Source organism: Hyaena hyaena, unplaced genomic scaffold, assembly GCF_003009895.1.
Source record: "Hyaena hyaena isolate Hyena2069 unplaced genomic scaffold, ASM300989v1 scaffold_614, whole genome shotgun sequence".
Classification (NCBI taxonomy): domain Eukaryota; kingdom Metazoa; phylum Chordata; class Mammalia; order Carnivora; family Hyaenidae; genus Hyaena; species Hyaena hyaena.
Genome location: NW_024081244.1, coordinates 453,074 through 524,857, shown reverse-complemented (window position 1 = coordinate 524,857; position 71,784 = coordinate 453,074). Strand labels below are relative to the sequence as shown.

The window sequence follows — 71,784 nt, the reverse complement described above, 5'->3', positions numbered from 1 at the left end:
ATGAATATAGAATACTTTTTATTTCAATATGATTTTTTAAAACATTGTATTATTAGATTTCTTTTCTAATTATTTTCACTGGGTACATAAGTCCATCAGAAGACCTTTATTGAGCACTTACTATGCACACAATGTTCTAAATGCTTTATGTACTTGATATTGTTTAATTTGCCCAGTAATCCTATAGGTAAGTACTATTATTATACCCATGGCACAGAGGAAGAGATTAAACCTGTTTAAGACCACAGAGCTAGCATCAGAGCTAACATTTCAACCCAGATGTTCTGACTTGAAAGCCCACCTTACGAACTCCTGTACTGGAGTGGATAATTTACCACAATTTACCACAATTTACTGAAATACACCGTTCTTCCATTGTTGACTACCAAGGAACGCTGTTCCCAATGTTTTATTTTTACAATTAGTGCTGGAACGAACATTCACATGCAAAGAGCTTTTTCCTCCTTCTGAAGTATTTGCTTAAACATTCCTAGATAGAGGATAACTGGGTCAAAAAGCATGTAGGAGGGGCACCTGGGTGGCTTAGTCAGTTAAGCGTCTGGCTTCAGCTCAGGTCATGATCTCATGCTTTGTGGGTTAGAGCCCTGCGTCTGGCTATGTGCTGATGGTTAGCTCAGAGCCTGGAGCCTCTTCGGATTCTGTGTCTCTCTCTCTTTCTGTGTCTCCCTCTCTTTCTGTCCCTCTCCTGCTCACGCTGTCTCTCTCTCTCTCAAAAATAAAAAAAATTAAAATAAAAAAAAAGAGCATGCAAGATGTTTATGGCTTTCTCTGCACATTGTTCAATTATTCTTCCAGATGGTTGCATGAAAAAGGCATCAGCAAAGCTGTTTTATTTTGCATTCACAGAATTTGGTGTTATTTAAATAAAGATTTGCTTCATTGGTAAGGTAAAGCACGGCCACATTATTATTTTAATTTGCATTTCTCTTTATCAGGGTGAGACTGGACATTTTCATTCATCCATATTTACAGATAGACAGTGTAGATCTATGTTTGTTTTGCCAGTCAGTCCTATCTTGTGAAATGTCACTTTGGGTCCTTTAAAACACTAATTGAAACAACAAATTCAGATTTGGTTTTCAGATTAAGTTTTCTAACACTATAAAACTTAAATTATATTAGACCCTTCATAGAATATTTGTGAGATCTGAATAAAACAATTTTACAATGTTGTCAATAAGAGCCAGTGGCGTTTTTGAAACTGCCTCTCGAGGAAGAACATATTCCCCATTATCTTGAAATGTGGTCACACGTGAGCAGCTCCTTTAAAGTCTAGTGTAATCTTAGCCAACACCAGAGGGAGCTCGGCAGGCATTCTGTGTGAAAATGTATGCAACTTTTAATGCATTTCTGAAATGGCACTGGAGAAAACGTACAGTGAAATTATGAATCCTGCACTTAATAGTCCTCGGGTGAAAAATAAAAACCAATGCTTAAAAAATCCATTCAGACTTCAGCCTTTCTGTGAACTAGGAAAGATATAAAGTAAGAATGGTGATTTACTGAACAATTGTAGGGGACCTGTGGGTGGCTCAGTTGGTTAGGCATCTGACTCTTGATCTCAGCTCAGGTCTTGATCTCAAGGCCATGGGTTCAAGCCCCATGTTGCACTGGGCATGAAGCCTACTTAAAAAATAAAAAAGGAACAATTCTAGAATACCCAAAGATGCCTGTATAGGTCTTTTATTTTTTAAAATTTTTAAAATTTTTATTTTATTTTTTTATTTTTATTTTTTTACAAATAGTATATTGTCAAGTTGGTTTCCATATATGTACAGATCTTTTAAAAATTGCTATTTCAGGCTCCCGTGAGCATGGAAAGCAGACAGACCTGCCTCCAAATCCAGCTGTGCTGCTTCTGAATTGAACCAGTTATTATCCAACCTCTGTGTTCCTCCATCTCCTCCCTTGCACAGTGTGACAATACCTCCCAGGGGAGCAGGGGCCCAAATCCTAGACTGCACCAATCATTGTCTGGCACATAGCTTGTGCTTCAGATGTGTTTGTGGTTTTCTTCATCTCGCATGGTGCATTCTGCCCCACTGCAGAATCCTTAGTAATGTCTGGGGAGAGTTTTGGCCAGTGGAGCCTGGGAGAACGCTTGAGTCAGAAGGTCTGGGTTTGAGTCTCGGCTCCATCTCTTTCCTCCTGGGTAATGGTGAAAGTCAGGAGACTCGAGCCTCCGTTTCTTCATCTAGAGCACAGAAGGAAGATTCCCTTGTGGGGTTCATGTGGACTTTACCAGCGCACGTTGTAATCTGCTCTCCTTTGCTTGTGAGGCCGTGTCTGACACAAGTCCTGTGGCCACACTCAGAATTCACCACAGAATTAACCACGGTCTGACTTCAGGGTACTGGCTGGAGGAAGGTGATTCTCGCTATTGATCACCCAGTATGTGACGATTCTGTATTCAACACCTGATGCCCGTCGTTTAAGATGCGAGTGTGGAAGTGCATCGTGAAGGAAGCCAAGTGTGGCCTTCACACCCAAGAGCCTGTCTTCTCTGCTCCCTGCTCCGCCTTCAGCCAGGGAAGGAGCTCAGCTGTCCACACTTTCCTTCAGTTTTCCAATGGCTACTTTGGGGCCCACATTTGTCTAAACAAAGAATAAACACCCACACTATGTATCTGAAATGTATGCATAAAATTTGTAGTTAGGCCTCTCCCATTAGATCAGAAGGTTACTGGAAACTCCTTTTTTAAAAAAATTTTTTAAAAATGCTTATTTATTTTTGAGAGTGAGAGACACAGAGCAAGCAGGAGACGGGCAGAGAGACAAGGAGACACAGAATCCGAAGCAGGCCCCAGGCTTCACTCTGTCAGCACAGAGCCCGACACAGGGCTCACACTCATGAACCGTGAGATCATGACCTGAGCCGAAGTCAGACGCTCAACCGACTGAGCCACCCAGGCGCCCCTGGAAACTTCTAATGAACCAGTGAGGAACCCCACTGTGGCTGACATTACAGGTGTCCTGTGCAGTTTGTGAACTAAATGGTGCACAGCTCAAGGTCATGTGTAGTGTTTGGGCCCACGGCAAGGAAGCCAGTTGGTGGCTGTCAGGGAGGGGCGGCAGCAGCGAATGTGGGCGCCCTGTGTGCCAGTGGGGAGGACAGATGGAGTCTGTCCCTTCCCACGCCCTCGGGAAAGGGCGCCCTTGAATTTGGCCTGTTAACCCTACAGCAAAGGTCATTTCTCAGAGGGGAAATGTTGAAGCATCCCAGGTAAGCGAGTATCTTTCAGTGAGGTTTGGTGGGAAGTGATTGTGGGCCTGGAGAGCACCCCCCCATTTGCTCGTTCTCCCAGCTAACTCACCACAGTAAGCCCTGTGTCGCCCCAGGTGAGGAAGAACTGAGGGGAGAACCAGTCTCCCCTCCTACATTAATGCCTGCACACGTTGGGTGGGGGGGCAGCCTCACCCAGCTGAGTGAAACAAGACCAAACAAGGCCCACTTTTCACATTTGGCACAGAAGCATCCAGAAGTGGAGGGCCGCGGGAGACACCCTAGTACCTGTGTGGCCCCTGACCCAGGCACAGAAACTGCCCCATGATCAGAGAAGACACCAGGATCTTCTATCTGTGAACATTTGCTGCTTCGAACCCAGAGTTTTCTGTCTAGAAGCTGCTTACTGAAGGCAGTTGTTCAAGCAGGAAATCTGGCCTGTCACATCACCACGGGGGAATCTGTTCTCATTCTTACCAGGAAAGACGCTCTAGTTTCTGTGGAGCATGAGCAAGCATCGCCTGTGGGGTTCACTGGGGGGACCTTGTTCAGTGTGGTGTGGGAGGTCTGGTGGGTATACAGCAGGTGATGGCTCTGCAGCTGTCCTGGCCACCCACTCAGCAGGGTCCTGGGGTTCAGAGGGGTGAGATGGTGGCACAAAGGGGGAGCCTGATTCAGGAGATCAGCCAAGGGAGTCTGAAAGGGCTCTGGTTTAGTGAAGGTCTCTTTTAAGTGACTCAGCATCCCCAGTGAGATGAAGAAGGTTTGAAGAGCAGACATCACCCCCTCCCCAATCCTGGCTCCCAGCACACAGGTGGTGAATTGATACCGGTGATGCTCTAAACCAGTGCTCCCGAAACTGGCAGGGTTTGGGTGCAGTGTAGAGGTTGTTTGAACTCACTCTTGGGATCCACTTCAGCCAGAGAGCAAGGGGGAGGAGAGGGCACAGAGCTTGAGGAAAGATTCGGGGACAGAAATTACATGCCAGGACTTGGTATCATCCAATTGGACGTCCTCTTTCTTGAATGACATCTTTCTTTGCTCTTTGAGAAGCTGGCTTCCTTCAAGCCGGAGACTCCTGTCTGCTGAGAACACATTTATCAAACAAACCTTCCCACAAAGGGAAACACCTTAACTGGCAGCTGAGACAAAATCTCAATAACATGGAAGCCTTAAGAAAAAGAAGTTGTTTTAGTTTTCTATTTCTTTCCTCATAAATTACCATAAACTAAGTGGTTTAAGCAACATGGATTTACTGTCTTAATTTGTATAGATTCAGAAGTCTGACTGGGTCTCACATGGCTAACATCTAAGTTTTGGGGAGATTTTCCCTGTTATAAATAGTCCTGCTAGTAAATATCTTTTCCCATCGACATCTGTTGGGTTTTCTCCCCTTAGGATAGGTCCCTAAAAGTGAGTTTCTTGTTTGTTTTTTTGCCAAGAACTTTGTTTCCTTTTCTTTCTTTTCATAAAATACCTGTTCTTAGTGGAACTAAGTAACTAAGTTTGGGGCAGTTTGGTCCCTGTCAAGGGGACTGACATGCCATTTTGACTAATACTCTAAAATGTAATGGATATGGGAGACCAACCACATGTCCGTGACAGTGGGTGAGATAACCAGGAAAGCCAAAGGGCAAAGAATGGACCCTACCAACACCAGGACTTAAGAGGCAAGTGAGGAATATTGAGAGATAAGAGAACCAAGAAGAGCTTGGTATCTTAAAGGTCAAAGAAATAGTTTCAGCAACAGGTAGTGACAGCACATCGGATGCCGCAGAGGGCCCCGTGGGAGGAAGGTTAAAATGTACCTGTTGAGTGTACCTGTTGAGTGTATCAGATTGGTAAGTATTGTTGACCTTTAGGTTGTCTCTTACAGAAGAGTAGAAGACCGCTTACAGTGAGCTGAGGAGCCCATGGGAGGTGAGGAAGGGCAGAAAGGAGTCCAGAATATTCTTCTGAGAGGTAGAATGGGAAGGGAAGGAAGAGATGGGGCATGGTGAGGGAGAGAAAGCACAAGTTGGGAACCACCCAGTAGTGGCATCTGGGATTCTTGTCATCTCCCCCTTCTTAGGCTTCATTTTCCTCTTCGTTATAGTTACCCTGGTTGGTTGGCTCTGCAGACCATTCTCCTTGGCTAAAAGGGTAAAGGTGTGTGGTAGGAGATGAGAGGTTTCCACCCTTGGCCCATTGCTGGCAATTTCATCCACTTGTTGCCCCTTAGCTCCCTCTTCTTTGATCTGAACTCCATCTCCTCCCTTTATAAGAACTCAAAAAAAGAACTAAAATGGGATTTTCCAGCCTCATCTTATTTGGGGCTTTAGTTTGTTTTTACATGCTTTTGTGTCCTCACCAAATGTATTTCCTACTGCCTTTTAGAAGATCCTTTTTAGGCATGAGTTCATCAGAACTCCCTGTGCCTCCACATTTATTTATTTATTTGTTTGTTTGTTTATTTAGAAACCGCTCTTTCCTTTCTTCTTCTTCAGGATCATTTGTTCTTCTAATGTGATTGCGTATTTTCGTGCCAAGCTCTCCGAGAGCTCCTGTAAGGTCTTTGGAGACACTAAGCTCTGAAAGGTTGTAAGAGAGTCTTCCCTCCCTAAACCGTATATAATTTGGAACAAAAACAAGTGTGATAAAATTATACATGTGTGCCAAAATTAAAATAGCTTCTGTCATTTTTTTTTTTTTAATTGCAAAGTTCTGGGCAAGAATTTACCAAAGCTGATCTCTCCTCATCAGGGGGCGGTGTTTGCTCTTCCTACTTGCCGAGCAAGTACTTTATCTCTGTGCTGGGTCCTCGGACGCTGGCTTCCTCTACTAGACTCTGAGTTCTTTCTTAGCTTGTCTCCTCGCTTCTATAGGTGGCTGATTGAAGGAAGCCATTTTGGTGTCCCCAGGTCCCCAGGGAGGAGCCGTCAGTTATGTTTGTGTCTTTTCTGCCTTCCTCTATCCTGTCCTCTCTGCTTCCACTCACATACGGATGTAAGAAGCATGATAAGACAGCAGAAAGTAGACATGATTACAGATGAAATCAAACATGTGCATCCACAGGGCTGGGTAGTCGTATGCACTGATCCTCCCCAAAACTCCTGTGAGCAGTGATTTCTGTCCTAGCTCCATTGCACAGGTGAGGATACTGAGAAGGATTTGCCCAAGGTCCCTGTTACGGGTTGAATTGTGTCTTCCCCAAATTCATATGTTGAAGCCCTAGCCCTCAGTACCTCAGAATGTGACCTCATTTGGAAGTAGGGTCATGGTAGCTGGAATTATTTAAGGTGAGGTCAGACTGGAGTAGGGCCGGCCCCTCATCCAACATGGTGGGTGTGCTTATGAAAAGGAAAAATTTGGACATGGACATAGACATATTCACACAGGGGAAATGCTGTGTGATGACAAAGACAAGAATTGGGGTGATGCTTTTACTAATCAAGAGACACCAGTTATTGGTAGCAAACCCCCAGAAGCTGAAGGAATGGCCTGGAACAGATTTGCCCTCATAGCCTCAGAAGGAACCAACCTTTCTGATACCGTGATTTCAGACTTGTAGCCTCCAGGACTGTCAGACGGCACCTTTCCACTATTTGTGCACACCCCAGGTTGTGGTACTTGGGTACAGTGATTCTGGAAAATGGAGTGAGTTCCTAGCAAAGCTGGGGTGTGGGCCCAGTTCTTCTGACTTTCAGCCTAATGCTCTTTCTCCGATAGGCAACTTTTCTCACTTCCTGAGGGGAAGCGACCACTTCCACTGGATCCTCTAGGACTGCCCCCAGGAAGAGGTGGGCTCTGTGCTGTGCTTGAAGATAAAGAGTGTTCTGGTGCATGAAAAGGGGCATGGGGGTGAAGGCGGCATAGAAAAGTGCAGGGAAGGCTCCAGGCCAGTGTGGCTGGAACAGGGTGCCCATGTTAGGAAGCACCTGGTTAAAACTTTTGCATTTCCTGAGTGTTACAAATATGATCTTGGAGAGGTTTGTAAATCTGCTGGAGATCAAAGTCGAGGCCAGTAGGGAGTCACCTAACATTTCTGCGCGTCAGAGCATACCTTTAATAGAAGGTCGGCCTTGCACAGGAGCAAGCTCTTTGGCTGCCTGCGCACAGGTCGGGAATGGGGAGGGCCAGGGCCATGGGATGCATCACACAGCCCGGTCATGTAAGCAGACAGGTCTCTCCTGGGTGGGCACCTGATCTTCAGAGATGAGGAGCCATTGTCTGCGTTTGGAAGATGACTCCATGTGTCCTTTAAGGCAAAACATTTGGAGGTGATGTTTCTCGGGAACAGTTGATGGATGCAATCTCACTTTGGTGGTGGTGGTCGTGGTGGTGGGAGGTGGTGGGAGTTTTTTCTTTTCTTCTCTCCAAAGAAAGTGAAAAGTTAAGTATCAACAATGGTCAAGGGACTGACAAAAGTGAGCAGTTTGGGTTGAGTTGCCCCCAGGGATACTGAAGCACAAGATCAGCGATGGGACTAGCTGGTCTAGTCTTGAGAGGTCTTCACAATGACCTCTGTAAGCCCGGGAGATGCCGAGCCAAGCAGAGAAGGAAAGATGAAGCAGCTGGCTGCAAAGCTTGGTGCATATTTCTGCTCTGCACCCAAGAGTTTTTATATTGAGAATCTCCATCTGTTAAAGGTCATCACCAACCCTAGAGCGTGTGAACCAGGCCCGCCAGCCCCCTGGTGACAGCATATTTGATCTAATTGCAGGCTGCCCTCTTTGACAGCTCTTTTTGACTGAAGAAGTGTTGCCTTTTCCAGCACTGGCTTCATTTGTAGTTACACAAATGCTATAATCCTGGTGCAACAGCTGAGGATGCTTCTCAGATCATCGCTCTGCAAAGTGGATCGTTAGCCATAGTAACGCTTGCCCTCAGAGTGCTATAATTATGCCTGTGGTAATCGGTGCTGACTCAGAACAGCACAGGTCTATAAAAAAGACACAAAGAATGTGTGCCAAGCAAGGATTTCCACACAGACCACCCTCCTCCCCCGCTTCACATGTACAGTGTTCTCACTCAATTCTCTACCATCTGCACTCAGATAACTAGGGGAGTAAAATTTTGTCTCACTGTGTAGGAGAAAATAGTTGTTACATTTGGATAGAAGAAGGACTGCCTTATTATTTGAACTAAAAGTGTGATCTCAATACAGTGCAATAGAGCAGGATGATCAAAGATTTGAGGGTCTCAAGCCTCCCAGACAAGACTGGCCATGTCATGAAGTGAAGAAGACCCCTGCCCACTTTGGAGGGCTCTGGAAGGCCATAATTCTCCAAAATTATTCTTTCAAGTGATCATAGAAGTCAGAAGTACCTTTAACCATAGCAAAGCCTTTCTAATCAGCAATAAGAAATGAGGTGGTCCCTAAATACACGATCTCACTAAAACTTCCCAACAACCTATGAACTTGTTCTTTTCGTTGTTTCTACTTTGCAAGAAGAAGTTTAGAAAAGTTAAAGCAGGGGCGCCTGGGTGGCTCAGTCAGTGAAGCAGCCGACTCTTGATTTCATCTCAGGTCGTGATCTCATGGTCCTGAGATCGAACCCCCAGTCAGGCTGCGTGATACTGAACCTACTTGGGATTCTCTCTCTTTCTCCCTCCCTCTCTGCCTCTCACCCTTTCTTGTGTGCACATGTGCTCTCTTTCTCTCTCTCTCAAAATAAACGTTAGAAAGAAGAAGAAAAGAAAAGTGAAAGCACACAGCAATATTGGTTGTAACCAGGAGAAACCCAGTGCATTCTGACCCCATCCAACTGTTCTGCCCCCTGTTTTATACTAGCATCATAAAAGAGTGGGACCAGATCGTTCCAGGAGGTCTTAGAATAAGGAGTAGAGAATGTGAGGGGAGAACGGGCTTCTGGAGCTGGTGGCCCCTCAAGGGGATTTCAGTGGAAAAGGAAAGAGAAGGTGGCTTGGGGCCTTGAAGACAGGCTGACTCACCCCCCACTTGTGCTGAGCCTTGACCCTAAATGGTGTTTTCCTCCTCAACTCTGAGAATAGCGGGAGCCAATAGGGACTGTAGTCTGGTAGCAAAGGTTATGGAGCCATCATCAGCTGGGCAGGTCAGTGTTGAGACTCTAACTGTGCTATGAATGGACACAGAATTTCGCCCCACCCCACCCCACCCCCCGCCCCAGGCTGGAAAAGTGGAAGCCTGGGGATTTCTTGCAGTATTTTCCTTACATTTTTCCCCTTCCATTTTTCTTCAAATACCTTTCTTTAGTCTTTAATTCGCTGGAAACAGTTGCCAGTATGGAAGAGAAGGTGTGTGGTGAACTATTTATAAGGATTCCATATTTGTCAAAAAATTGCTTTCTTCCTTTCCATTTCTTGCGGATGAATTTTAGGTCCCATTTATAATGCCTGCCTGGTCCTCCCTAACAAACTTTATATTATAAAAGATTAAGTGTGTGTGAGAGGGGTGTGAGGAAAAAATTACCTGAATCAAGTGTTATGTTCTAGAACTTTCACCATGTGTGACTCTACCCATCACAAAACTCACACGTAGAAGACACCTGCTGTGTTTCATTGCCTGGTATTCCTCTTCTTTTTTCTGATAATTAATTCTCTGTCGTGAAACATTCAGGGTCATTTAAGAAGGTCAAATTTGAGAACGAGGGCGATTGGACCATCTAGACCAGGGCTTGCCAAACCTTCCTGTAATGAACCAGACAGAACATAATCTCAGCTTTGCAAGTCATACCGCCTCTGTCATGCCTACTTAACTCAACTGTTGTAGCGTGGAAACCGCCACAGTCAATATAAATGCATGACCATGACCAGATGTGACCCACACTGGGCTGGATTAGGCCCACAGTTGTAGTTCACCCACCCCTGGTCTGGATGTTGCTAGTAATGCCCTTTGCTTGGTCCAGAGATGGGTATGTAATCCAAGCTAGGCCAATCGGAACACTCCCTCGAACTTTCTTTTGAAGCTACCAAAAAGTAAGCCGTGCAGTTCATTGGTTATGAGGATGTGAATAATCTGGAAATGCTAAGAGCCATCTTCTTTGCATGGTAGGAAGGTTTGGACAGAGAAATGGAAGACAGAGAGAGAGGTGCTGGCGTTTCATGAGCCCCTAACCCCAGATCTCCCTTCCTGACTTCTGTCTCTGTGTGCAAGATAGATTTTCTGGAAGCTAGTTGGAGTCTGGAGTGAGTGCACACCTCATGGGAAAGGACTATGCTTTCAAATTTACGAATTGGAATAGAGCTTAAAAGAGAAGTGAATTAAATGCAGGCAGAGGGAGTCTTAAGGGTCCTACAAGGATACAAAGTCAAGACCCATGGTCAGCATGAATGGGTGACACAGACCCAGAGGGGCCACTGGATAACCGCATGGGAGCCCATCCAGGGGGGTCCAGGGGCAGAGATGGGATGAGGGAATGGCGACTGTTTTGAGCTTTCTCCCTTAAGAGGGTGGTGAACCAGCACCACCATGAGCTTCCCATACTGCTGTCTTGCCTGCCTGATGAGTGCACCGAGCACTACAGTTTATAATTCAGCTTCATTCCCTCTGCCCATCACACCGTCTCCTCACCGACCATGTGAAGTATTATTATTGCTACTGTTTTAATTTCCATTTAATCAGCAACGACACGGGTTCAAACAGGACGTACATGCGTACACGTAGGTCATGGGCGGTGGGCTCAAGAATCTAACCCTGTTTCCTGATTCCAAGTTCAGATGCGTTTCCTCTCGTTTGCATAGGCTTTTTGTGCGTGTGTGTGTTTCGTTTTGCTCTGTTTTTCCTGTGACATGCTCTTTCTGACCTGGAATGCCCCGGCATATTTTAAACTTTGGAGCCATTTGCCCTGATGTCTTGCTTGGGCTCTTCCTGGACATGACATATGACAGGCCCCAAGAGGCACTCTAGCTCATAAATCACCCGTCAGCTTTTTGAATCTTCTTTGGGGCAACAGTGGCTAGCAAGGAGTGGACAATCATGCCTGTAATTCAAGTACGAAACGCAAATACTTGCTCACTCTTGCATCCCAAGAGGCATTTCTACGATGTCGATGTCGGTGCTGACAGCTCTTCCAACCTGCAAGCTATTGTTTTCATTACTAAAGACATTTTTAACATTCTGCAAGCAGCTGTCAGAGAGAGAAAGGGAGAAGGAGAGAGATCTAAACAACCTTTCTCTTACTCCGTAAAAAAAAAAAAAAAAAAAAGGTTTTGTTTTGGCAAGCGATGGAAACTAGAAAATTGTTTTCTAATTCTGTCTTAGCAGCAGTCAAAACTGGTAAGGATTTCTCCAGACGTACCCCAATCTCCCCGTGACAGGGACACCCCACAGATCAATGGGGCCTGGTGATGTGAGAAGGGAGCCCCTGGGCCAAATCCCAGGTAAAGAGTTTGAGCCAGACCTTCCCTGGGGATTATGGTAGGAAGGTCACAAAAAGCCACCGGTCCCTCTCCCCTTACATCCTACTTTGCCCTGTAATTTTGCAGTGGCCTCCCCTCGGGGTCCGACTCTTGGACTCAGATGTGCTGTGATCTGTGGGATATTAGCAAATATCGCTCAAGAGGATGCTTGAACAGGGCCCGTCCACTCATACTTCTGCAGTTGCCGGGAAGAGAACGTGCCCAGACCCGCTTCTTGAGGATGAGCCAGGGCAGAGCTGAGTGGCCCCTGATGCCCGTGCTGCGGCCAGCCGCTCTCCATCAGCAGCTGGGCCCCAGATGCCTGAGCTGACCTCATGGAGACCAGCAGCGACCCAGCTAACCCTGGCTGGCCTTGAACTTGAGAGCCGTAAGTGATGGAATAGGCAGTTAGTTGGACGTGAGCTGGAGGCAAAGGTGGTGACAAATAGGTGACACATTAGAAGCCTGAGGCCACAACATCCTGACTTTGTGGCTTTAACATCCTGGCCTGATGGCTTCCAGCTCCCCAGGGCAGACAGACCGGGAGCCACAGGGGCAGGGCACGGGCTCTCCGGGGTAACCTGTAGCTTCATCATAAGGTATTTACATTGTGGCTGTACCACCCCACCCCCGCTGATGGGGAAGATGGCCCTGACAGTTCCTGCAAGCACCTTGTGGGGCCAAACCTCTCCCTCCCGACCGGTGGGAGGGCTCCCCCAGATGACTGGAAACATCCTCGGGTTGGAGACCGCCTTGCCTCTGACACATAACCTCTGCCCCTGAACCTGGTGCAGTGGCCACGCCTGGGCCTTTCCGCTCCCCCAGCTGCTGTGTACCTAGCACCTTCTTTCAGGCTGTCTTTTTTTATTTTAATTTTTGAAATGTTTTTATTTATTTTTGAGAGAGACAGAGCTCAAGCAGGGGAGATGCAAGGAGAGAGGGAGACATAGAATCTGAAGCGGGCGCAAGGCTCTGAGCTGTCAGCACAGAGCCCTATGCAGGGCTTGAGCTCACCATGAGATCATGACCTGAGCTGAAGTCGGACCGTCAACCTACTGAGCCCCCCAGGAGCCCCTGGCTGTCTTCATTTGGACGTGCATCCTCACGTAAATCTTTCATGGGGAATCCAAGCAGCCAAGCCTCCAGTCCCACGACACAGACTCTCTGACCTGCAACATGAACACTTACGGTGATGATTTTGTGGTTGTTTGTCACACAGGAAATGCTCATTGACACAGCCTCCACCCCCTCCACTCCCGTTTTTCTACCTGGTTCCCAAACTTAGTGGCCCTGGGGGTTGGGGCAACTAATTTGGAGCTGATCCAGAATGCTAATTAGTGGTCCTGGGATTTACAATTTAGACAGGATGGTTCACAGTGGGACTCTTTCCCATGGGACCAATTAGGAGTTGACCACATTACTACTCTCAATTTCTGTTTACCTTTTTAATAATTAATTAATTAATTAATTAAGGAACGCATGAGAGGGAGAGAGGCAGAGAGAAAAGGGGACAGAGGATCCTAAGTGGGTTCTGCACTGACAGCAGCAAGCCTGATGTGGGGCTCAAACTCACAAGCCACAAGATCGCTACCTGAGCAGAAGCCAGATGCTCAACCAACTGAGCCACCCAGGTGCCCCTCAATTTCTGTTTCTATCGGCTGACTGAGAAAGATTCTTTCTCCTAATCCCCACGACTCTTCTTCCCTTTCTAATGAGCTGAAATAAAGAAACACAAGCAGGGGCTGGGGAGAGGTGGGCGTTTATGTTGAACGGAACGAGAAGCTTCCTGTCCCCCAGGTCTTTCCACTGGCTCATGTCTCAGAAAGCCTGTCCACTTTTTTAAGAGAAAGCGCTGTTCTCCAAACATAAGAACAAAAAAGGGTTACAGGGCTAGCATGCTCACCAGCGTGGTTCATCAGGTCATCAGTCCTGCCCCCCAGATTGGAGTCAACTCTGCGGTTAGAAACACAATCCTGGGAAAGTCAGGTGACTTTTCGTCTATGGTAACATGGCCTAGATTGGAGCACACAGTCAGGACTTCAGACCCAGGTTCAAGGCCCCTTCCACCAGCCTGCTGTGCTCCTCAGGGGGCAGCTTCCAGCCCCTCAGAAAAGAACCCATCCCTCCAGATGGCCTTGTGAGGTTCTGCCGGGTCTTATCCACTTAACATGGAGCAGCCTTGTGGCCCAAACGCCAATTAGATCAAAAAACAAAAAATAAAAAACATGAAAAAGAAACTTAAATCATTATTGAACTATTTCAACAAACAGCAAAGGAGGATTCCATGAATAAAACCAGTGAACGTTCTCAAAGTCCTAGTTCCCCACCTGTCACCCTGTGTAGCTCTCACATGCAGCAGCCCCACCCTCACCCCCCTCAGACTCTCCCCGCTTCCTGTCCATGCTTCCTCCCTCTCCTTCCTCCTCCAGGTATGGTCCTTTCCTAAAGACTCTGGTCCTTTCCAAGGTCAACCAAATGGTCTTGGCTGCTTCCACACTTCTGTCTCTGCCTCATACCTTCATTATGCATAACAGAGTCTAGGGAATCCAGTGAGAGAAGGAAAATTCTCCTCCGTGTATGAGGGGAGAGAGGAGCTGTGGAGGTGTCTGATGCTGCTCCCTGCTCATCACCCAGAGGGTTCTGGGGTGTGGGATTTGCTGACTAAAGAAGCGTCCCACATGTAAGGAAGCCTACAGGAGGTGGAAAAGAACAAAGCCTGTCAACTGGCACTTCCAGTCACGTGGAGACCATGGTAGCCAAGGGGTCGGTGTCAAGGAGGGGATCTCATAATCTAGCAGAACACACTGTGTCGAAGAGCAGACATCAGTCCTGTTGCTTCCGGGTGATGAAGGAACATTAGGAGTGAAGGAGCGTATTTTCACCACCGTGAGGTTTTCTGGAAATAGGTGAACACAAGATGGCAGACGGGCCATTGGTTGTTGTATCTCATTTTACGGTGGGTGTGAGAAGAACATGTCCCCTTGACTGTAATCTGGGGTGTGAACAGTTGGGTATTTCATGCGCTAACAAGTTAATGAACACAGCTATGAAAGGAAGCATGCAAGGTGCAGGCGAGACATTTCTGGAAATGACTTCCCCGGGAAAATGATTACCTCAGCTCTGTTGCAATATCGTCTTCATTTTCACATACAGGAAAAAAGTTGAGAAAGTGTCTAAAGATAATTAGATTCCAGGAAAACCAATTAGGCAAGCACTCATTCTACTGTAAGGAAGATAATGGACAGATTTTTATGACAAAACAAAGTGGAAGGTGGGGGGAAATCACAGCAAGGAAAGGCCATAAATACTTTCACTTTCTTAAAGGCCACCCCCCCCCCCAGTCTCACACCTCCACAGAGAGGTGGGGGGTTTTCCTGGTAAAGTTGACATACTGAAATAGAGTCTGGGCAGATTCATCTCTTTTGGCTAAAGAACGTCTATAAGTTACTGAAATGCTGACTCTAAAACGTTGAGTAATCTGATCTCTGCTTTGGGTACATTTCCTAATTCATTCCAGTCCATTTCTAGCAATCCCGTTTGCATTCTCAGTGATCTTTGCACATTTTTTAAAGTTGTGGAATCCTGCTTGTTCCCTCATTTTCTGGAGGAAAAGAACTCTCTTTCTTCTTTCTTCTTCTGGCAGGAAAATACAGAGAATAAACACTGAATAAACTTTTAACCATAAAGGCATTTTCTGAGATGATTATGGAATATATGAAAGACTGAGACAGTTCTTTGAAGAGTCTAGGTTTTTAAATAAAATATTTAAATAAAAAATTCCTTTAAAATTTTTAAATAAAAATGAAGTACTACAAAGCTTGTAACAGATGTCTGAAGTTTAAAAAACATTATTAATGATCAAGTCTTACATTTCTAATCAATCAATTAACATACTATATTGATAGCTTTAGGACTAGAACAGACTTAGAGGTCATCAAATAAAGCATCTCATTTTTTCTTAGGACATATTCATCACTGTGTAATATGAAAATATTCCACATTACAGATGCAAGATTGACTTAATCACATCCTTACTATTGATATTTTGTTTGTTACTAGATGTTATCTATTATAATTAACACTACAGTGAATATCCTTTAGTATTAATTTCTGACCAAATCTCTGACCATTGCTAAGGTTTAGATTTTTAAAATTCAGTTTCTGTGCTAGTATTTGTACATTCCACAATTTACTTTTTTTTCCGGCTCAGATATATCCTTTACTGCCTCCTTCACTAAGAACTGATGGGGGATAGTGGTAAAGCCCTCTTAATATTTGCATATCAGAAATGTCATTTGACCCCAATTTTGAATGATAGCTCAGCTAGATAATGTGTTTTAGCTTGACAGTGTTTTTCCTTTTGTTCCTCGGAAATGCTCCATTGTCTTTTGGCATGTAGCTTGCCGATACAAATCCACTGACATTCTAATTATCAGTATTTAATAGATAGTTCTCATTTTTCTTGACGGCTTTGAGATTTTTTTAATTTTTTTCATTCTTAAGAGAGAGAGAGAGAGAGAGAGAGAGACAGAGACAGAACATGAGTGGGTGAGGGGCAGAGTGAGAGAGGGACACAGAATCCGAAGCAGGCTCCAGGCTCTGAGCTATCAGCACAGACATTGTGTCTGGCCATAGCTCAGAACGGTTACATGTGTGGCCTGTGGAAATACTGGGCATCAGAAGCTGCATGATGGGGTGGAGAGTGGCCTGGCCCAGGTCCAGGCTGTAAAGTTGAGTCTCCTTCTTTCAAGCTCCCTAGATTCGAGCCACCCATAGGCCTTGGACCCTGAAGCACCTTGCAGCCTATTGGCCTCTTTTTGTGGGCTGGGAAGCCCCTCCCCTGCCCTGGACAGAAAGTCTTTTATCTGCCGGATTGTGATTGCTTGTTTGATAGTTGGAAATGCGTATTGTCCTAAAAGCCTTATACATGTACCCATGGCTCTAAGTATCATCACCCAAATAAAGCAAACATACACTGCTTGGGAAAACTTACAGACTTTCAGGACTTTGACAAATAAGCAGTCAAGAAACACAAGTAAAGTTGACGAGGCAGAGAGTAGGGCCTCAGAAGCCATACTTATGCCCAGTCTTCACTGGACGTGGTCAGAAGATCTGTTACTTGTGTGACTGTTTAGTCCATTCAAACTGTTGGGGTTTGTAGGATATGGGGCCGGATTGATCAGATTCGGCAATATCAGGAGATAGTAAAGCACAATCAGTTTTACTGAAATTTTACAAAAATGAGTGATTGAAATCTATCGTTCAGCTATTTAAGCTATATTATGCAGCACATTTGATTACTTTTTTTTTTTTTTAGAATCATATAGTAGACACGGTAAAAGAATATATCAAGAACTGCTTCACCCACAACTGTGCCTCTAGGAAACTGGGCTGAGGGTGTGAAAAGGAAAGATCAGATGAGGAAACGTGCAGAGATCCTCAGACACCACTGCTGCCGCCATTGTTGTTAACGGCAACAACCAGTCTTGCCCATGGCTGAGGTTCTAGGTACACAGCAGCTCATAGGACCAGCCCTGATATCAGCCATTTCATTATCCATTTAGAAAAGAAAAGTGGCCATAAATAAAACACTGCCTCAAGGCCTAGGTGCCAAATGAGTGGCGTAGTAAATAATTGGGATAATTCAGGAGAGGGAGTGGGGTCTGAGGGTCTGACCACTGAAGATGATTTTATTCAGTCTTGGTATTTTCCCCCTTGCTTTGTACTCTTTGAAGGACCTCCCCCCGTTTCCCTCACCTTTCAGCCTCAGTCCCTGTCAACTGTCACTCTGTTCTCTGGTTCTGTGAGTTTAGCTGTTTTAGATTCTATGTAGAAGTGAGATAGTACAATATTTTTCTTTCTGACTTATTTCATTTAGCATAATGCCCTCAAGGTCCATCCATGTTGTCCCAAATGGCAAGCTTTCCTTCTTTCTCATGGCTGAATAATTTTCCATCACATATATATGCAGATCCCATACATATATGGGAATGCAGATACCTCCTTGATACCCTGATCTCATTTCCTGTGGATATATACCCAGAAGTGGGATTGCTGGAGCAGATGGTGGTTCTATTTTTAATTCTGAGGACCCTCCATACTGTTTTCCATAGTAGCCGTAGCTATTCACATTCCCAGCAGTGCATGTGGGTTCTCTTTTTCCCACATCCTCACCAACAGTTATTACCTCTTATCTTTTTGGTAATGACCATTCTAACAGGTGTGAGGTGATACCTGATTGTAGCCTTGACTTGCATTTCCCTGATGATGAGTGATATACAGCGTCCTTTCATGTGTCTGTTAGCCATTTGTATGTCTTCTTTAGAAAAATGTCTATTCAGGGGTGCCTGGGTGGCTTAGTCGGTTAAGCATCCGACTTTCACTTAGGTCATGATCTCGCGGTTCGTGGGTTCGAGGCCCGCGTCGGGCTCTGTGCTGACTGCCAGCTCAGAGCCTGGAGCCTGTTTCAGTCTGTGACTCCCTCTTTCTCTGACCCTCCCCTGCTCATGCTGTCTCTCTCTCTCTCTCTCCTAGAAATAAATAAAAAGCATTTAAAAAAAAAAGAAAAGAAAAATGTCTATTCAGGTCCTCTGCCCATTTTTTAAGCCAGACTGCTTGTTTTTTGCTATTGAGTTGTATGATTTCTTTATATATTCTGGATATTAACCCCTTATCAGCTAGATGGTCTGCATATATTCATTCCATATATTGCTGTTCATTTCACTAATTGCTGCTTCTTTAAAGCAGAAGCTTTTTGGTTTGATGTAGCCCCACTTACTGGATTTTTGCCTTTATTGCTTTGCTTTTGATATCATATCCAAAAGAATAGTTGCCAAGAGCAATGTCATGGAGCTTTTTCCTTTTTTTTTTTTTTCTTTTCTGTCTTCCTAGTTTTATGGTCTCAGGTCTTACGTGTAAATCTATAGTTTATTTCAAATTAGTTTTTGTGAGGGGCGCCTGGGTGGCTTAGTCGGTTAAGCGTCCGACTTTCGCTTAGGTCATGATCTCGCGGTTCGTGGGTTTGAGCCCCGCGTCGGGCTCTGTGCTGACTGCCAGCTCAGAGCCTGGAGCCTGTTTCAGTCTGTGACTCCCTCTCTCTCTGACCCTCCCCTGCTCACGCTCTCTCTCTCTCTCCTAGAAATAAATAAAACATTGAAAAATTAAAAAAAAAAAAACAAATTAGTTTTTGTGAGCGTTGTAAGATAAGGATCCGATTTCACTCTAGGGCATGTTCCTATCCAGTTCCCCAAACACCATTATTGAAGAGACTTTCTTATCTTCATTGACTATTTTTGGTTCCCTTGTCAAGTACTAGTTGACTATATATGTAAAGGTTTATTGCTTTCTATTCTGTTCCACTAATCATTGTGTCTAAAACCAGTACCGCAGTTTTGATTTCTGTAGCTTTGTAATATAACTTGTGATCAGGGAGTGTGATGCTCCCGGCTTTGTTCTTTCTCAGCTAATTGCTTTAGCTATTCAGGGTCTTTTGTGGTTCCATATGAATTTTAGCACTGTTTTTGCTGTTTCAATGAAAAATGCCATTGGAATTTTGATAAGGATTGCATTGACTCTATACATTGCCTTGGGTAGTATGGACATCTTAACAATATTAATTCTTCCAATTCACGAAAACTGGATAGTTTTCTGTTTGTGTCTTCTTCAATTTCTTTGATCAGTCTTACACTTTTCAGTGTACAGATCTTCACCTCTTTGGTTAAATTTATTCCTAATTATTTGTTTTGATGCCATGGTAAATGAGATTATTTTATTTATTTATTTTACAGGTATTTCATTGTTCACATATAGAAATGCAACTGATTTCTGTGTATTGATTTTGTATCCTACAACTTTACCGACTTCGTTTATTTAGTCTAACAGTTTTGGGGTGGGGTCTTTAGGATTCTCTGTCTATAAGAGCGTGTCCAATCTAGAGACAATTTTACTTCTTTATTTTTGATTTGGAACGAATGAAAAAACATCTTTGGCAAGGAGCATGACCCTCAGGGAGACTTTCCACTATACCTTTCCCCCCTGCTCATCAAATCTAGATAGTGTGGCCTCAGAAGAGACTTCTGTCCTCTGGCAGCCCCTTCTTCAGTACCCTCTTCCCCTTTGGTTTCCCAACAGAGCCCTAAGGCCCTTTATCTTCTTGGGCCATTTCTGTGGACTGAACTTTTGTGTTCCTCCAAAATTCATATATTAAAACTTAATCCCCAATGTGTTGGTATTTGGAGGTAGAGCCTTTGGGAGGAGATTAGGTCATAGGGCAGAGTCCCCATGAATGGGATTAGTGCCCTTATCAAATTGACCCTAGAGAACTCCCTCACCCCTTCTACCATGTGAGAACGCAGTGAAAAGAGAGCCATCTATGAACCAGGAAGTAGGCCAGATACCAAATCTGCTGGGGCCTTGATCCTGGATTCCCATCTTCTAGTACTGTCAGAAATCATTTTTTTTTGTTTACCCCATCAGTCTATGGTATTTTTGTTATAGTAACCCAAACACATTCAGACAGCCATCCGCCAATGAGCCCATTATTACAGTATATGAGTATATGCCTACATTACAGTATATGAGGCTCTAACTTTAATAGAAGGTTTATGAGCAAACTCACTCCTTGAGTGGAATAAACCCACCTTCTTTCCACTCAGAGATCTCCAGCAGCCCCTTCTTTAGATGCTTGGAAAGGTCTTTACCAACCTCCGATTATGCCTGGGCAGGAAGCCTGGGAGACCCTGGTAGAGTCTTAGCCATAAGCTAGCACCAAAAGCTTGTTGTTCAGGGCAAGCAGCTGCCCTCAGTGGATCTGAAAAAAATTACACTTAAAAAAACAAAAGTTCCCTTTCCCCAACCACCCGTCCCCACCTCAGTTGTCTTCAGATGGACACTAAGAAGGATGAGGACCGTTGGCTAAGAATTTATACAGCCATTGCTGGAGCATTTTCTCCAGACTTTGGTATTCTACCTTCTGCCCATGTAAGATTTCAGAGCACTTAAGAGCAAAACCAGCCCAGGTGGAGTGTCCCGGTCGTCTCCATGCAGTGAATAAAAACTGACTACTGGCCGCTCCTACTTTCATGGAAGTTCACTGAGCAGGACATCTGAGGACTCTGGAAGGAGGCTGGCGTGGATGCCTCTGGGATCTCACCCCACTGTCTCCTCCTCACCATGCCCACCCCAAGTTAGAGAAGTGATTCCTCTGTCAGACCATCCAGTCGAGCAGTTCAAAGGTCACAACACAAACACAATGACCCACGCATCTGTTTCCAGCTACAGGTTTATTTCCATGACAAAACTGATTTGTAGGTCACAGGACCATCACAGACACCACTCACCACTCAGAAAGCCCACAAGGAGAGCACAGGTGGATGGACTCAGCCTCCCCTGTACCCCCCCCCCACCCGCCCCAGAGTCTGAGGGAGGCCAGGCAGGAGCAGATCCAGCAGGTAGCTAGCTGACTCTCTGAGGGGATAGGAAAGTCCGGGGTGGGGTGGGGATAAACAGACACTGCAAGGGGCTCTCAGTGAGACTGGAGAACACCACGCCCTTGGAAAGAAGGCCTTAGGGCCCTCCCCCCCGCCCTAGAATACCACACCATTTGTTAGAAAGCTTGCCCGTGTGTCCTCAACAGCAAAGCACAGATACAGATTTCCCAGCAGGAGCTCAGAAATCTAAGAGCCAAGGACACAGCATTCTGGGGCTTATGGGTTGATTTTCAGCCCAAGACACAATGCGAGCTCAGACTTCTGAATCTTTCCGTCCTTGTTCACATCACAGTGGCGCAAAAGAATCTCCCGGAACTTATCGAGGTCCACTCCGCTGATGCTGGGCTGAGGACAGAAAAGGGAGCATGTCAGGAGACCAGCCAGTGGTGGCCCCAACCTTGAGTGCCACCCCCTCTCCACCCCGCGCTCACTCCCTCAGGGGACAGCCTGCCTCCTGGGAGAGGCTCCGTGGAGACAGGCGGTGGGGACGGTCCCACCTCCTGGTCCACCACGTGTTGTCAGGGGTCCGGCCAGCACCTTTACCTCCCAGTACGGCTATTCGGGCAGGAGAACCAGCCCCACATTGCTTCTCTGCGGCTCTAGGGGAAGTCTGTCCTTTTAGGCCATGATAAAGACATTTTGCCTTGGAGCGGATGATTGCCATCACAGACTCCGTCTTGGTACACGGATGAGAGAAGACACATTTCGCTGTCTCCCCATGGGAGTATTTTGGACCTCTTATTTTAGAAAGGGTTGTAAGGAACGAAATACTGACTAAAACATGATGTCGCCGAGCTGCGGACGTAGGGCTTATTACAAGGGGTATTTTAAACTGTGACACGCATCAGACAGGAAAGTAATTTCAAACTCAAAAGGTCTGCATGGAGGGCCTGGGTGGCTCAGTCGGCTGAGCGTCCGACTTTGGCTCAGGCCAGGAGCTCACGGTTCATGAGTTCGAGCCCTGCATCGGGCTCACCTCTGTCAGCGCAGAGCCTGCTTCAGAGCCTCTATTCCCCTTTCTCTCTCTCACTCCGCTGCTCATGCTCTCTCTCTCCTCTGCTCATGCTCTCTCTCTCAAAAATAAAAAAATAAAATAAAATAAATTTTAAAAAAAGGTCAGCAAAAGTGAGCAATGCTTGAACTGAGTGACTTTCCACAGGCCATTTAATTTAACCCTCATGATCACCTTGGGAGGTAAATGAAGGGAAGTTTCTTTCGATCTTTTGAGTTATGTTTTTCTTTTTTTTGTTTTTTGCTTTTCTTTCTTTCTTTCTTTCTTTCTTTCTTTCTTTCTTTCTTTCTTTCTTTCTTTCTTCCTTCCTTCCTTCCTTCCTTCCTTCCTTCCTTCCTTCCTTTCTTTCGAGAGAGAGAGAGAGAGAAAGAGAGAGAGAAAGCAATCCCAAGCAGGTTTAGTGTGGAGCTCTGTGCTCCTTGGGACTTGATCTCGAGACTGTGTGATCATGACCTGAGTTGAAATTGAGTCCAACACTTAACCAACTGAGCCACCCAGCTGCCCCTACTATCAACTTTTAATTCACAGATGAGAAAACTAAAGCACAGAGAGGTTTTTTAATCTTCCCGCTGTCACAGCTGGTACATGTCAAAACCAGATCCACACTGAGGCGTGTGGGTCCTGGGCTCCTGTCTTTACCAGTGCGCCCTACCACAGCCTCCATGTAAAACGCGTGTTTTATATCTTACCCCCCTCATGAGAAAGTGTGTGAGTGGATCTGAAGGGTTTGGCTGAATAGTGCTTCTCTGTCCCCCTTGAGTCTTGGGCCCTACGGGAACCCTGGGGGCTGGATGTGTGCCTGCCCGTGGTAAGTGCTGCATGCGTGCTTGACTGTCTGCAAACGCGGTCTTCCTGTCTCCGCCATACGCCCTCCCTTTCCTGAACGCGCTGTCTGTCCTGAAACAGTGAAAGCTAAGGCCTGAACCCAGTCATTGCCAGCCCGTCCCCAGTCTCCACGCTGGAGTCAGCACCCGGGCATGGCCCGGCCTGCACCCCCGAGACCCTAATTGGATGACAGCTTTGATGGTGGCAGGCATTCTTGATTGGAAACCGCTTATGACAGCGCTTGGATCAGAATATTTAATTAGCCAGCACCTTGCTCTCCAACCGTGCAAAGTTGTACCGTGCTCTCTGCTGTTTATTGGCCATGCTGCTGTCCGAGAGCACTGAGGCGGCGGGTAGAGGCTGAGGTGTCACCGCCTGAGACCTCGGCCAGGCCCCTGCCAGCAAGGCTCGGCTCGTCTGAGAGAGATCAGGGTAACAAAGGGCACCCCAGCACCCGCCCTGTCCCACGTCTCTTCCAGTTATCACCCGCCCCTCCGTGTGTTATGATGCAAAGGAGGGACTGGTTGGTGTTTCTTCAGTGTCGTTTTGCAGGCAGATGGAAGTACCCCCTCGGACAGCAGGAGTCCTTAGAGGGAGGCAATCACAGGGGGTAACAGGGGCCACGCTGTTGAGGGCAGGAGGCACAAAGCACGTCACCGGGTCCCACAGCCCCAACACTGGCTGTTTGCGATTATACTGCTTCCCCTTGCCTCCCGTTGTCTTTTCTTAAAAGTTGTCTGTCACCCAGGGGATGGCAGCACGTTAAGTCACTAAACTGTTTATCAGTGGAGCTCAACCCAGGCAGAATATACCTAGAAACAAAGTCCGTTAACAGGAAGTCTACTCAAATGCAGAGATCATGCTTCTGTCTTTTCTCCACTTTCAGATTTCAGATTTCTCTACATATCATTTTTATGATTTAAAAAATTTAAAAAAATGAGAACGTGTGTGCTAAGGGCTAGTAGCTCTTTGGAGGAGCATATAGTACATTCAATCCCTTCGGGTAAGTATTGTCCCCTCTTGCTAATCAACTTGTCAACAACAGAGAAAAGCAGAAGCAGTGTCTAGCAGGATAAAAATGAACTTTTGGGAGCCCGGGGCAGGACCTCTCCTCCCTTCCAGGCAGAACTCCTGGTCACCTCTGGCACCTCCATACGTGTGGCTTCTAACATTCCTGTTCACACTTCTACTCCTTGGTATGCGCTGAGCCCCTTGAATGTCTTGCCTTTCGGCTTTCTAGTTTAAGCTATAGATTCTCCTGCTGATTTCCACGTGGTGCCGAGGGACCTACAGACTCTTTAGAAATCTTGTGCAGGAATTATTTGGTCATATCCCCCAGGACCTTGCCATCTCATCATACTGAAAGAAGACAGCCTTGGGCACCATTTTCCAGAGATCAGGGCAAGGGATGTTCTGGTAACCAGATAGTCTTGTTAATATAAATTCAATATATGTATCATCCATGGTTGAAAGAAAACAATAATGAAAGACTATAAAATAAGCTCACTTCAGGGTCATTATTGCAAACATGAATGATCCTGACCTGGACGCTACACTCAGAAACTGAGCCATGGCATGCTCTGGTAGCTGCTTTTGAAACAAATTCCAGATACTATTTGCTTACTTGTCCTGTGGTCTTTTCTGAGAAATTTCAGATTTATCCAAAGATTCTCCCGTGACAACATCCTTCAAATTATACGGTAAATAGTTTTTAAGCAACGCAGAAGACTGGGAAAGACCCAATACATGTATGTACCTCAGTTATAGGGCTTCGGAGGAGAACTTTAACAATTAACTACTGGGGCGCCTGGGTGGCTTAGTCGGTTAAGCGTCCGACTTTCGCTTAGGTCATGATCTCGCGGTTCGTGGGTTCAAGCCCCGCGTCGGGCTCTGTGCTGACTGCCAGCTCAGAGCCTGGAGCCTATTTCAGAGTCTGTGACTCCCTCTCTCTCTGACCCTCCCCTGCTCACGCTGTCTCTCTCTCTCTCTCCTAGAAATAAATAAAACATTAAAAAAAATTAAAAAAACAAAACAAAACAATTAACTACTTTGTACCCCCTTTATAGCTCAACAGATCAGCCCTTGTCAACTACTTTTGTACTACTGACCATGGTCTCACACAGTCCTTGAAAACCCCCTCTCTGAAATTGGCTGGTACTTATGTTAAGAGGAACCATTCTGTTAGGCCTGAAACAGAGGGTCAAGGACAAGCATGATGGGGACCCATGGAGGTGTCCCATGGAGGTGATTCAAATCTATCAACGAGTGAGGCAAAGGCATGTTTTGGGATGGTCTAGGATTTTCTCCTTCTCTTTGATTTTCTCTGGGAAAATGTCTCTTCTACTCTGTTGCTGGGTTAGGTTTTACTTCTGGGTCTCCCAGTAACCTTTGGAAGCCATTGCCAAACTCCGTGACAACTGCAAGGGTCTGTAGGCATGCAAAGCCCTGAACTGTGCCCCTCGGTGGTCTGTGGCCTTGGCTCCACTGTGCTCAGGAGGCCATGGTGCTGAGAAGCAGGCTCACCACCCTGCGCATCTATCAAAACCAAATAAAAACCGCAGTTTGGCAAAGCCTACTGCCGTGCAACTTTAATGTCCCATAGAGAATTGCTCAGTTTCTATTACAGGAATCATTTTGGCATTAAAGAGGTAGTAAGTACAGTGGGACTTTTCTTTAGTAATCAATGTAAAAGACACTACCACACCAACACCCACGCACCATTTGGTTGTACAGGTGCCCGTGGAATTTCCCAGCCCATGACGGGAACGCGGAAGAGGCAAGACTTAGGAGGCCAATAATACACCTCTGTCATCCTGACTAGAGGGCAGAAAAAAATCTCCTCCATGCCTGCTCACTCACAGTATGTGGACTTCCTGGGGGTTTATGCAAAAATTGATAAATTTATAGGAAATCTTCTGCTGCAAAACTCCATAGTTTTAATCAGGTTTTTAAACAGGTCTGGGATTCCAAAACCAGTTAACAGTTGCTACTCTAATTTGTTGCCATCTGGACCAATTGGGACAGACTCACTGTGTCCTGTATTAACCTGAAAAAATCTCTAAGGATATGAAAATACAAAATTCAGTGGGTACAGGGTGATGTAGAAAAGGAAAAGTTGCAAAGTATATGTTTAACTAGACCAGGCAGCCAGTCAGTACAAGTCACTGGGATCTCAAAGGAGATTGCTTGCTTTAAACAGTCTACACTACATAAAACAGTTTTGTGCTGTAGATTATAATCTAAATCCTATCAGTCTGAACCACCACAATGTCTTGATAGACAGGTAGCCAAAATTTTAGGCTAAGCATTAGAACAGCCCCTGGGGGGAGGGCGGAGGACAGGAGGGCAGGAATGAGGGGTGGGGGGGAGGAATCCTTAATATGGGATTTATTTCGTGAAATTAAAAGGTTTTAGGTATTCTAATAACCAAATCTGGGGGGAAAGGCCCTTCTGCAACCAAAACTAAAGCTGTAATATACACAGTGGCACTATACACCCATAGTAAAATAAACAGCTTTTCAATGATGGTAACAAGAAGTTTCTATGAGAGTTTCACTTAATTGAAACTACAAATGATCTTAAGAGAGAAAGAGAGACTTACCAGGTCTCACGGAAGCTCAAAGTTTGTTAAATAGACTATGCCCCTAGATCTTCTCCCTAGCATTAATCATCAGCCTTACTGATTCTCAAAAATAAACAGTGGAATCCATCAGAATGGCAACCCCAACCCACAATGGATCCCTATAGCCTCGTGAAATCACCTTGACCAGCTCCATCATGTCTTTGACAAACCCATCCACTTCTGGCCCTTCCAGAGCTCCAGTTTTACTCTGAAAGATAAAAGACCCAATTAATCCAATATCATTTTGAGTCAAAAAGCTAAAGAATAAGTTAGGCGAATTGTCCAAATCAGTATTCTTTTGTGACTGCAAATAGGTTCAGAAATGGCACATTCCAGTTTGGTTCTTTGTGCAGGATGTGAATATTCCATAGAAATTAAAAGAATTAATTGTAGGGGCACCTGGGTGGCTCTGTCAGTTAAGTGTCTGCCACTTGATTCTGGCTCAGGTCACAATCTCATGGTTGTGAGTTCAAGTCCCCCCATCAGGTGCTCAGGATTTTCTCTCTCCCTCTCTCTCCTCCCCCACCTTCCCCCCACTTGTATTCTCTCTCTCTTTCTCTTCCTCTCAAATAAATGATGAATGGATAAAGAAGATTTGGTTTATATATACAGTGGAATACTACTTGGCAATAAAAAAGAATGAAATCCTGCCTTTGCAATGATGTGGATGGAGCTAGAATGTATTATGCTGAGTGAAATAAGTCAGTCAGAGAAAGACAGATATCATATGTTTTCACTCATATGTGGATCTTGAGAAACATAACAGAAGACCATGGGGGAGAGGAAGGGAGAAAAATAGTTACAAGCAGAAAGGGAGGGAGGCAAACCATAAGAGACTCTTAAATATAGAGAACTGAGGGTTGATGGGGAGGGGGGAAGAGGGGAAAGTGGGTGATGGGCACCGAAAAGTACACTTGTTGGGATGACCACTGGATGTGGTGTGCAAGTAATGAACCACGGGAATCTACCCCAAAAACCAAGAGCACACTTTACACACTGTATGTTAGCTAATTTGACAATAAATTATCTTTTTAAAAATAATAAGTAAATAAGTAGACTTAAAAAAGAATTAATTATAAATAAGTGTCTCCTTGTAAACAAATGAGAAGCAGTAGTTTTAAGTCCTTGGCTCTTGCAAATAGCATTAACATGATATATACTGACTTCATTTGCTTCCCAAATATCAGGCTTCAGTTCAGACTAAATTTTCACATCATATCTGTCCTGATAGGCTGACATTTTTTGATTTTGCTTTATAATTTAGCAAGGACTTGATGATTATTAAAATATGTTTTATTTGTTTGTTTGTTTGTTTATTTATTTATAAACTTATTTTAGAGACAGAGCATGTTAGTAGGGGAGCAGGGCAGAGGAAGAGAGAGAATCTCAAGCAGGCTTCATGCTCAGTGTGGAGCTCAACGTTGGGCTCAGTCTTACAGCCTTGAGGTCATGACCTGAGCCAAGATCATGACCCGAGCCAAAATCAAGAGTCAGTTGCTCAATTGAGCAAGCCACCCAGGCACCCCTAAAATATATTTTTTAAATCAAGAAGAACTAAATTAAAATTATTATTTGGTCTGTACAAAAACTCCTTATTTTTTCTCCTCATTAAATATAAAAATGTCTATAAAATAAAATACAAATTAAAATATTTCCATTTCTTCTCTAAAGTCCCAGTTATGACAACTCATCTGTTCTTTCCAAGTTTTCTTCACCTTGAACCTTTAACATATCATTTAAAAAATCAATTCCCTTAGTGTATTTACCAAATACAAACATAATACTAGCCAGGCACCCTTCTAAGAGCTTCACAAACATGAAATCACTGAATTCTCGTAACAACCCGTGGAGGAGGCATTATTATTATCGTCATCACCCTAACTTTACAGAAGAGTGAAACGAGCCACAGGGGGGTTAAGGAAACTATCCAGGGTCACATGGCTAACAAACCATGATTCACACCCAGCTGACCAGTCATGGAGACTATACCCTTAAACACTTTGCTGCCCTGCCCTCTAGGAGATGCTCCTTTCTGCTCAGAATGTGACATACAGGTGGCCAGTCTGCTTAGTTTCAAGATGGCATCTCTTTTGACTTTGTCTAACTTTCTCATGTCTCTTCCGTCTTCTCTTCATTTCTTGTCCTCAAGAAATGCAATCTCTTTGTCATACTTTGTGCTATAGAATTATTATTTTTTCCTCTCTAAAGAAGGACCTTGTAATCAGTTGTACAAGACAAGTAGCTTTCATGTCCACCAGGGCTTGCTTTGCCTGTATTTCTTCGGGTTAGATATGGTTTCTAACTTGATTGTTTGCTTGTTGTTCTCAAGCATGCTGTTCTAGATGGAGAGCAAGAAGGAGAAACCTTCTCCCACTTTGGATCCAAAGAGGAAAAAAAATGTGATTTTATTCTCTTCCTGACCATAAATACTCCTTTGTCCTCTTTCATGTAGTTTTCAGAAGTTTACATAGAGAAGCTGAGGGAGTGACATACATGAGGGATGGCTATTCATCATATACGTTCGGGTCTGAGGGCAGGATGGATAGGACGACCCCACACGGGGGCCAGACAAGCTTGCTCCCTAAAAGTGGCCAGCACAACACAACGACGCACACTTACAACATCATAGTGGGCAAAGATTTTCTCAAAGTCCCTCTTTCTTTCTTCAGTGGAACAAGCCTGTGGGTGGGAAGAGCAGAATGTCAGTCTGGCAATGGGAAGCTTCCATTGTACAATTCTTCCAGGGGCATAGACAGCTTTTATACACTTTGAGTCAATGACCCTTGATTTCAACAGTAAGTCCTTTTGGTCTCTAGATAAATTAAAGTAAGATGCAAACAGGCCTTCTTTTCTTCCCTCCCTCTCAAATTTATGGAGAGACATGAATGACACGAGCCCATGAGAAATGTCATGACTTACATCCATTTTAAATTGGAGAAGGAAGTTTTCCTGAAGAGCCAGGATCCTAAATGGAAAAGAAAAAAAAAAGAAATTAATCCACTTGATGATGTGTCAGTTCTCAGTTACAAGCAATTCCATAACTCTGGGATGAGGAAAGAGCAGGCGATTTCCAGATTATTCTGCAGAATAGGGTAGGTGCTTGAAAAATAGGAATTTATACATTATAAAAACAAATTAAAAAATCAGCGGTGCCTGGGTGGCTCAGTTAGTTAAGCGTCCAACTTCGGCTCAGGTCATGATCTCACGGTTCGTGGGTTCAAGCCTGCATCGGGCTCTGTGCTAACAGCTAGCTCAGAGCCTGGAGCCTGCTTCAGATTCTGCGTCTCCCTCTCTCTCTGACCCTCCCTTGTTCATGCTGTCTCTCTCTCAGAAATAAATAAAAAATGTTAAAAATAAAATTTTTTAAAATAATAATAAAAAAATAAAAAATTCATTGGGAGGGACTTTCGCCATAGAGAGATTGTTAAAAAGGCATCTTGGTGGAAAATGGCAGAGTGAGGGCTTATGAAAACTCCTCCATTACAGCAATGAGAAAACTGCCCATCCCCCCAAAAAACTCAAAATGACTTTTTCACAATTCTAGAAATTAAAGTCTTGTAGAAATCTGATGAGTGCTTATTTTGGAAAAATGACTAAATCTTGGTAAGAACAGTGGATTTTGTGCATTTTCACTTCCTTTATCCCTCCGTCCTCCTCACCTCCATTGTACCCTTGAAAACGAAGAGCCCACAGGCCCCGGGAGAATGAGCCTTCTAGCAGCAGCTAGTGAGCAGAACAGAGTTGGAGCTCTTTCGAAGCCGAGGGTCCAGAGAATTGCCATTCTGTGACTTCTTGGGTGTTCTCTAAAAGACCCCATTTGCAAGATGCACTTATTTGACCTGATTTTGAACTCACCCAGTGGGAAAGCTTTTTGCCTGGGAGCTTTGTTCAAAACCAATGAAGAGCAACTGTTGGAGACCACAGCTGACCACAGTGGTAGATACATAAGAGCTGGGGTCAACAACAGGCTAACTAAAAAGATTAAAAAGGAAAAGCTGAAGGAATGAGATTCCATAGGGGCTTTTACAAGTCCCAACCTATTTCTGGGAATCTAGCAAGTTACACACATGCCTGGGGCCACATCCACGCCCAAGACTGTGTATCTGCGCAAAAGGAGAAGGCCCTCAGCCCTCCCCTGCGGCTTATAGTCAGGCTCTATGCAAGCAGGAAGTTAAGGCTAAGGCAGAGTTGTAAACTGCCTGGTTGGGTGTAGATGTGCCCCAACACGTACACAGGGACCCTCAAACAACATTGGGAGACATAAGGAATCTCTGTGCAATCATGATCATAAGCAAGCAGAGACTTAAGTGTCCACACATAACAAAGATACAGATTTTACAGGATTAGTTCGAGAAAGTCACTAGACAAAAAAGACAACCATTCACAACACTAAATGTGACCCATAAGAAATACTAAAGAGAATTCTTCAAGCTGAAATGAAGACGCCAGACAGTCGCTTAAATCCACACAAAGGGAGAAAGACCTCAGCCAGACACGAAAGCCCACATATTGTATGTTTCCATTTATATGAAATGCTCAGAATGAGCAAATCCACAGAAACGAAGTAGATGAGTGGTTACCAGGGGTTGACAGGCGAGGGAAGGAGATTGTGATTCCTGATGGGTCTGGGGTATTTTTCTGGATTTATGCTGCATTAAATCATGCATTCATAGTACAGAGAAAGGTAGAAAAAAAATATCTTGCAACAATTTGGAAAATATTGCTCTTCTGGATGCTCAGGGTAGAGAGAATTAATGTGAGCCAAATAGAGGGTAGAATATTCCGGGACTCTTTAAGGAATCCTGTTCTTATCTGTCGGTTGGCACCAAGCAGCCTAAGTGATATTGCCGGTCAGAGGACATCAACTTGAGAAGTGCTCACATGTGGAGCAACAGGGCTGCCTTCCAGAGTTGGGAGAAGAGACCCGTGTATAAGTGTTTTAAGGCCTTTTAGACATTCAATTCGTTTCCTATTGCTGCTGTAACAAATTAGCACAATTTTAGTGGCTTCCACAGCATACATTTGTACCTTCCATACTAGAAATGAGAGTCTGAGATGGATTTCACTGGGCACCACCTTCAGCAGGTGCCCTTGGAGCTGCTTTCTTCTGGAGGCTCTACAGAAGAGTCAGTTTCCTTCCTTTTTTATCTTCTAGAAACTGTTTGCATTCTTTGGTTCATAGCCCCTTTCTCCACCTCAAATCCTTCAAAGCCTTCAAAGCCCATCCCTCTGCTTCCTTGTTCCACATTTAAAGGATCCTTGTTATTACATTGGGCCCACGTGGGTAATCCAGAATAACATCCCTAAGGTCTGTTAATCAGCAACTTAAATTCTATCTGCAGCCATAATTCACCCTTGCCACATAACATAAAATATTCGCTGGGTCTGGTAATTCAGACACAGACATCTATATTTGGCCTACCCCACTTGTCACTGTCAAATTCCATATCAAATTGGTTTTGAAATAATGCAGGAACAGTTTCGTTGCTTTGCATCTGTGTTCAATACTTCTTCAATTCTTCCTTCAGTCGACAACTACTCATCGAATCCTCCTCTATACCAAGCACTGTGGCATGAGAGAAGCCATTCAAGGGATGAAGGTGTGCTTCCTGACTTCTGGGTAGGACCATAGTAGAGGATGTTTGGCTCACTGCACGGGGGGGCTTTGGTTATGATCGTGATAGAGGGGATGTAAACTCCATAGTTGGAGGTCAGGGATGCTAGATGTCCTGCATTGCATGGAAAATTCCACAAAATGGTGAATCATCCCATATCTCACCTGACTCTGGAATGTCCAGGAGGGAATTCATGTGTCTACAAGTCCTGCTTATAATTATATTTGAACCTAGAACACAATTACTATTTACATGAAAATCCAGACTATTTTTCTCAAGGTATACGTAATTTGCTAATTTGTGTAAATTATCCAGATAGCATTCTGAGTCACATAAATTGCGGAATGACTATACTTTGTTTCACTTGGGACACTCTCAAGACGTATTTATTATTTATATAGTTATATCAAGAGCAGCTGAATTCCTGACACAGGAGTTGCCAACAGGTCATACCTGTGTCCGTCAGTGTCTGAACTGACATATTTGTGCTATTTCTACACCAAGCTATAAGCAACGACCACTCTGTTATGCTTGCCCTGTGGTTTTATCTACCCACCTACACTCTGAAATATACTTTACTTTATTATAAAGTGTTTTACCTTATTTCCTTTTATGTGTTATAGTTTATGCATTATATTGTCTTAGCATTTCGTGCAGAGGTAGGTTATATCTTCTGTGGATTTTATTTCAGGAGTAAACAGTATCATAATCAATAGGGTAGAGAGCAGCTTACAGTAGTGACTCAGTCAGCCTCCAGAGGGTGCTCAGGGTTCCTCGACTCGCTACCTTTAAGAAATGCATTGAGTCAAGTGGGTGGGTGGGTGCTTTTGGGGAGGGGAGCAATGAAATTAAAAGCTATTGTTTTCACCCAGATTGCCATGTTTTGGGTCTTCCTGATAGGATTGGCTCTCACACACAGCTCTCACAGTAGCTAGTCTGACCTCCACTTGAGAGGAATCCTCGCCTCCCTTGGCCAAAATAGCTTCAAGGACTAAGGGGGGACCAGGGGATAGAGCCAAGGCTGCAGGGCTGGGACCCCTCCGTCCTCAGCCTTTGGGAGAAGCTCTGGTCTGGCTGGTCTCTCCATGCCTCTTCTCCATCAGAGTGGTCAAAATTAGGATGGAGAGCCTAGGGAAAGGAGCTAAGGAGAACACAAAGGTTGCCTCACAGCTTCTACAAGGCCCAGAATAGAAGACCATATAGAGTGTTGGGCTCAGTGTCCTGGTCATCACTAAGGAGAGACCCATCCTGGTGTGGCCCCTTTCACAGATCCCCTTCAAGAATTAGCAGATGGACTTGCCAAGAGAGGAGGCAGCTGGTACAGGGTTTAGTGATTCTGAATTCAAGTTAATATCTGCTTGTGACCTTGCCAAGTTAACTCTGTCATTGAAAATCACCCTCAGCCCTTGGACTTCCTCTCTCCCAGCCATATATCCTACTGTCTTGCAGCCTATAACTGCTAACCTTTATCCTTGTCCAGTCTACAACTACATCCACCCCATCCTCAGGTACCTGGTGTCATAGCTGCTCCCCCATCTGGGTTTATCTATGTATTCTGGATCCAACGATTTCAACCCCGTCCATCTATTCACAATTTTTTTTCACTCTGTGTACAACCATGGGTTGTTTTGAGGTCAGCTAGCCTTGAGAAAACATGCTGACATGCCCATCATGTCACAACACTGGACTTACAGCAATTTGCAAATACTGGGCCACTTCTGCTGTCACCCCCTACTCCTCTGCTCTGGTCTTCAGGTGCTGGATGCCCGTGGAGGCTACACCCACACCGAGAAACCAGCCAGCACAGCTGGAGTGTGGTTCAGCTGTCCTCTGTCCTGAACTGACTGCTCAGCATTCCCAGAGCCAGTGAATTGGATCCCAGATGTATTTTTCCATGGGGTCTTCACGTGGAACCAGGAAGGCAAGGCTGGCTTATGCTGTCAGAGCTTGACGTGGGACTTGAACTCATGACATGTGAGATCATGATTTGAGCCAACATCAAGAGTTGGCTACCTAACTAACTGAGCCACCCAGGAGCCCCAAGCGCTTTCATTACCTTTACAAAGGGATCTGTTACTCCAGAAGATTCACAACTGCTGCTGCTAATTTGGTAAGATGAGCCTGTCCTTCAGGGTTTCAGGCAGGACTTGACCTCTGCTTTTCAGAGAGAAGTGTGCGTGCATCATGAACCCTAGGAAGGTGTTTCTGAGCCTGACTCCGTTCCCCTGCCACTCACCTTGCCAAGTCATTAAGATCCAACCGGCCATCCTTATTTTTGTCAAAGATCTTCATCTGGAATGCAGAAGGGGAAACAACTGTAAGAAGCACTTATAACAGGAATCCATTCTAAAAGCACTTTGACATTTTGCCCTTCCAATCCCAGAGTTGTCTAAAACTGGCTGCGGCCATCTCACATCACAGAGTACTCCCGACAGAGGACAGAGGAATATCATTTTTCCATTGAAGGCAGAAGTAGTTGAGGAGGATGTGACCTAGGGGAAAGCCTGTCTCTCCAGGCTTCCAGGATTGTAGGAAGGAAGAGAGGGAGAGGCAGAGACAGGACAGTCAAGTGCACAGATGTGTGACTAGATGTGCTGGAAGGGGGGCCCTGGAGGGAGGAGATCACTAGCTAAGGAAGGACAACACTGAGTAGAGAGAGTTGCTGTGGGTTGGCTTTCCAGAGATGCTCTGAGCCCCTAGGCATTTGAGTGCTGGGTTGAGATCCAGAGGACTGTGACGGGATGAGATGATGCTGGAACAGAGGGTGGGGATGGACGCCAGAGCCACGGGCTGGAAAGAGGATGTGTGATAGAGAAACACTTAGCATGTCTGACTCCATGTGATTTCTGTTTCCCTTGCTGCTCAGAAAACCTTTCTGCTCAGCCCTGCAGGCTACAGCTAAGGTGTGCGAAAACCACTCTTTACCCCAAATAAACTTCACCCAAGGAGAGAAGGGAGTATATAAAGAAATAATAAGGCTATCTTTAAGATTTATGGGAATGCCATGATCAGGTTCCTGTACACAGAGGTCAAGTGACCAAGGACAGAAAAGTTTTACAATCTTCCTTGGACCCTGGTGGGCTCCTGAATGTTACAGACAACAATCACCTCTTGATTCCAACCTCCTCCTCTTCTCCCTCCTCCTAACATAAAGGAAGCTCACATTTCATGCTGAGAGGAGCTGGAGCTACTCTTTGAGACAACAGTCACCAACTCCTTGGTTTGCTGGCTTTCTGGATAAAGCTGGTTTCCTTTCCCCAGCGTCTTGCCTCTTGACTTACTGGTCTGTTGTGTGGAGATAACATGTGGACTCCACTACAGATGTGGCAGAGGATTAATGGCCCTCACCCAGCAAGAGGTAAAGGATGGCTGTGGAACTAGCCTGTACTTCCAATGGGCCAGCCAAAGCTAAGAGCACAGATTATGAGTTCATCACACACTTCCCCCACTGTGAACACCAGCAAGGTAGCAGCAACTGAGTGGCCAAGAGGCACCAGCCCAGGGACCAGAGGAGTCAAAGAGCATTGTGCCCAGGGACCTTGGCTCCTCCCCTCCCCCACTAGGGCCCAAAGCCACTTTTCTCTCCTTGATGCCACTTTTGCAGAAGAGTCTGGGTTGGATGAAGGTGACTGAGAAATCTAAGAGGCTGAGCTTTTCCTTTTGTAGAAAGACTTAGCATGATCCAAAGAGACTATTTAAATGATAGCACCAGACGAGGCTTTAAACAAGATGGATCAGATTAATTTAATCAAGATGGAAGAGAGATTATTTCACTGCATATTTGAGTCATAGTGTGAGTGAATTTTGTGACCTCACCACATTTTAGTACAGCAGCTCTAAACATATTTGCAGGAAGAGGCCGTACAGGAAGAGAGACAGGGTGAAAAAATCTCAGAATATATGTAACAGATTTTTGCATTAAAAAACATATCAGTCCATCATTCCTCACTACCTAAATCCAGTTTACTTTTAATATTTGAAATGAATTTGAAAGCCCATTTCCCCAAAACTTTAGCACCAAAAATGTACAGTACAGAATCTATTAAAATGCAGGTTATATTTTTATACATTTGGATATACTACACATCCAATTGTGTCTCAGATACAAATTCTCTATCCAGTAAAAGTCTGATACTTTGCTAAAGACTGAGCCATGAGTTCTTTCCATGACACTACCATTACAGAAGTTTCTATTTTAATAGAGAGCTAAATTATCTCGAGTTTTAAGCAAGTAGTAACTCACCTTGAAGGATGCAGACCCATCTCCATAGCTGTCCAAATTAGTCAAAGGGGAAAATACCTTTTGCTCAAAATTGGCTTGAGGAATAACTGACCACCAATGTGGTAAATTATGCTCCTACTAATCAGAAAATTGGTTACGTGGTTCATTTGAGAAGTTCTGAGAAGTGGTCTGAGTCAGAGCTGTGAATTTAAGGTCGTCACCATTAGCTGGTATTTCAAGCCACGAGGCTGGTTGAGGGCACCAGCAGAGGGAGGGTAAGCACAGAAGCAAATAACTCTCAAGACTGGGCCCAGACATGTTTCACTTCAATAGGGATCAGAGAGCTGAGTGCCTTCTCCTACAGAAGGAAGCCAGCTACTTCAATCCAGGCCCAAAGGACAGGAGCCAGACCAGGGTAGAAGATGGGACAAGTTTAACCTCATGTCTCTTTGTCTGCCAGATTTACAATAGCTCAAGTTCCATGCTCTAATTAGGTATGTCAGCTTAACATCTCCTGCATGTATTAACTTACATTTTCTTTTAAAGCTCAATATTATCCAATAGCATTCTATTCAGACAGCTAATCTTTCCTCCTGCCAGGTATCCAGCACCTCTCAATTAGATGTCATAATTGGCTTTTGTTAATAGGCTGTTTCCTCCCTTGTCCAGAACATTAATTAGGAATTAGAATAGGATTAGGCCTGTGGACCTCAACTTCTCTCCTACAATTGGGTGCTCTGCGGTGCTCATTTGCTGTTCATGCTTCAGACAGCTTTCAAATGTGCCAGCTCCCATGGGGGTCCATTTGAATTCATTTAGCAGGGTATATTTCTGAAGTAAAGCATTTGATGCTAAACCTTGGAACCAAATTTGTAATGCAGGGCTGCTCTGACTGTATCCATTGCTCAATAAAAAGCCATTAAAGCAGTGGTAAGGTGATTTCACACTTGGTGAATCATTTAGAGCTCAGGTTCTAAAATCTCTTTTGAGCATATTGAATTTCTGAAAGTTATTTCACCCAAAGGTCACTAGGGAATTGTAAAAAGTCTTCTAAAAAACAACTATAGTCCAGTTCCCAAATCTGTTCATTGGAAAAGTATAAGTTGCCTCTATAATCTCAGGAAGAACAATGAAATAAATTGACCATAATCTTATTACACTCATTCTGGTCAGACTAGGTCTTTGGGTAGTAACTCTTCCTTGATTCCTCAACACTTAACCTATCACCTCAGGGCAGAAAGAATCCGTGAGGGGCCACTCAGGGTTTGACTGATCATGAGCCTATCTTCATGGGACAATTTGGAACAAAAGATGAGTGTTTCCCCACAGCACTCATAAACAGAAGAACCACAGGTTTGGGCAATGACACAGACACAGGATAACAACATAGTCTTGGTCAATGGATGGTTCTCAACCCAGATACTCAACAGCTGGGCGAGACCATTCTGATATTCCCCGGTGGGCTCACAGGATTCCAAGCTTCCAGAGCTGAGCTCAGAGCCATCAAACCTGCACATTGCCAGATTTTCTCCAGCCCAGAGCATTCTATCTGAAGGCTGCCCGCGGTGGGCTTTGTAAAACTGAAACCCAAAGGCCGTGTGTGAAGAGAGGCGCTCTGAGCAGCCAGGGTAGCTGGGCTGATGGGTGAGGTGCGCGTAATCTTTTCAGCCAAGTATTGACTTTCCCAGCGGCCCACGTGTTCCCTTCATGCCTGTTCCTGTCCCTTAAAATGGGTTGTTTGAGTGAGCCGACCCGGAGCTTCATGCAGCCACAGATTCCTCTTCTTCCCTGGCTCCTTGCATCAGCTTAGCCACGTTCTCTTCCCCAGAACTATTGTGTAGAACCCTTTCCTGTTTTCTGTTGTCTCTCATTAAGTTGTTTCCTATTTTGTGTTTAATAAGATGGCAGCTCTTAGGATTATTTCTGGACTTCAAGAGGAGAAAAATGTTTTCCTAGGTAATAAATTCTGGCACAGCTTGATAGCTCGAGTTCCTGTATTATCTTATCTTTAAAACTATTAAAAGATTCCTAATCCCTTAATGCAGCTTTGTCCTCACCTTGTTTTTCACTTTCTTCAGAGGAATCGTCATCTCTTCTTAATCTCTCAATAGGGCTTACTCATCCCCTTTTGAAAGATTTCTTTTTAATGAAGAAAGTATTTAAACATCCAGACTTGAGTATTGTGGTGGAAAATACAGCTTTCAGAGGTAGATCTGGGTATGCATTTCCAGTCCGTCCTTACTATATTTGGCCTAAGTCTGTAATCCTCAGTTTTTCCATTTATAAAATGAGAGGTAAAATATACTTATTTTATATAGTTGCTGCGAGAATCAAATGTTTGAAAAGTGCTTTGCACAGAGCTCAGCACAATGTGAACACTCAGTATAATTAAAGGTACTGATTAAAGGTACTCAGTACTCGGAGTAAATGCTGGCCATGTTGCAGTGAAAATAACATGCCACACGTACTCAGCTGAGGAGGCGTCTTCAAACAACTCAGCTTTAACTCTGTCCATCTACCTTTTCTTGTCCTGCCTCTGGTGAAACTCTAGAATGGTGGCTTCACTATAACTTACCTTATTTTTGCTTTTTCCCTCCATTACCAAATTTTCCCTAACTGGAAGACTCCAGAAAGTCAGGGACCATACCTTTCTTGGTAAGTTCTCCCTAAATGAACTCACATCTTTGAGTGAACTAGTTTACCAGATCATATTCTGACCTGGAAAAAAAGCATGAAGAAAATGAGGGATTTGGTGACAGAGGGGATGCTGTGGGTCACTTTGAGACTCTACTCCTCAGCCCAGAAAAGGCATGTCAGACTCAAGGAGCACAGGGATGTGAACTCTGAATCCATAGACTTGTCCCAGGCCTGTCCTGCTCTGATTATCTTTTCATATTTGCACTGCTTTTCCTCTTCCTCCTCTCTCACCCCCCACTCCTGCTTTCCTACCCCTCCTACCTCTCATCATCAGTGTGGGGCTCCAGCGACCCTGTCTGGGTCTGCCCTGGGCTCAGCACAGCTCATACCCTGCCTGGTGGGGACCCCTGTGGATGACTCTCTGTGATGAAGGACCCTGGCGAGACCCCTAAGGGATCAAGCTCAGTACATCCAAGCACTCCTTCTGCCTCTGTCCTGGAGGGTCTGGTTTACAAAGAGGAAAAATCAAAGGAGAATTTCAGAATGGCAAGCATAGCTTGGGGAAGGCTGGATCTGTGTGATATGCCATCTACCAGGCGCGTAGACGACGGCATCTTCTGTTTCCAGCACTCTGGTGGCTCTCGTCTCACTCAGACGAACCCCACGTTCTCACAGTGGCTAAGAAGCCCCACAGGGTCTGGCCTCTGATGAGTCTCGCCCTTGAGTGCTCTGCTCCAGCCACACTGCTGTCTCCCTGTCCTTGAAGATCGCTGGCACACCGACCGCTGTCCCAGGGGCTCTGTGCTTTCCTGCACTCTTGTCCTTCCTCAAGCCTCACCTTCCAGAAGGGTGAAAATTACACTCCCCAGCCCCCGGTCTCAGCTACTTCATCAGCACAGCCATCCTTTGCCCTGCTCTACTTTTTCATTTTCTCCATAACACTCATTACCCTCTGTCATGTGACATCATTTATTATTTATTATGTTTATGGTTATTGTCAGTCTCTGCTTTGTCTGGTTTGCTCACTGCTGGGTCCCCAATGACTTGAGGAGTGCCAGGGGCATGGAAGATACTCAGTGGATATTTGTGGACTGGGTTAAACGAGTGACTGATGTGAAGACAATGCTATGCATGAGGTACCCTGGGGGAACAGGGAGAGGAAGCTGCATCCACTACAGAAGAAGGTTATGGAAGGTTTTCTAGGCCACGATGATGTCTTACTGAATCTTGAAGGACAAGCAGGAACTGGGAGAACCAAAGTAGGGAATAGAATTAAGCCACATTAGTGAGAAAGTAGTGATTGAGTATTGTAGTGGGAGGCGGAGGGCAGCCCCTCAGCATCAAAGGTAATCCAAGAAATACTAGAAAGATCCTGGTGACTCTAAGAGAGTATTGCATCATGTAGTGCATGATTTATACATTCATAAAGTCAAGGTAACAAACACCCAGTGCTAACACTGGGTTGAGTCAAGGTTGGAAAGTGCTCAGCTAGGAACATAAGCTGCTTGTTATTCTCAGGCAGTTACAGGGACATCTCCCTTTCCAGAGTATTTATTCTGCTGGAAATCAGGTGGGAAGAAACCTTGAGACTTCCCTGTGGCTGGGAAAGTTCTCCCTGCTTCTAGGAGATTTCCCACCTCACTCTTCTGTGCTGAGTGCGTATTAATCAGGATCTCAAACCCCATTTGCACGTTATTAAAATAGGTCGAATTATTTCCTTGATTGCTCCTGGCATCGGCTCCGTTTCTGCCCAGGCCATTTACAAGCCATTACAGTCAAGTGCACCCTTCGCCTTCCCTCGTTCCCAGGGCAGGTGCCCGTGACTGGAGGCCGAGTCAGACAGAGTGCGGAGTGAGAGAGGCTGAAAACCAGGAGAGCTCAGCATCCAGTTTAACCAGCACCTTCAGCCAGGTGACCTAACTTCTCCCGGTTACCTGATTTTTAAGGTGAGTTTAAGAATTCAACTTCATGCGACTCAGTCACTTACCCTTTCTAAGCCTCCAGCATCAGATAGACAAAATAGCATGAAAATGCCAACCCTGCAGAGAAGTCACCAGAAATAATACCATATTTGGGGCACCTGGGGGCTCAGTCGGTTAAGTGTCCGATATTGGCTCAGGTCATGATCTCGTGGTTCGTGGGTTCGAGCCCCGCGTCGGGCTCTGTGCTGACTGCCAGCTCAGAGCCTGGAGCCTGTTTCAGAGTCTGTGTCTCCCTCTCTCTCTGACCCTCCCCTGCTCATGCTCTCTCTGTCTGTCTCTCTCAAAAATAAATAAACATTTAAAAAAAAGAAATAATACCATATTTGGAAATCAGCTCAAGGCCTCTGTAGGTTGACCTAGTGGCACACGTTTTATGAAATTCACCAACTCTTCTCGGTGTTATGTGCTCCTGACTGCTCGCCAGGAAGCTCAGTAACATGAATCTGTGCTGGAGCTCTTCACATGTGTAACAATCCTACAAGCAAGTAAGCCTTCGCCGGCAATTTCTTTTCCTTATTAACTGAGAAAATGACAGCGTCTGATTGGACCGAAGCACTCGTCTGGGGGAAGGAAGGAGCGCGAGGGACACGAAAGGCAGAGAAGCCAGACTGTCGACTGGGAGCTGGAGAACTGCGCCGTGTTGGGTGAGGATGAGTTTGCCAGAGGCAGCTCTCCCGTGCCGTCATTTTTCAGGGAGCTTTGACACTGAAATAATCTCAGGTCACTCAGGACATGGAAGCCTCAGGTCACTCAGCCACGAGGGGCCGGCAAACCAATACCAACAAGGACCACAGGCACGAGCTAACAGGTGCTGAGCCCCCATTACGTCCCGGACGCCCTGCAGAGATATTGGCTCTCTCCACACACCCCCCCCCAGCAGTTAGGTACCATTAACCCCCATTTTACAGATGAACTAGTAAAATGGAGAGGCTGATGGTCTCCCAAGGTCGCTGCTACTAAGTGGCAGAGACGGGACGCACATCTCCCATCTGTCTGACTCCCCGCCGCCCTGAATCAACACGCTAAATGAACAGAATGGGGGCAAGAAGTGGCTCCCTGTGCCTGGTACTGATTGTCCGTGTTTACCCGTTTCTACGTGACTTCGAGCGGCACGGAGGTTCTTGGCCTGGTGCCTGGTAACCCGATGCTGACTGGACTTTCCACGTCTCCCCAGGGACAGGTGAATGGCTTTCCTCTCAAATACATGCAGTCTTGTCCTCAGAGAGAGGCTACAGCAGCTCAGTTTTAGTCAACGTTTCCCAGAGGAGTTCTGTTGTGTTCATTCAGTCTGCAGGGGCCCCTCGGCACCGAGTCCGGGCCCCGGGGAGGCCTCAGGGGGGCTGCCCTTGTGAGAGCACACTGCCCAGCTACTTACCATGGTGCCAGTGTATTCGTCCAGCTTAGCGTCGGGAACGGCCTTCCTGTGGTGGAGGAAGAGGTCTCGGAGGAAGTTCTGTGACATCGAGAGAAGAGCCACGTCTTATATCTTACATGGGGAGCAAATAAACCACCAAGATCTCGGGACACCTTATTTCAGGGATTGTGGTTCTTTTTTTTTTTTAAGGAGAAAATAAAATGCTTTTAGGAAGCAATAGATCCGAGAATGAAGGGCTCTCACTGTTTAAATGGAGCTCACAGGGGCACCTGGGTGGCTCAGTTGGTTGAGAGTCCTACTCTTGATTTTGGCTCAGGTCATGATCTCTTGGTTCGGGAGTTCAAGCCCTGTTTCAGGCCCTGCGTTAACAGCAGAGCCTGCTTGGCATTCTCTCTCTCTCTCTCTCTCTCTCTCTCCCTTTCTCACTCCCCTTCCTCTTCTCGCTCTCTCTCAAAATAAATAAATAAAAAATAAAAACTTTAAAATAAAGGGAGCTTACGGAACCCAGAGGATGGCTCCAGGCATGCAAAAAGTATAAAAAATTCCTCAATTTTATGTCTCTTTCCCAGAGAAAGCAATGTTATCTGCATGTCCTAAACCTTTTAAACACAAATAAGGTTTTTTTGTTGTTTTTTTTTAAGTAACAAATTCAAATGCATGTTTCCTGGGCCCACAGAAATTAAGTTCATGGTCCATACACCAGTTCCCAGTGATGAAGAAGTCCATCTCCACCCAGTGAGAGTCTCCACACTTACCCGCAGCTCAGTCCCCACACTTACCCGCAGCTCAGCAGCTGATATAAAGCCACTGCTGTCAGCGTCGTACTTGCGCCAAATCTGAAATACACGAAAGCCATGCATCCATTTACTGCTCCAATGACCGTGCAGACAAGCACAAGCCCAGAGAGGACGTGGAGGGCTGACACCAGAGTCTGTCCCTGGTACAGCTGGTGACTCTGACAATGTAGCCTGCAGCGTTATCAGGAAATTGCATGCAAGGTGGACCAGAGACAAATCCTGGGGCCCAGGAGAGAGTCAAACCGAGGCACGTGCATAGAACTAAAGCCCCAAATAGCAATAACTTTAATAAAAGGGTGAACCCCTCCCAAATACGCTGTGCCAGAAGGCCCTAAGGAATCTTGCCTGTGCAGCCTTGGCCTTGGCTCTGGGAAAAGGGAATAAAACATCTTGGATAATTCCCAGTGACAAGGCAACCCCTTCATTGGTTTAAGGGTAGCATCCATCCAGCGGAAGATACAATTACTAAACTGGGAGGCGGAACTGAACATTTTTAAAGAGACACTGACCTGCTTTCTTTACTACATGGTGTGGTTGGGACCACCTGTGATAGATTATTCCGAATATAAGCGTCGCAGGTTGGCAAGGTAAAGTTGTTTTTTCTAATTGACAAGATTTTCTGTAGATGTAGAACGGATTAGCTGAGTCACCAACTGCAGAGACCTTAACCCTAGACTCGAGTCAGCCAGCCCTGCCTGAGGACCCCGCAGGGACAGTGCGCATCCCGACAGGTCGTGACAAGGTCGGGAAGCGTCACCTTGCTGTCCCTGAGACCAACATGTCTGCCTGAGTTCAGCCAGACCTACAAAGTCAACTTGTTACACCAAAACTGAGAATGAGAATTTCAAATAACAAAACCATTTTACACGCTTTTTTTTTCATGTTATTCTTCAAAAATGTCTGTCTACTTTATCTTACAATTTTCTTACAACTGAGCCATTTGAGGGCCAAAGACTTTTATGTGAATCATGCGCACGCCTGTCTTTAAAGAATGAAAGCAAAATGAGGAGATTTCTGGGCAAACAAAACAGAGTTTTTACCTGTTTTGTTTTACTTTTGAGTGAAGGATATATTCCAGGAAGGAGGAACATGAAGAGGGAGAATCTGAATCACAGACCAGAATGGTACACAAGGGCGCTGGGAAACAAATCTTGACTGTGTCTTGTTTGTGGGGTTAAGGAAAGCAAGATGGAACCGAGATCCTGGACGGTCACAGCACGGGAGCTCTGAGTGGTGTGTCAGGATGAAAGGGTTTTAAGGTCCTGGGGCTCAGAGGGAACATAAAGGCATTAACTTAGAATGTTTAAAACTATATAGGATACTGATAGGTTATAACAAATTTAATTAAAATAATCAAGCGTCTGAAATGAGATCTATATATACCTATATATTTTTTTAAATTTTTAAAAATGTTTTATTATGTATTTTTGAGAGAGAGAGAGAGAGGCAGAGCATGAGCAGGGTAGGGATAGAGAGAGAGGGAGACACAGAATCTGAAGCAGCTCCAGGCTCTGAGCTGTCAGCCCAGAGTCTGATGCTGGGCTTGAACTCACAAATGGCAAGATCATGACCTGAGCTGAAGTTGGACACTTAACCTACTGAGCCACCCAGGCATCCCTATATATATAATTTTTAGTTGGGTAGAGAAAGGGAAAACTTCCTTGTTAGAAGCAGTTGACAAGCTAGAAGGGAGGAGGCAGATGGAATAAGTTACAAGAGAAATAAAAAGATAGGAAGGTGCTATAGTGCTATTTCTTTTTTCCCATTCCTTGACATTATTGAATACTATGTAAGGCCTAACATTTTAATGCTGTTTTTCTGATTATAAGAGTACATCAGGTTCACTGTACACAATTAATGAACTACAAAGAAGGACAAGTATAATCTCCAAAACTATCTACCCCCGAGATCATGTTTTTTGTGTGTTTCCTTTCCATCACAGTTCTACGGTACACCTGACAGGGCTAAATTGGGGGCCATACACTTGGGCAATATGTTGATTATTTTCATTTAAAATTCTCTGAGAGCATTTTTAAGCACAATTACAATTATTTTGAAAATGCCATTTAAAATAATTTGTAAATAATTATGATTCTGTGCACAATTGGAAAATATAAAAGTGCAAAGAATATGAAAATCATCTGAAATCTTACTGCTTAAAAGCAATCAGTATCTATATGGCATATATTTCCCTATGGTCTAACTTATGTACGTGTTAGGATGAACAACTTTAAAAATAATGTTAAGATCATAACGCATGTACAATTTTGGTTCTTAACATTATAACACATTTCGTCAATATCAACATTTCTCATTATACCCTTAAGAGAGATGCTTGGAGCAGTAGAATTTTATGAAGTCAAAGGGTAAAGATATTTTTAACTTTGAATAATGACATTTTAAAGGATTTTGAGGCGCCTGGGTAGCTCAGCTGGTTAAGCGTTTGACTCTTGGTTTTGGCTCAGGTCATGATTTCACAATTCATGAGTTTGAGTCCCACATTGCACTCTCTGCTGTCAGTGCAGAGCCCACTTTGGATCCTCTGTCCCCCTCTTTCTCTGCCCCTCCCCTGCAGGACACACGCATGCTCACTCTCTGTCTCACATACACAGACACAAATAAACATTTAAAAATCAATAGTAAGGGATCTTGATCGTGTTTTTGCAAAATTGCTTTCCATAAAATTGTTGCAGTGTGCATGCCTACCAACAGATCATGAGCATCAATCTCAGTGCTACCTTGCTGGCACCACATATTCTGTTGATTCTCTTAAAATCTTTATCTCTTTGATTGGTAAAAATAGTTGTTTTTAATTTGTATTTCTTGGCTACCAGCATACGTTTATTGTCCAAATCCCTTCTGTGATTTGTCTATGCATGTGCTTGCTCAATTTTACAGGACTTCCACTTGGCCGGAAGTAAATACAGCCACGCAAAAGGGCACTAAGTCATTATCTTGTAAATGGGGCCATGGTAACTGTTTCACGAAATGGATCCTGGATGCAGTAGCTGTCTTGGGTCTCTCTGACTTTCCAGGTCTTTCTCCAACAGACACTAACACCTAGGGGCTGAAAGAGGAGTTAAGCGGAGCCATTGACTCTGGCTTCAGCCTTCACTCAAGCACAGCGATGGTAAACAGAAGTCCTCCTGGCCGGATCGACACTCGAGTGAGTAACATTTTCACAGTATTATACCTTCAAAACTAGGATTAATTGCCAACATTTAAAAACAAATAGTTTCACCTAGAGTCTAGATGTCCAGACGGCAGTTTGCTGGAGCTGCCCAGTGTCTCTGCTTTGGAGGGGCTCTTGATCTCTGGGCTCCCCAGTCCCCAGCAGACCCCCATCACACTCCTCCGTGTGCACCTGCCTGGTCTCCTCTGGCCCAGGCTGAAGGACTTGGTCAGCTCGGAAGCAGCCTAGGTCAGCACACAGAGCACACGGGGGCTTGGGGCCAAAGCTCTGGCTCATCACCAAGGGCTCCTTTTGCTTGGTCTTGTCCCTGTGGGCAGCTCTCCCTCAGGGACTGGACAGGGGTGGTGGCCACCACAGTTGGCGGGGGGCCCTGGTCTCTTCTCAATCCCCATCATCCATAGAGATACAACCAAACACTTACCTGCATAAACTCCACGCTGCTGTCCAAGGGGGTTTCCTGACGAAAGAGCAGAAGGAAGTTTTCATCCTCAGACAAGAACATATTGGCAAGCTAGGGAAATGGAGAGAAAGAGCAGTTGGTGACACTGGCCAGTGCCCCCTGGGTAAAAGTCATGGTGGGACCTTTTACAGGGCAGAAGGGCTTGGATCCCCCAAGACTGAGAGCTCAGATTCCAGTTCTGTGCCCTTGATTGCCATTTTCAATTCCCTGATTTTGTGAAACAGTATTGCATCCCTCCTGGGAATGAAGCACTGTGGGTGTCTGCCTTCTGCAAGCTTACAATCCAAAATAATAATTCTGATTTTAATAATAAATTTGTAAGAGCTTACTATGTTCCGGGCACTATCTTAAGACTCTCTCATATTAAAATAATTTCACTCTATAATATAATGGAAAACGAAAATAGCAAATAGCTCTTATACATGTCATGAATTGTTCTAAATTCTGACATTTGCTTAGTCACTTATCCCTAACAACGACCTATGGAGTAGACAACACACCATTATTATTATTTGTTAGTTAGGGCAACTGGAACTTGCCTTAGCTATGCCTTTAGTAAGCTGTGGCATCAGGACTATGGCCAAGCTCTTAACCTTTATGTTGTGCTGGTGAGATGCTGTATACATGTTCACTTCAGTGTCACAGGCAAAGGCAGGAGTGTTGTATGTTCGCTAATTTATTCTTTTATGTTATTAGTTCATTAGTATCTCTATGATGCTGCAATAGTTGGTCCACGTGTGATAAATTCAATCATCCAGATTTCCATTCGAGTGCCAGCTCTACTGATTTATGTCATATCTCCCATGAGTAAGGTGACATTTTCTTCTCCTGTGTGACTATAACTCTTACATCAGCATGTAGGCGTGTTTGGCTGGCCTCGTCTGTCACCTGTGGTCTAGCAGTGTTACTGTCTTCACTCTGAGCTGTCTGTCATGAACAATGGCCATTCCTTCCATCACTGGGCGCTTCTCTCGGCATCTGCCAGAGACGGAGTCCAGACCAATGCTTTGGTGGCTTTTAGGCATGATGAGCCCACATTCCTGCGCACATTCTGTAGTTTGATGAGGGTCTGCTCATGGACATTACGTGTGAATAATAGCAATCATATTTTGAGTATCGTATGTTGAGTAGATACTCAATGGCAGGCACTGGGAATTGAGCTTTTCATATATTATCTCATTAAAGTCTCATACCAGTCCTTCCGGGGGGCCTAAATACCCCCTTACTCAGGGGAACAGGACAGCATTGTGTGCCTGTGATTATGGATCTTGATTCCTTCTCCATTGCTCGCCTGTTATTTGATATGGCACAATTTAATTGGTATCTCTGTGCCTCAGTTTCTTCATTTGTAAAATGGACAGTAATGCTTATATCCTAGTGTTTATGTCAAAACTAAAAGTGAAATGAGGTGCCATTAATAAGCTGTTCAGTAAAACTCCCGGTACATATGAAACATTCAATACATGGTAACTGCCAAGTTGATGGAGATGAACAAACGGAGGCACAGGGAACAGCAACTTGGCCAAGGCCTCACGTTCACAGCGGGGACTTGGCCCTTTCTCTGCCCCACCCCTCGGCCTGCTGCCATGGTTCCAAGGTCAGCTGGGTCTGGCAACTGCTCTTGAGGACTGAGTTCTTTTTTGCATGGGTACCATAGGCCAAGGAACCAAATTAAAATGCAATTCTCTGGCCCTCAGTGTCTAGAACCCAGTCTGTCTTCAGCTTTATTGGAGTGACACAGAGGAGCCCTGGACAAATCAGATATACAGATAATCTCCCCAAACCTGGCTTCAGCTCTCAGTTGGGACTTCTTCCCATCTTAATTGTGCTAGAATACCTCATGTGCGCCCAGGTGCGCCGATTTTTATGCCTCACTGCCTGTGACTGGAGGAAGTGACATAGTCAGTGGTCCAGCACAAGGTCGGGGAGACACTGCTCCTCCTTAAGCTCACAGATGGGAGGTTTTAAGGGTTCTCAGACTGATGAGCTGGATACCGTCAGCTTGTCTACAACCACCTCACTTATTCTTGTTTACGGGACTCCATGACTAAGTGATTGGCATGGATGTCAAAGCTGATCCCAAGTTCCCAAGTGCTTCAAGAGGATGTGCTTGCTGTCAGCAGGTGTATACCATGGGTCATTTATTCATTATTAAGTCGGTACACATTTATAGCACCACGAATGTTACCCTCTGTCCTGTGGTCTGGAGAATGCAACAGCAGACATGCAGTCATGGAGACTTTGGTATCTCCAGCATGCAGCTTGCATTTCCTTCTTTGGTGGATATGCACATACGTTTCCATCAATTATATGCACATGCTGGTTATGTATATAATTTTGGCTCGGAGTGAAAATTTTGGAAACAACTACATTCACACACCTGGATTTAGTTTACTGCTTTTCTGAAAAGGCTGCTTCCTGGTGATGGTCTTGAACAGCATTTATAAGGAGGCATTGTTTTGCCCTCTTATCATGACTTTCTGAAGAAAAACAGCCCTGTTTTCATCAATAATATTGTGTGTCCATGTATGGCAGCATCAAGAGACTTGCTCTGTAGGTTTCAGGTAATCTGTGTAGCCAGGAATTTTGACTATAAAATAAATATCTTACTTTTAAATGAGCTCATTGTTACATACAGACTGATAACTATATAGCATGACCCCATCGAGTGATATCTTTAAGTGGGGTTACACTTAAACTGGTGCCACTTATTAGCCTCGTAGTGCACATGAAATAGGGGTAATGTCCCACACCTGCCTCCTTTCACTACTGTGGAGTATAAGATACCAAAATATGTGTGGAAATCCTTTCTAAACTGTAAACCCTTTTGTAACTGGAAGGAAAAACGATGAGGTTAAAGAGAGGCTACCCAAGGCACGGTGTGCTTAACACCTTGCTTTTTGTAGACTCAGTAAATGTGGGCTGAGCTGAAGACAGCTCCTGTCTGTTTTGTTTTTAACAATCTTCAGGGATAGCTCTTTCCAGCCTCCGCTGGCTGATGCGGAAGTTTAAACTCATTTATTGTCAGTAAATTTTTCCTTATACCAAGGTTGAATTTGAACAGCACATTGCAAAGAGACAAATATTGGATCAGGTAACTGAAAGGCCTCCAGCATACCAATTCCCCAGTTATCAAATAAGTATAAATATTGATTGACCTAAATAAAATGATGGAACTATTTGTTGCTAAGTGGATGAAAAAGGAGAGGTGATTACTTCAAAATGCTGTGTAGGCCACCTGCCTTGCAGAGAGTTCTGATTTTCTGATAAGATTTGCATTATCTTTCAGAGGAAACGGTAGCCCTAAAAAGGCTCAGTCAAGAAAGGACGGCTGGGAAAAGTACCTCTTTCATTTGTACACGACCATCTCTAGAGACATCCTGGGGAGCCATACTTTGCTGTTTCAGTCTCTGCACATTTTCTTCTATGGCCGCCGCCTATAATAGGCCAGAAAGAACCATATTAAAGCCGCTAGGGTTCCAAAAACATGGCTGGGATATCATATATTCAGAGCAGATAGCCTGATAATTATGATACTCTAACCTGGGAAGCAGGTCACTTAGCCATTTGGAGCAAGTCTACCATATTGAGCAGGGGGAAAAGTGATAGGGATTTCTTGAGCAAACCATCATTGATGGCACCCTGACCAGGTGAGATCTACAGCTGATGAGTTCCTAAAATCTGAATGGAGAGAAGTTGAGCTACTTGAGTGTTAAAGGATGGTTTTGAATATCATTATATGTTTTGCTGCGACAAAAAACTGTGTAGGAATGAACATACTTTCTTTCCCAAGAACTTTCTTCCCAAGACTTTCTTCTCAAGAACTCAGATTTTGTTCTTTTTTTTTTTTTTTTTTTTTTGGAGAGCAAGTGAGAGAGAAAAACCACACATGAGTAGTAGGGGAGGGGCAGGGGAGAGGGGAAAGAGAGAATCCCAAGCAGATTCTGTGTTGTCATCACAGAGCCTGATACAGGGCTCGATCTCACAAACCATGTAATCATGACCCGAACTGAGATCAAGAGTCAGAAGCTCAACCAACTGAGCCATCCAGGTGCCCAGTTTTGTTCTATTTCTTTTTTTAAAGCTTTTTTTAAAGTTTATTTATTTATTTTGAGAGCAAGAGAGAGAAGAGAGAGAGAGCATGAGTGGTGGATGGGGCAGAGAGAGAGAGAGAATCCCAAGCTGGCTTTGGGCTGTCAGTGCAGAGCCTGATGTAGGGCTCGATCTCATGAACCATGGGATCATGACCTAAGCCAAAACCAAGCATCAGACATTTAACTGACTGAGCCACCCACACACTTCTGTTGTATTTCTAAGTGAAAAGCCTGGCCCTTCTAGGTTGCTGGTTTGACATAGCTCATTCCCTTCATCTTCTCCTTGGATTTGCTGAGGAAAAGGAAATTAGAAGAGAGGAAAAGTAATAAAGTGTTGAATTACCAAAGATGCCATATCTCCCTTCCATTCACAACTCCTTCTACATCCTAACTTGTTCTTCATCAGTGTACTGCAGGATTGGTACAAAGAAATGTGACATATATAATCAACAGTGGAGAATGAATTCTGATGCAGGAATTGAGAAGCAGAACCACTCACTAGCAGTGCCAGATTCCAAGACCACAGACTCCATTGGCCATGCTAAATTCATTCCCCTTAATGCTATCCTTAATACTCTCCCACACTACCCTGCAACCAGCCTCCTCCTCATAAGTGGGTCCACTGCATATAGAGACATCAGCATCTCTAGTCTTGGCACCTTGGATTGTGTGAGTTTGGGTTTGTGTGTATGGGTTGTATATGTGCAATCACACAGAAAACATATTGATGATCACTTAGCAAGGCGGGTCTTCATTCTGAATTTCATTTGACTTCCTAGATTAAGAGATTTGCAGGATGGCAGTCATTTCCATATCTCTCAAAATACAGTGTCTGTGGAATGAAGAAATGATTCTTTATGAAGGGCTGGGCCTTCCCAAAGGAAGTTAACGAACAGGGGCCATGTTGGTGGAAAATTAAATTTCAAAATAAACAAATGTGAAGCCAAAGAAGTTGTAGCCAGGTGTTCTGCCTTCAGTATGAGGCCACAAACTTGCCTTTTGTCCTTCCAGACCTCCACCCCCAAAACCTATTCCTAGCCCTTGGACCCAAAGCAACAGGACTGCTTCTGTTCCCCATCAGCACCCTCTGCCCCCTTCTCTGAGACTCTGGGCCTCAGCAGAGTCCTCATCATCCCTGAAGCATTGAGGGAGGCCTGGGATGTGCACATGGCCCCAGACAGGGATGCACTGCAGGGCACTGGCCATATCCAGACCTAGTTCAGAGGCCAGTTCTGAGCATTTGAAGAGAAAAGGCAGAGAGCTGAGGAAAGGGGTGAGTAACAGAAACAGCAGCAAAAACAGCTGATGCCTCCATTAAGTCTATCCTGTCAGAGACTCTGAGAACCTGGTCATTACACACAGGCTGCCTGCTCTCCGAGGCTGAGTATCAGGCACCTTGCTGTTAGAAACCTTAAGATTCCTCTTTGTGAGATCTCCATGCCCTGCTAATGAGGGAGGAAAATAGAGCTATTCAGGCCTCTGCAGAACTGCTTGCACCCCTAAACCCCAGGCTGAGGGGCTGCCCCATGGTGGAGGCTTGCCTGTGGCTGGTTCCGTAGGCACTGAGGCATCAATGATTAAAAGTAAGTGTCACAAATGGTGACTGTTGCTCAGTTTAAAGGGCTTCCACTTGGTAAGTCCTGCCTTTTATTAAGGATATGCATAGGGGCTGCGCATTTCTCGGCAGGGAAAAAAATCAGAATTAGGAATAGTTTCCTTAATCACGGTTATCCAGGTAGCATGGAGGGCACAGTGCAGGTCTCTGTGACCATACGCCCCAGCGTAATCCCTCAGCATTTTGAAACAGGATAATGGCAGGCCACCACATTTTTGGATAACAGCTGGCTCCAAAGGTCCCTCCCCAGCCAGGTGCTGAGAAGAGGTGGCTGGGGCTATTGCCAGAGCCTGATTCGACTAGAACCCTCCCTCTGACGGCAGTCACTGTATCTAGGTTGAAAGAGATACAAATTGACTTAGGGGGATTTAAAAATACAAGGTCTTAGGCAGGCCCCAAACGTACTGAAATTCCTAGGGGATGGAACATGGGGTCTGTATTGTAACAAATACAGAGAATTCTTAAGTATGCCCAAGTTTTACCTCCGCTACCCTAAGGATTCTGCAACCTCCCAACCTCTTTACCTCTGGCCTCAGGAATGCCTGCACTGAGTGCAGGGGCACAGGATACTGGTGAGTCACCTGTCTTGTTTCCTGCGGGGACCATGCCTGCCCCTATGTGAGAGGGTGAGAGCCACAGGCTGGCTCTGAGGGAGGGTGAGGAAAGAACTGCCCAGCTGCAAGAGAGCCACCACTCTGCTCTGTCACTAGAGGCAACAGTGCCTCTGATGTTAGCCAAAGCCCCCGAAGGAGTTGGCACATGGGACGGTTCATAGTGTCCTTGGCGTAGGGCAGACCTGTGCTTTAGTAGCCCCACCCCCACCTCGTGACTCAAAAGAGGACACTTCCAGTTTCAACACTGACAGCAATTTTTCTCCTCCTTTCATATCAACCACGAAAGCAAGGAGCTTCTGAAAAGGTGGGAAGTTCCAAGTCTCAGGAAGCTGGGGTTTTTGACTATCCAGTTTATTCTAAGATGTTGGATGGTTCTGCCTTCATCTATTTGTTTTCCTCTAATACTCCTGTCATGCTTGACAAAACAGCATCTGACTCATGGGCTCTGGAATCGTATGAGCCTTAGCATTTACAGCAGTAAGTAGGAGCAAGACAGAGACAGAGACAGAGTGAGATAAGGCAAGGAAGGAGAAGAGAAGAGCAGAGAAATGGATAGAAGACAAGAAATAAGGGACAAAGAAAGGTGAGACAGATAAGAAAGAGAAAGGGAAAGGGAAAGAAGACAGGGAGAGGAGGGATGAGAGCTTCGAGAAACAGACTGACGATAGAAGGGAAACAAGGAGAGAGGAGAGAAGGTGAGACACAGAGAGACATGTAAGACATAGAGAAGAGAGACAGAGAAGTCAGAGAGAAAGTCAAGAGATGATGCAAGACAGGGGCCAGGTATCAGCATAAGAAACAGAAATGGCAGAAAAATGAGACACTCAGACATAAAAAGAAAGAATAGGAGACACAGAGAAGAAGAGATATCTATATATACAAAGAGACAGAGAAAAGACAAGGCTGTGCGGCTGCTGGAGGCAGATGGCAGCCTCTTTTGTTCTGAGCTGGCTGCCCCACCCCCACCCCCACCCCTTAACCACCCTCCTCCCCAAGCTGTCCTGGATGCTACAGGGAGCCTTGTTCCCCTCATTGGGCTCCTACATGAAAGCACAAGGCACTTTATTCTTCCATGGAAACAGTTATATCTGAGGATAAGTGAGCTCCACAATTCATTTTAAATGCTCCTGTCTCCAGAGCTATTCCTTTTACCAGGCATCACCTTATGGAATCTTTACTGGGCTCTCCCATCCCTAGGTGGGTGTGGCTCTGTATGAGTTTTTCCTCTGCTTTAGTACAGGGATGTTCAAAAGTTAATCGCCTTCTCTCAAGGCCAGATTTACCATCAGGGAGGGACATGGACACACTAGATTGGTTTACATTTATTATACCTGGGCTCTGGGTATATTGATTATTTTCCAGTTTGTTACTCCCTAAGAAATCTATACCCTCTTCTATTAAAATGAACAGTGGGAAGTGATTTTAAATGGTTGTTTGTGGTTTCTAGGAAAGGAGTATCAAATGCACTAAACACGCAGAACCTCAAAGCTCTTAACATCTCTTCCACCTTTTTGAACACAGTGAGATGCTTATCTCCAAGTTCAAATCCATTAGCAGAGACATAATCAAGGAAACGTTCAAAACAGAGTTGTCTGAATTTATAGTTTGGGTCTCTGAGTGGATGACAGATGTTTCACTGAAAGTCAGTGACCAGCACACCTAATGCTCCAGTTGTACCTTTTATAAAACCTGCCTCAATCCTCCATGTTGCTAGGAGATGGAGAAAATTACACACAGACAAAGGAAAAAAAAAGACATCAGATGGGATTAATAGGTGCAAATCAACATAGACTTGGGTCTTCTTGCATGTTGCTAAAGGCACATAAATTAATGCTTAGTGGTGCAAGTACTTACATCAGTACCCAGTGTTGTCAAGACGTGGTGAAAGAAAGAATCAAGCTCCTTCTCTTCTATGTAACCTTTTTCTAAATGCAACAAGAGATACATAAATGGTAGTCACTTCCATAGAATACCGTGTGACATTTAGGATTTATCTAAATTGTCTTTAATCTCACACTCTGTAAAATCTCCATGGATACAATTTTTTACTGTTCCAATAACTAAGAACCAATATCTAACCTCTAGAAGTCATGGATTTGAAAAGTAAACACACATTCAGAAGTTAATACTCTGTGCTGGGTTTGTATGAATATTTGGAAAAAGAGAGCTATTAAATACATAGATTTTAATCCATAGGTAAACATGAGTTTTAGAAGAAAATCCAACCCAAGGATTTGGAAGCTTGGAAAATTTTAACAGATGTAATTATCAAATCTTAGTTTGCAGAGTCAAAGCACATTTATGTATTTTCTTTATGGTTGTTGAATTATTAATAAAGATAAACCAAACATTGAGGAGTTCCATTTTCTTTTCAGGTAGTTCCTTTGTGGGGTGGGGTTGGGTAGCGTCTTTCCTAAAGTAGTAAAATTCATCCTCCCTTTAAAGAGCACATTAAGGAGGGCGGGCTTCAGATCACGGCATGTCAACCACAAGCCTCAAATACATGTAATGATCTTTGCCATTATACACGGCATGTCATTTTAGATATATACCACAGAGACTGAGAAGGGGGCCAAGTCCCTCCCCCCACCCTGAACTTGAGACACACACACACAGATTGGGAAGGGGGCTGAGTCCCTCCCCCCACCCTGAACTTGAGACACACACACACACACACAGATTGGGAAGGGAGCGAGTCCCTCCCCCAGCCTGAATTTACACAGACATCCAGGTGTGTAATTCCAGTCTACCTAACATCTGTGCGGTTTGAACAATGCTGGAAGACAACTTTCCCTACGAGGAAGAATGTACGGGAAGGGGAAACTCTAGGTCCTTTCAGAGGGGCTGGAGCCACGTCTACACCTGTGTGTTCAGGTGGCGTGTTCCACTCACCATCCGCATCAAAGCGCTGCCAGACCTGCCAGAAGCCCAGGGCGTCCAAGCGCCCCCGAGGCGGGTCGCGGGCGCTGTCCATGGTGCTGCCGCGCAGCTGAGGCACCTGCAGCCAAGGAACACCTGGTGACGGCGGCGCCTTCCTGACTCCCTCACGACCGGCTGCGCTCTCCGGTTTGCTTTGAATACCTGTTTTCCGGGCTGGTGCGAGGGCAGCTGGCGGTGGCGCCTTCGTGTCGCTACAGTTCCTAAGCCCGACTGTGGAGCCCGCCCCGCTGCTGGCGCGCGGTCCCCGCCCCACCCCGCGCGCGTCGTTCCATGCACCCCCCGAGGGCCCCCCGCCTGCCTCCGCGTTGGGGGACAGGAGGGGCAAACTGCCTTTGCCTTTAACTTGTTTGCTAAACTCAGAAAAAAACAATTCCTCATACATTTTGTGCCTCAAAGGGTTTTCTAGAGAGAGCTCCCGCAATTAAAGTGTTGGAAGAGGTGTCTGTGTTAGGGCCCTTTGTACCTGATAACTTAGAAAGATAGTGTGTGGGGAGACTGGGGATGAGGTGGAGAGGGGTGATGGTGGTAGTGGTAGGAGATTACCAGAAAGCAAGGAGACCGTCAACAGCAACTACTGATCCCTGAGTATTTAGGGCATGTGAATAAGGACTTGCTACTAAATAGCGATTCTGCAAGAAACCATGGTTTAAAGCAGGGTATGAGGATGTTGGGGAAGTCTAAACCATGCTATGCTCTGCTGGGGAAAGAGAGTCAGAGAAGACATGGTGGCCATTTGCAGAGTGTTTAGGTAGAAGACTTAGATGACTGTGTTTGGCTCCTATGTCTTTCACTAAAACCAGATGACAAATCATTTGGAGGAACACAGAGCTCTAAGGATCAGAACTGTTCAAAACCTGACTGGTTGCTTTGTGAAATAGTGAACTAATGGGCACTGATGGCTTCCAGCCTTGGGCTTTGAACCATTTGTTGAAGGAATCTATAGAAGGAGCTCGGGTATTAAGAGAGTTAGACAAGATACAGATTTTTCCTTATGTCAGTGACCCTGGTATCAGCATTCAAATTCAGTTTTTAAAAGCACATATATATAAGCCATCTAAACTACAGTTGGAAACAGAACATGATACTCCTAGATAGATAGTCCTGAGTTAGGACTCCAGCTCCATCACTTGTTGCCTTTGTGACCTGGGCTGTTAGTTTTCATCTCTCTGAGACTCTGTTTTCTCATCTATAAGGTGAGGATTTTAATATCTGCTTTGGGGTGTTGCTCATAGGAATGTACAATATATTATAACTGCTATGGTCTTAATAGAGGGTAAGAGGTGACTATATTATATATATTTTTTAATGGTTGGGAGAGGCACCTGGGTGGCTCAGTTGGTTAAGCATCCAACTCTTGGTTTTGGCTCAGGTCCTTACCTCATGGTTCCTGGGTTCAAGTCCTGAGTTGGGCTCTGTGCTGACAGTGCAGAGCCTGCTTAGAATTCTCTCTCTCTCTCTCTCTCTCAAAACAAATAAGCTTTAAAAAATAAATAAATAAAATGCTTTGGAGAAAAAGGAAAATAAGAAACTCACAGCCAAGAGAAGCCTAGTAAGACATCATAATTAACTTCAATATTGTATCTTGCATACGATCCTGGGACAGAAAAAAAGGACATGGGCAAAAACTAAGAAAATTTGAACAAATATGGATGTTGGTTAATAATAACAAACAAAAAACAGTTTAGAAGCAAACGCTATGGGTTTAGGGTCCAGCTTTGCCTCTTACTAGCTGTGATATTGGGCAAGTTTCCCAAAAGATACCTCTTTCTTTTCTTGTAAAATGAGGATAGTCAAAGCATTTGCATTGTTCTCCTAATGGTAAAATGAAAAAAAGAAATACATATAAATTTCTTACCACAGTAAACACGCAAGGCAATTAGCTACTAAAATGACAAATCTCCATACATACACATTTAGAAGATGGTAAAATAAATGTCAGGATTTTTTAGTAATGTGGCTTAGGTTAAACCTAAACCTTGGCTTAGGTTAAAGAGGAAAAACAATATCATAACTTCTGGGGAAATTTTTGGGCACAAATATTAGAGAATATAGCAGGAAGAAAGGGCAAGGGGCTCAGTAGTTATCATAGGTGGCCCTGGGTAATTATGGATACAGTGTTAAGACACCTGGGTGGCTCAGTTGGTTAAGTGTCCAACTTCAGCTCAGGTCATGATCTCGCAGTTCATGAGTTTGAGCCCTGTGTCAGGTTCTGTGCCAATAGCTAAGAGCTTGGAGCCTGTTTTGGATTCTGTGTCTCCTTCTCTCTCTGCCCCTCTCCTGCTTGTGTGCATGCTCTCTCTCTTTCTCAAAACCAAATATTAACTTTTTAAAATTATCAGTGCAGAGTCTTTGCTCCAGACAATTTAAATTAAAATCTCTGTGAAAGGAGCTACCGTAAGTTATTTTGTTTTGGGTTATCATTTATTTTGGGTCCCTTCTAGCTATTTTGTATTTGCTTTACTCTGAGTTTTCTGCTTAGACAGTAAAGGTCTCAGGTAAATCACCCTTGGCTCCTTCCTCCATGACTCCCCCACTCCATCTCCAGGTGGGGGGACCTCTGAGGTGAGACAGTCTTGTAGGTGATGTCTGCTGGTCCAGTATTTTAAAATACTTTCTCAGTGGCTCTCTTCTTTGTCAAAGGTTGGAATGGTTTCCTCCCAAAGAAATCTCTGTTTGAGAGAACGCAAGTTACCTGAACATTATCTACCTAGTGCTCATGATAGAAAATGAAAAGTTATCATCTGGAAATTACAATTCCCACCAAGTGCCACAAGCCAGGCTCCTGGAAATTGCTCCATAGAGTTCCATTTGTTTTCCAGCTCCCAGAACAGCAATCGTTGTAGCTGTATTTCTTTCCTCCTTCCTTTAGGTGTAAAATAAAACTTTAGAGATTAAAAAAACTTTAAAAATTATAATAGCCTGTACTACTATGCTTATTATAGAGAGTTTTAAAGTAGAATTACAAGTAGCAAAATGAAAACTGCCCATGAGCCTCCCTCTTCCCCATTCCAGGGATAAACATCATTCACATAATTAATGAATATCTTTCTAAATTTTCCTATGTGTAGAAACGTGTGTTTTACTTTACAGAATTACGTCATACTATATGCACACTTTTGTAACTTGTCCTTATGTTCTGAGCATTGTGTGTGTGTATGTGTCTGAGAGAGAGGGAGAGAGATAAGGCTTCAAAATCAAGATTTCTGTGTATGCAGCAAAGCCCATAATATAGACTTACCATAATTATTTAACAACTGCCCTACATTAGACCTTGATTATTACTTCTGACATTTGCCTTATTTTTCCTTTTTCCATTATTTATCAGAGAACAAGATCAGTCACCAAACTGGTGAGTTCATACAAATTAGTCTTCCTGACTGATTTTGACACTATATCTAAAATTAAAAAAAAAAAATTAATGTTTATTTTTAAGAGAGAGAGAGAGAGAGAGAAAACAAGCAAGGGAGGGGCAGAGAGAGAGGGAGACACAGAATCCAAAGCAGACTCCAGGCTCTGAGCTGTCAGCACAGAGCCCGACACAGGGCTTGAACCCATGAACCGCGAAATCATGACCTGAGCTGAAGTAGGATACTTAACTAAGCCACCCAGGCACCCCTGCTCTGATAATTTTTTAAAGATCCCCTAGGAATAATATTAGAACCACTGACTACCCCTTTGTCTACTATATATTTTGGTCATATTATGCTTTGGATATGGCTTCTCTGAAGGACAATATGAAAAAGGAAAAAAACTTCTTAGAATTTATATTTATAAGTCACTCTGGTAAGTTTCAACTGGTGGCTGAGACTAAGGTCTGCGTGCATTGTTCTTCTTTTTTATCCCTGCTGATTTCATTTTTTCCTGCAGTCATTTCCTGCTTTTCTCATTAGCATAGCTAATTGATGGTTAGTTGTACAAGATACATCAGTGGTCTATAATTTGAAGCATTGCTAATTAACTCTGATGCATGCATTCAACTCAGAGTTAAAATCTCTGCATCTTTTTACAAACTCAAAATGAAATTTCTAGCTGGAAATATAAACAGTTCTTTCTTTAGCATTATCATCCGAAATTTATTGAACACTCAAACATGGCAGACCCCTCACAGACTGTATAGCAAACCTTAGGATTTAAAGAGATTGCTTTGGTTCAGTGGCACACCAGCGCCAAAGGGCAAAGGAAAGAAACAGTCACAAGGGCTATTGTAATGGTGGTAGAAGTGTTAAAAACCTGGATTGTGGCAGTCTCTTACAACCACATACATGTAATAAATGTCATCAAACTGTACACTTGAGGTAGGTGAATTTTAGTACAGCTGTTTAAGAAGTCATTCAAGAAGTGGATTTGGCTCAAATCTATAAATATTTGTTGACTGCCCATCAAATGCCAGGCACTGAGCAAGACTTCCAAGGGTAGCCTGGGATAGTGGCTGGCAGCAGGCAGTCGGCATTAACCTGAAGCAGGCGACATGAAGTTTGGGACCCAGGAAGTAGGAGCTTGAGGAGGAGTACCTGAGAGAAATACGCATGGAATTTTCTGCAAAAACATGAATTCTTGCAATTTAATAGCATATATAGTCAGTGATATTTTTTTGCTTATAAATGGCATGAGTACAAGTGAACTTTAATATAATAAAGTATAAAATCCCAGTTAATTTTTAAAATGATAAACCTTTCTGTGATGACACAGTGATCATTGAAACTTACTTGTCCCTCTGGGATCCTTTAGAACTCATTTTCAGCTTGGGCTGCTTGCAGCCAGCTGTTTCTCTTGTCACTATTGTATACATGCCCTCTGTTCTATCTAAGGCGCCTTCGAGGGTGACGCTGCTTGTGCTCCCCGATTTCTGCCTCGACGCTCACCTCCATGTGAACCGTGACTTCTCCACGATGCTCTGTTTCTAGATAACTAACGACTCCCAAATGTAGAGAACAGTGGCCATTTATTTGCCTACAGTTGTGCCGTTTGGCCTTGGGCTTGGCAAAGGAGGTTTATTGCTGCTTCTGTTGACATTGTGTGGAACGGTCCAAAGAAGGGTGTCCCTCCCATGGCTGGCCATTGGTACTGTCTGCTGGCCGGGAGCTCAGCTGGGCCGTCTACGGGGAAGCTTCGAGTTCTCCTCCACGTGGGTGGCTTGGGTTCCTCATAGCACAGACGCTGGGTCCCGAGAGGGAGTGTCCTAAGGAACGAAGACGGCAGCTGCAGGTCTCTCTGAAAGCCCGGCCTCAGAAGTTAGGCCACGTCACCATCGCCACATTCTGTGTCCACACAGGGTGCAGACCTTGCCTTGCAACAGAAGCCTTGAGAAACTTTAGAAGCCATCTGTAATCCTCCACGATGGTCTTTCTGACTCCCAAAAAATGCTTGTTCTTTTAAAAATAAACTCCTATTTTTGTCTTGTGGATTCTCTTTGTTTTTAAATATTTACATATTTCTGCCATCCTTAACCCCCATGGGATTGCTTCATTACCACTGGCAGTGAGTCTTCTTGATGCTCTGTCATTTCTGCCTGGGAGCTCACCTCCGGGGGGTCCCGAGCGGGGGGGGGGGGGGGGGGGGGGGGGGGGGGGCGGCGCGTCCTAAAGGGTTTGCAGCCTGGCCTCAGCCAGCTGCTCACAGCTTTTCTTCAGACTTCGACTTGTACCTGAACACTGCATTGAGTCACTTGAAAAGTTAACAATGACGCTTTCTCAGGTTGGAGGAAGGTCACTCCAGGATGGGGAAACCAGTAACATTAATTATTCTGTTAAATAATATTACAGGGGCACCTGGGGGGGCTCATTTGGTTAAGTGAGTGACTCTTGATTTCAGCAAAGGTCAGTCTCACAGTCGTGACATCAGGCCCCGTGTCAGGCTCTGTGCTGACTGCGGAGCCTGCTTGGGATTCTCTCCCTGCCTCTCTCTCCCCTTCTCTGTCTCTTCTCTCTGCCCCTCCCCCACTCTTTCTCTCTCTCTCAAAAACAATTAAACATTTAAAAAATGATGTTGTAGGGGCGCCTGGGTGGCTTAGTCGGTTAAGCGTCCGACTTTCGCTTAGGTCATGATCTCGCGGTTCCTGGGTTCGAGCCCCGCGTTGGGCTCTGTGCTGACTGCCAGCTCGGAGCCTGGAGCCTGCTTCGGATTCTGTGTCTCCCTCTCTCTCTGACCCTCCCCTGCTCATTCTGTCTCTCTCTCTCCTAGAAATAAATAAAAATATTTTTAAAAAATGATGTTGCAGCCATGGTCTGATATAAGACGCTGTTCTCGGTTTGCCATTTCTGTTTTGACTCTCCTCATGGTCATGTATGACCCACACATGTTGTTATGTTATTAAGAGTTGGAGTGGACAAAACTGTCTTTCATGTTTTCTGGTTTGCTGAGAAAGGGTGATTTTAGTCATCCTGATGCTTCTCACCAGGGGCCTGGCTGTCACGCCCCTGCCAGTGACAGATTCTACACAATGTCATGATTTTGTTACTTCTTCCCTTGTTGGTTGGCCACGGTTGTGTCTGTACTACCTGACACAGATCAGGGTTGCCATGCATTTCCCAAGTAGAGGCTCTGTGAGAACATACCTTTTTCTCCAGAAAAGAACCAAATCAGGAGATCAGGGACGCCGCTATGAAGCAGGGCACTTGAGCTGACTAACGACACACCCACGTTCCCTGCAGCTGATTCCTCTGTCTCTGCTTCCCGCAGGGTCCTCACCAGACGGGCAGCGAGGGGAGGGGGCACGGGCAGGAGGGAGACTGTGCTGGAAGTCCCTCTGGGGGCCCCGCTGTGCCCCTGGGGAAGGGGTGTGGTCTGCCTTGTCTGGGCCTTAGGCTAGAGGACCCTTTCACTCAGACGTAGGCCAGCACCGCTCACCAGGATCAGGGGTCCACGACTTAAAAGCCACAGATCCAGGGAAAGGGGCACATTTTGTTGCCTACTGCTGTGCTCTGAGTTTGACCCCTTCCAGGACCCATCAAGGGGCAGCAACGTATTCAGGGACCTTAATGTGTCCATAGACTTGCAGCCACATAGTAGCCCCTGTGGCTGGCTTGGGACTCACTCACTCCTGCCTCAGAGCACGGTTTGCTCTGCTCTGAATGCAGACGGCTTTCAGCCCCCTCACACTGGGCCCAGCCTCCGTGCCTGGGTGACCTTCTCTTTCAGGAGCCAGAAACCTTTGCAAACGACAGTGAATATTTTAGGCTTTCTGGACCCACAGATCTCTATTGCAACCACAGCGTGTTGTAAATGATGTCTACACTAGCGGGTGTTGCCAGATTTGGCTGCCGGGGGTGCCAACCCCTTTTCTCAATTACTGAAGAAAGCATCTGACTGGCTCTGTGGGGCAGAGGTTCACCCCCATCCCGTCATTTAGGGAAGGGGATTTGGAGCTGGCCCTTTGGATGCCTAAGGCTCGGAGGAGAGATGGACCTTTCCAGCAGGGGAGCTCAGTTTTGTTACCTGGGACCCAGGGCGCAGGGAGTTTGCAGGTCTTGCTTCCAGATGTCAGGATGATTATGATGCAGAAAACTCCACCCGCTGGGCCCGCATTCGACTCCACAGGAGACCTGAGCAGGCCCAGTTCTGAAACGCCTGGCTTCCCACAACAGGGGCCCAGACCCAGGCTCTCACACGTCCTTGGATGGTGACAGGACCACCGCGCCCTCCACGGACCTGCCCGGCTGCAGCGAGGCTCTGCGCCCTTCCTGATTAACGCCTGCAGCTGTCCAGCCTCGGGAGCCAGGTGTCTGTTGTGGGAATAGTGTCTTGTTTTCATGTGTCACACCTTCTGGTGTCACCTAAGCACAAACCAGTAAGAGTTCTACTTTAATAAAACACCCCTGCCCTGCTCCAGCGTCTGTCATCCTTAGGCCTGGGGCTGGGATGGATTGGGCTGCGGCAAAGGCAGGGACTGTGGGCGTCCGGTACCCTCTAATACAAGGCAGCACTTTAGCCTACTGCCTGACAGACACATCAAAACGTCCTTTATGCACCTTGCAGCACTTTGAGAAAGACACAGCAGAAGCCGGACGGAGTCAGAGAAGAAAAAACACGTGTGGTCCAAATGAGAAGGCTTCCACCCCCGGATATGCAGCAAAACCCCGCTAATTGTCATAAGCCTGATGCGTACCACAGAGGAGGGACGTGACAGCCACGATGGGGTCACTACATCCAGGCATCTGAAGAGGCTCTTCGGAAGAGATCTTTGGGAGCTAACAGGACTTGGATGAATTTGAGGGAAGACTAAAATTCTCTGCACAGCGGGAGGAAGTGAGCAGAAGGCTTTCCTCAGAGGAGCTCGCCGGTTAAACACTTGCGTGATTACGCTCTCTTCCCGATTCTAATCCAAGAGCTCTTTATCCCGTGCTGGTTCTGGAAGCTCTTGAGAGGGCTCTGAGAAGATGCAAAATCAAGGTCGTAGAAAGAGGAGCCACATTTGCTGAGGACCTACTGAGTGCTGGGTGTTCCCCATGTTATCTCGTGAATCCCTGCAACAGTCCTGATGGGTAGATATTATTATTCTTACCTTCTGAGACGAGCAGACCAGAACTGGGAGCATTTCAGTAACTTCCCTGAAATGATGGGCAGTGTAGCTCAGCTGGAGTCCCAAGCCAAAACTCACTCACTCCCTCTCCGCAGGCTGCACAAAATGTGTACACCAGTGTTCATGGGAGTGTTACTCACAAGAGCTAAAAGGTGGAAAAAATCTAAGTATCCGTCAGCAGAGGAATGGATACTTAAAGTGTAGTGTGTGCACACAGTGGGATATAAGTGAATTCCTAGCTGAACGTGGAGGACAGTAGGTGAAACTAAAGAAGTTGGTCGCAGGGCACCTGGGGGCTCAGTTGGTAGAGCATCTGACTTTGGCTCAGGTCATGATCTCATGGTTCGTGAGTTCAAGCCCTGCGTTGGGCTCTGTGCTGACAGCTCGGAGCCTGGAGCCTGCTTCTAATTCTGTTTCTCCCCCTCTCTGATCCTCCCCTGTTCATGCTCTGTCTCTCTCTCAAAAATAAACAAACATTAAAAAAAAAAAAAAGAAGCCGGTCGCAAAGGACAATATGCTATGTGATTCCATTGGTGTGAAATGTCCAGAACAGGTAAATCCACAGAGACACGAGATTAGCAATCACTTAGGACTGGGGGGGGGGGGGTTGGGCAGGATTTCTTCTTGGGGTGATGAAAAAAATATTCTAAGATGTAGTCTGGTGTTGGATGCACAACTCTGTAAATGTACTAAAAACGATGGAATTGTTTACCTGAGTTTGCCTGAGGCGGCTTCCGCGTGGGTCTGAGGTTGATCTGGCTTGAGGCTGTCCAGGGCCACCTGCTCAGACACTTTGGTCACGGTAGGAGCGGAATCCCCATCATCGAAGTGGGTGTTGTCGGTTACTGGTCTTGAGCATGTTGTAGGTGGCGGCCATGGTGCTCACTTCTTTCAACAAAATCCTATTTCATTTTCTCATTAAACTTAAGAGGTAGATAAGTAATCATTACCCCCAGTTTCCAATGGAAAAATGCATGTGTGGACTTTGGTCCCCCTCCCCACTCCCTGCAGCCCCTCGACCCCTTACACCCTCTGTGTTCAGGGCCCGGCCACACCCACCTTATCCCATAACAGCTGCCTTTTGGGCAGGAAGAGCGAGTACGGTGGCCGCACCAGGCCACGAGGACCGTGCTGAGAGCACGCGGCTGAGCTGTGGGGTGCATTGCTGTCCTGATGCCCAGCTTTGCCCTGGACGCCTTCCGTCTGTGCACGAAAAGCCAGCCGCTTCCTCCCGGCCCAGGCCTGTGCAGTCCCTGTGCAGCCAACAGCAGCAGCCACGGCGCCCATGGTCCCCAAGCGTGGTCCTGTCCCTCCTGCCTGCTTTCCTGCTCACCTCATCTCCCTGGGGCAAGGGGCTGAAAAGTCAGGATGGGAAACTCCCTTCTCTGTGCTTCAGTGTTTAAAGAAACAGCGTACATTTGCTACTTTTCCTCCAGGTCTCCATAGAGGACACTTTGTGAAATAATCTAGGCTTCGCACACGGCGGGTGTCCAGACTCGATCACAAAGGAGGATGCGGAGGCTTGGGGGCAGGCAGGAATGGGCCCGCTTGGCCCTGACCTTGGGAGGAACTCGTTAGCCCATCAGTGCTGCTTCTCCACATGGGACAGATGTCAGAGCTCCATCAGCAGGGCCCTCCTCCCTCCACCTCTCCCTGGCATGAGCTCCCCGCAGAGGGAAAGCCAGAGGAGCCCGGGTTCTGCTTGCTTAGAGGTACAGTGAATGCCAGGCAGGAAAGCGCTGTTTCTCCCCTGGCAGGGGGCAGGGGCCCTTTTCCTGGCAGTGTAGTGGGGCGAACGTTGGAACTTACGTACACACGCACTGTCTCTTCACTCCCTCTGCTTCGTCCCCTGCTTTCTAGAGCTCTGGACTAGGAATCAGGAGACGGGGATTCCCTTCGTAGGATGGCATTTGTAGAGATGGACTGCCTGGGTCACCACCTGTGTGATCTTGGGGAAGTCACTCAACTTCTCTGAGCCTCAAAGTCCTTATTTTTAAATGGGGATGATCATGCCGCCCACACCCGGATGCTCTGAGGGTTAAATACAGGATAAAGCATCTAATGTGCCTGACATCCAGCCACAGCTTTGTTCGTGTTTACCGTTCTCTGCATCATCGTATCCCCTCTCCTGGAGGAATTTCAGAAGGCCCCTAACTATTTTCTTTCTCAGTTCCTTCACCTGACAATTGTGACTAATAATGCATCTGGAGACATTTCACAAATGCCAGAAATTTCTGAGTCCTGAGGCCAGCGTATTGGTGTGTACCACAGAGGGTAATGGGAAGAGTGAGGGACAGGGAAGGCCAGTGGTGCACTTGTCGACGCGAGGCAGCTCCTGTGGGCGAGAGAGGGGAGAGCATCAAGGAATGGAAGAAATAAGACAGCGAGCTCGAGCTGAAGGCCTGTCTCCCAGGAGACCTCAGCTCTGGGGCACCTCCCGGGTGATTCTGGGGCGGGCGTAGTTTCCAAGGAGAGGGGATGGGCACAGGCTGGTGCTGGGCATATGGTAGAGGTTGTGTAAATATTTGTCCATGAAGAGCTCACAGCCCATTTCTTCTAGAATGGTAAGGAGAGAGGCGGCACTGGCACTGGGGAGAAGCCGGAGGGGAAGTCAAGGACGTTTCCGGAACCCAATTTATGCAGCTTCTGCTAATGGAAGACTGGTTTGCTCTCCCAAACAGGCTGCAAGGAAGACCATGTCCCAGAGGGCATCATCCCTCAGGCGGGAAAATGCCAAGGGACAGCAGGCTGCTCTACTGTCTCACACAGCCTGGGTGCTGGTGTCTGCTGGGAGGGGACCTGGGCTCACAGTGCCAGGGGTCTCAGCACCTCCCTGAGGCCTATTGATATGAGCATAAATACGTTCAGTTAAGTAAGTGCAATGTAACTATTTTTTTAATGTTTATTGTGGAGAAAGAGAGTACAAGCAGGGGAGGGTCAGAGAGAGAGGAAGACACAGAATCGGAAGCAGGCTCCAGGCTCTGAGCTGTCAGCACAGAGCCCGATGCAGGGCTCAAACTCACAAACCGTGAGATCACGACCTGAGCCAAAGTTGGACGCTTAACTGACCGAGCTGCCCAGACATCACAAACATGACTACTTTAAATGCAAATACTTTAAACTTCGTTCAAAGTTGATGCAGATTGGTTCACCAGCAGGCCGATTCTGAGAAAGATATCGTTGTATAAGAGGGTTGTGGGGATGAGCTCTTGGATTCAGCACCTGTAGAAAGGAAGGAGGGACTCGATATTGGGCGAAGGGCGAAGATGAGCTGTGATGCTCCGAAGAGTTCTGGATGTGGGGTAGCCTTGCACAGCTGTCCAGAGCTGGGGTCACGGACTGGGATCTCTTACTCCGCACTGACCAGGGAAGGGGGTGTGGCTTGTGCAAGGTGGCCGTCTCCAGCTGAGACTGTCGTCCACTTGGGGCAGCTGTAGGAAGGAATCTGTGATTCCTGACCGGGGATCTGGTGGTGCCCCCCGGCACCCACCGCAGTGTGGGAGCACAAACTAATAGGAAACAGCACTGCTGGGAAAAAAGAACTCTCTCATATCCCAATACTCACCCCTCCCCTCCCTATTCCCTTGCCACGCAGAGAGCACTGGTTTTGTGAAGTTATGTCCTTCATTCATTCATTTTGTCTCTCTTTTTTTTAAAGACTGTTGGTTCCATGAGTTGAATGCTCCATGAGTCAAAGGAAGGGGACTCTGTCTTCCCAAACCATTTCCTGATGCCTAATAGTCGCTCAACAAACACTGAGCCAGTTAACCAAATGAGAAACCATCACTGGCGGCAAGAAGCCTGGCCTGTGCTACACATGTTGTCAGGAGTCAGGGAAAGAGGGGGTATGGGTCTGATGGCTTGGGGACTCCATGAAATATGCTGGACTTGTCAAGGCTGTGTCTGGAGCTGGAACTTGGCCCCTGGCAGCTGACCCCCCTCCCCCGCGCCCGTCCCTACCCATCCTCTTCCTCAAGGCTGGGCCCTGCTGGGGGTGGGAAGGAGGCAACAGGCACGTGGCATTCTTCTTTCTTATTCTGCAAGGTGCCTGGCTGTGCTAATAGCGGCCCTAGCCCTGCTGACCGTCCACGGGGAACCTATGCAGCTCTCATCCCTGTAGCCTGAACGCTTGGCATTTCAGAAGCAGCACGGTGGCATCAAGTTTTCAAGAGACTCACGTGGCATGGGTTCTTGTGGCTTGGCTTTGCCTTCATCACTGTGAGTGCAGTTCCTTTTGCGTGAATGCTAATAACGTGGGGGCCAGCTGGGCTGTCACCCCTTCTCCGTTCACTCGGCGTCTGGCTTTGTCTGCCTCTCCCGAGCGGCTGGAGAGCTGACTTCTGGCCAGTGTGCAATGAAATCAGACTGGGTTTGGTGAGGTGGAAGGTTCTTCCCCTTGCCCTTTCCAGGAAGAATCAGTCTAATTGCCATGTTCATGCTCCGAGGACTTTGGTGATCTCCTCCTTCCTCTTTCAGCTCAACCATTAGTGACAGACTGTTTTTAACACTGTGCAATGGTTGGAGCAGTTCACGCAGCTGGTTCGGGACATGCTGTGTGCACATCCATTCTCCCAGATCGGACACTCCTTTAGCAACAAGGCGGAAGCGATGGCCCCTTCTGGACTGTAAGGTGGCCCTCACACCCAAGGGCACTCAGGGTGCTGGTTTCCACCCCTCTGCCCCTCTCCCCAGCCTCTGAGGCCGTCGGGACCGACAGATGCAGGCAAGCTGAGCCCTTTGCACTCACTAGCCTAGTGAGAGGATGAGGGGTGGGGAGAGGGTGGGGAGAGGCCAGGGAGCTGGGAAGATGCCCGAAGCCCTATCTCCAGGCACAGTTTTCCCTGTGCTTCCTCTGCTTCCTGACTGAGCCTGGTGCTGCTGGGTGGCCTCACGTGGCACGTGGTGTGTCCCCAACTATCTTCTTGATGGCGGCGTCTCCTGATCTGTAGATCTCTTCATGCCTGAATAAGAATAAAACCTACTATTTGGCCATAAAAAAAGAATTTAGTGTTGCCGTTTGTCACAACACCAACGGACTTTGAAGGCATTAGGCTGAGTGAGATGTCAGACAGAAAAATACTGCATGCTCATTTTTGTGTGGAACCCAAGAAACAAAACCAAAAACCAACCAATGAAACCAAAAAACCCAAGCTCTTAGATATAGGGAGCAGATTGGGGGTGCCACAGGCAGGGGGTAGAGTGTGCACAAACTGGGTGAAGTGGTCAAAAGGTACAAACTTCTAGTTATAAAATAACTAAGTCATGGAGATGTAACGTACAGCATGGTGACTGTGGTTAATGACACTGTATTGCAAGGCGCCTGGGTGGCTCAGTCGATTGAGCATCTGACTCTTGATTTCGGCTCGGTTTGTGAATTTGAGCACCGCATCAGGCTCTGCGCAGACAGCTTGGAGCCTGCTTGGGATTCTTTCTCTCTCTCTCTCTCTCTCTCCCCCTCCCCCACTTGCATGTGCTCACTCTCTCTCAAAATAAACTTTAATAAAAAATAATACTGTATTGCATATTTAATGTTTTTAAGAGAGTCAATCTTAAAAGTCCTCATCACAAGAATAAAGTTTTTTTGTGACTATGGAAGGGGACAGATGTTCACTAGATTATTGTGTCTATATCATTTAGCAATATATACAAATATCAAATCACGTTGTACACCTGATGCTAATATGTCAGTTATGCCTCAGTTTAAAAAAACCCTATATCTTACATTGGCCTCAAAAGCTCTCTCCTGGAGGCCAAAGCACTCTTGCTGTTGACCTTGATGGAGGACAACCATCTTTCTTCTGGCTTCTGACCAGAGGCAGCAGGAGCCCTGAGCTGACCCCGTTCCACCCTGTGTCCACGCCAGCCTCCAAAGGGATGCTTTACACTGAAGTTTGAGCTCCTGGTCCAACTCTCAGAACTATTTTCTCCTTACCAATAAACTTGACTTTTAAATCTTATGCACCTTCTGGACCCAAGGAAACATTTCCAGGGGCACCCATGGTGGGGGAAGGCAGAAAATAGTGTGGAAGACAACAGGAGGGAGTCCGTGCCCATGAAAAGAGCCATTTCCTGTTCACTTCCAGAAGCTTACGTGAGAAAGTACGTCCCTCCTGCCCAGCGGGGCCTGGGGCAGGTTTTACATCCAGTGTCTCCTCTTGCTGAACCATCATCTTCCCTGGCAGAGTCTCATGAGGTCTAGTGACCTGTTCTCAGAATAAAGATTTTATATAAAGAAAATTTTATCTAACTATAGTTTAAATAAATAAAATAGGGCATGGAGTATTATAAAGAAAACTAATTACACAGAAGTGCAGGTAAAAGATTAAATATTAATTTAATTTTGATTATTGATTTTTAATATTTTATCTAATATTAAATATTAATTAAATATTTTAAAATTTTTGGTTTAGAAGTGGATGTGCTTTCTTCGTGGAATCACTAAATGACACAACCTGGCAGGTGTCACATGGCCTCCACATGAACAAGTTTTGCAATACCTACAATAATTATAAGTGGCTAGGAAAGTATCTGTGATCGCCACTGTCCCGGGCACTGCTGATACAACTGTGGCTCGCTGCGTGGATGTGTGATTGAGGGAAATGCGAAATTGCAAATGAGGTTAATGGAACTAAAGATGGAATTTTTTCCACAATCCAAGCTCACAGATGCCTTGAATCCTCCCCAGCCCATGGCCTGAGGTGAAGGACCCTGTTTAGAGCTTCCACGGTCAGTGGCAGGTGGTGGAGTCGGTGTCCTCTTCCAAGTGCGCGTGGCCCACAGTAGTGCTGGCCAGGGGCGCTCTCCTGGAGCCCAGGTGCTCAGGCCAGAGGATCGTGTCCTTGTTCGCAAACGGTGGGGGGAAAGTCACCCTCTTCCTTTGTAATGGTGGGCACTGAAGGCCCCATCACAGCACTTGGGATACGGTGAGAGCACGTCCAGCGACCTTTTGCCAACGTTTCTGCCCCACAGAAGTGCAAGGATGTAGTAGTTCTGGGCCCACACCTGCAGTGAGAGTGGAGTCCTGGGGATGTCTCTGAGCATCATAAAATTTGGTTTTGTCATTACTGGGCATGCCACATGGTCACTCCATACTCATCAATTATCGGTATTGGACGTGCAGTTTCTTTTTACACACACACACACACACACACACGTATATTTTAAATTTTA

At 45.6% G+C, this 71,784-nt stretch overlaps 1 protein-coding gene across 1 annotated transcript; it reads right to left on the bottom strand.

The window, feature by feature from the left end:
- Positions 1 to 21,309: 21,309 nt before the first annotated feature.
- Positions 21,310 to 56,130, bottom strand: SCGN (secretagogin, EF-hand calcium binding protein). The gene is made up of 11 exons (XM_039257262.1): positions 56,049 to 56,130; positions 55,011 to 55,081; positions 50,178 to 50,270; positions 46,795 to 46,884; positions 43,163 to 43,219; positions 42,384 to 42,461; positions 34,404 to 34,459; positions 29,472 to 29,517; positions 29,172 to 29,231; positions 26,692 to 26,760; positions 21,310 to 21,438 (listed from the first exon to the last, which is right to left on the bottom strand). Exons 1-11 carry the CDS (start codon positions 56,128 to 56,130, stop codon positions 21,310 to 21,312), a joined length of 831 nt encoding a protein of 276 aa, XP_039113193.1.
- Between the last annotated feature and the right edge of the window lie 15,654 nt (positions 56,131 to 71,784).

Excerpts from the sequence above, each read along its gene's own strand:
- SCGN (XM_039257262.1), bottom strand. The coding sequence starts at position 56,130 with ATGGACAGCGCCCGCGACCCGCCTCGGGGGCGCTTGGACGCCCTGGGC. Across the intron at positions 46,885-50,177 it reads GTCGTGTACAAATGAAAGAG|CTTGCCAATATGTTCTTGTC; the intron begins GTACTTTTCCCA and ends CCATTTCCCTAG. Across the intron at positions 43,220-46,794 it reads GCAGCGTGGAGTTTATGCAG|ATTTGGCGCAAGTACGACGC; the intron begins GTAAGTGTTTGG and ends CGTGTATTTCAG.